At 41.2% G+C, this 62,636-nt stretch overlaps 2 protein-coding genes across 2 annotated transcripts; both read right to left on the minus strand.

Moving 5' to 3' along the window:
• Positions 1 to 3,438: 3,438 nt before the first annotated feature.
• On the minus strand, positions 3,439 to 4,751 carry LOC307126359 (ubiquitin carboxyl-terminal hydrolase 15-like; the record flags this gene model as incomplete). The annotated part of the gene is made up of 7 exons (XM_079816825.1): positions 3,439 to 3,593; positions 3,719 to 3,822; positions 3,902 to 4,051; positions 4,131 to 4,246; positions 4,313 to 4,383; positions 4,458 to 4,638; positions 4,713 to 4,751. The coding sequence occupies 7 exons, from the start codon at positions 4,749 to 4,751 to the stop codon at positions 3,439 to 3,441; spliced, it is 816 nt and encodes a 271-aa protein (XP_079672951.1).
• Positions 4,752 to 29,467: 24,716 nt separating this feature from the next.
• Positions 29,468 to 54,315, minus strand: LOC307126465 (stonustoxin subunit alpha-like). The gene is made up of 5 exons (XM_079816979.1): positions 54,256 to 54,315; positions 43,706 to 43,798; positions 41,793 to 43,499; positions 30,599 to 30,634; positions 29,468 to 30,285 (listed from the first exon to the last, which is right to left on the minus strand). The coding sequence occupies exons 2-5, from the start codon at positions 43,794 to 43,796 to the stop codon at positions 29,756 to 29,758; spliced, it is 2,364 nt and encodes a 787-aa protein (XP_079673105.1). The 5' UTR covers positions 43,797 to 43,798; positions 54,256 to 54,315; the 3' UTR covers positions 29,468 to 29,755.
• Between the last annotated feature and the right edge of the window lie 8,321 nt (positions 54,316 to 62,636).

Consider the following 62,636-nt stretch of genomic DNA (forward strand, 5'->3'; position numbering starts at 1 on the left):
GAGACGTTATAAAGTCTCTTCATTACATTAATACTACAGCTGAACTTCTGTCACTGAAACAACACGTGTGTGTGTGTGTGTGTGTGTGTGTGTGTGTGTGTGTGTGTGTGTGTGTGTGTGTGTGTGTGTGTGAGATCTGTGTGTGTGTGTGTGTGTGTGTGTGTGTGTGCGTGATTGTGAGATCAGTGTGTGTGTGTGTGTGTGTGTGTGTGTGTGTGTGTGTGTGAGATCAGTGTGTGTGAGATCAGTGTGTGTGTGTGAGATTGTGAGATCAGTGTGTGTGTGTGTGATTGTGAGATCAGTGTGTGTGTGTGTGTGTGTGATTGTGAGATGTGTGTGTGTGTGTGTGTGTGTGAGAGAGATTGTGAGATCAGTGTGGGATTGTGAGATGTGTGTGTGTGTTTGTAAGATGTGTGTGTTTGTGTGTGTGTGTGTGTGTGTGTGTGTTTGTGAGATCAGTGTGTGTGTATGTGTGTGTGTGTGTGTGTGTGTGTGTGTGTGTGTGTGTGTGTGTGTGTGTGTGTGTGTGTGTGTGTTTGTGTGTGTTTGTGTGTGTTTGTGAGATCAGTGTGTGTGTGTGTGTGTGTGTGTGTGTTTGTGAGATCAGTGTGTGTGTGTGTGGGCATGTTTTCGTGAAATATCAGGACACAAATGTGTATAATGACATGGGTATGACAAAAAGAGGGTGAAATATGAGGACGTTCCCCATGTCCTCACTTTTCAAAATGCTTATAAATCACACAGAAAAAGTTTTTTTTCACAGAAAGTGAACTGCACAGTCTCCTGTGAGGGCTAGGTTTAGGGGCAGGGGCAGTGTGTGTGTGTGTGTGTGTGTGTGTGTGTGTGTGTGTGTGTGTGTGTGTGTGTGTGTGTGTGTGTGTGTGTGTGTGTGTGTGTGTGTGTGTGTGTGTGTGTGTGTGTGTGTGTGTGTGTGATGGGTAGGTTTAGGGGCAGTGTAAGGGGATAGAAAATACGGTTTGTACGGTATAAAAACCATTACGCCTATGGAATGTCCTCACATTTCACAAAAACAAACATGTGTGTGTGTGTGTGTGTGTGTGTGTGTTTGTGAGATCTGTGTGTGTGTGTGTGTATTTGTGAGATCTGTGTGTGTGTGTATTTGTGAGATCTGTGTGTGTGTGTGTGTGTGTGTGTGTGTGTGTGTGTGTGTGTGTGTGTGTGTGTGTGTGTGTGTGTGTGTGTGTGTGTGTGTGTGTGTGTGTGTGTGTGTGTGTGTGTGAGACAGTTATGGTTATGGTGTGTTGTTGATGATGATCAGCTTCATTTAGTTCATTTAGTGATCAAATGGTTTATAATTGATGTGTGTATGATTGTGATTTGTTGCACATATTGTAATCCAGGTGTGTTTTAGGGGTTGAAGAACATTATTGTGTTTGTGCTGTTTTGTCTATTATTGTTGTTCTGCTCTAAACGTGTCTGGGCGTCAGAGACTGTAAGTCACAGAGATCTCAAGCTTGGAAATAATAAAAACGTTCTCCTCGACTGTTTGATCACATGCACTGCAAACACAAGAGAGGCAGAAACGGTGTGTGTTATGACCCTTTAATGATTGTGATGCTCTAGGTCATTAAAGCAACAGTTGTTCAATAACACAAGAATATGTAAAAGTATGGGATTTGGGCTGAAGACACAATAATTAACATGATAATAAACAGACGCATGACTTCTCCATTTGCTCTCGTGTTTATTCACTGACGAAAATGACTTTTCCTCATAGTGTGTGTGATCCTAAACGGGTTTTATCTGGTCTTGGCCAGTGAAGAAAGGTTGTTGATGAATAATGAGCACTGTCCTGTACTCGCCTATAAAGAGTGCTCTGAAGTGTGTGTTCAGACCGCACACACACCTGCTCTTCTTCTGCTGTCATTTCATTGGATCAGGACGAGCACGCTCTGTCTTTCCCTTTGATACCCTCTAAACTAGTACATCACACCCGTTCCACTGCTCCTCTAGGCCCATAAAACACTACTGTACGTCCCATCATCAATGCCATAAACTAGCCAATGATGGACGAGCCTGACCTCAATGCTCTTCTCCATCCACTCATATTTGATTTCCAAGCATCTGTGTAATAGAGAGCTGTGTGAAGAGTGAGCCAGATGCTGAGGAATGGGGCGTAATGTGTTTAGCCATGACATGGGCGGGGTTAGGGCTAGGGTTAGGGCAAACGCCCACCGAGAAAGAACCAACGCAACTGCAGATTTTAACCAAATTTATTGAAGTCTGTATATAAATACTCATGCACATTTCAACTGTAAACCAGAGTGAACTCGAGTGCAGCGCTCGTCATGCAGGACGTCCGTTCGGTTTACAGAACCCCACCGACCGCTCAATGGATGCTCCGCCACATTCAACACATCGTCCATATAAATAAATAGATTTATCAAATGTGCACTCACAGAGTGAACTCTTATGTACAGTATTTATAAAGCAGTCGGCCGAGCCGAGAACATTCATCCGAAGGGGCACGCCTCACCAGAGGACAGGCGATCCGACCCACATGGGGCGCGTGTGTGTTATGAGTCACGGACATGGAGACTCGAGGAGGCAAAGAAAGGCAACAGTCTGAGCGCGCGGTTAAGGCTGAGGTGAAGAAAACGAGCAGGCCTAGACTGGACTTCCCCCAGACCAACGGCTGAATGCGATTGGCGACACACGGGCGAATCAAACGAGCGATTGTGCCAGAAAACAGTCAGTCAGTATATACAGGTAAAACAAGCGGACATCTCTCACTCAGGCCAACCTAAAGAACCCGAGCGGCCGCACCGGGACTCTACATTGGCGTGTGGCTTTGAATGTGCGCTCCACCTCCTCAGTTGGTGTTCATGGTTCATAGTGTTCATAGTGGTTCATAGTGTTCGTCAGTAGTCAGATATTTTTTATTAATAGCTTGAATTGGTTTTTATATATTTAGTGGTTTTGTTTTAATTTGAAAGTTTTAGCAGTTTAGTAGTTTGAATTGTTTTTTTAAATATATTTTAAAAAATTATATAAAATTACAGAAATACAGAATAAATAAGTGCTACAACTTTAAAATTAAAACAACCCCCCCCCCCCAAAAAAAAAACAAAAAAAACAAAAAAAAACAATTCAAACTATTAATAAAACATAGTAAAAGTGAAAAATAGTATTAAAACAAATACTGGGAAAAATAAAGAAAATGCTAAAACTTTCCAATTAAAACAAAAATGCCAAAAAATGAAATAAAAACCAATTCAAAATATTAATAAAAAATCTAATAAAACTGAAATAAAAATAGTAAAAATTAGACATTAAAAAATTACATAAAATTACAGAAATTATAAATGTCTAATTTTTACTATTTTTATATCAGTTCTATTAGATTTTTTTATTAATTGTTTGAATTGGTTTTTATATATTTTTTATCGGTTGTATTTATTTTCCCCAATATTTGTTTTAAGAGCTGTTTCTGAGGGCGAGTGAATGCTGAAGGAACTCATTGACACGGCCTGAGCTTCTCACCACGATCTGGTCCTCGCTGGTGGGCGTCACACTGCTGTCGTCGAAGCTGTACCACTTCTGATCCTCCTTGTTCTGGGCATAGGCCGTGTCTGAAGAGGAAATCAGCTGCGTTACATTCAACAGAGTCTGCTGTGATCACATCATCTGTGTTTAGACCAGTGTCCCCCATGCCTCCTGTGGGCTGTGTGTGTGTGTGTGTGTGTGTGATACTCACAGTGTCCTCCCCCCATGCCCCCGTAGTGGTTTGACACAGCGATGAGGTCGTAGCGGCAGGGCCCGGCGTTGGGGTTGATGAGGAACTCCGACATGTCCAGATCACTGAGGGGCAACAGAGCAACACTGTTCACACACCGACACACACACGCCGTATGACACTCGCTCTAACCGCGGGACGTACCGCAGCGGGAAGTCCACCAGCGAGTCCAGCTTGTCCCTCATGTAGCGGCTGTAGGAGAAGCGCTTGAGATGGACCACCAGCACTGGCGGCAGACTCCACAGGTCCAGCTTCTTCGTGGCCTGCTGGTGCTGCTTGCAGTCGGGACAGTACCTGAAACACACACACACACACACTCACTCAATCCCTGTGACTGGAGGTCTCCCACGGCAACATGTGGAACGCCCCTCACCACGGGTCGTCTGCGCCCAGCTTCTCTTTGGTGGTGAAGAGCTCGATGCAGTCCTTCAGCTTGAAGAAGCTCTTCTTCTGAGGCTTGTGCTCCATGCTCTCGTGCTTGTCAAAGTCCTGCAGAGGAAACAGCCGAGGTGAGCACCTCAAACCACTCGGACTGGAAGAAGAGGAGAGATTTACCTCAGCCGCAGACTCCTTGAAGTGCTTCCTCTTGGCTTCCGGCTCCCAGTCCAAGGAGAGATAGCATCTATCTGCAAGAGAACAAGGACAACAGGTCAGCTGGCGGTCAGCAGCGAACCGCTCGCGCTGTAGAGAGGTAGCCCACCGCTGAGCCTCATGTGCTCCTCGTCGAAGCGGATCTGCGGCGGCTCTCCCGCCCTGATGAAGTTGCCATCGCTCTTTCCCATGTTGTTGAACTGGAATGTGAAGAGCCTCTTCTTCTGGCCTTTGCTGGAGTTCTCGGGTGGCCGGACGCCGTTCTCCAGCTCGCTGTCTCCGCCGCCCAGCTAGTCCTCCAATGGGCTGTGGTCGTTCTCCGAGGGACAGGACTCGTCGTCCGGCTCGTCCGTCTCCATCTCACCTGCGGGACAGACGCTTCAGTCAGGACGGCGTCCCCCATCGCCCTAACAGCGCTGGTTAGTGAGGTCAAAGAGCATGCTTACTAGGCCACCCCTCCTCCATTATACCATTGGTGGCGCTGCCATTGATGGAGAGCGGCTTGGGCGAGAGCATCTCCTCCGACTCCTCGTCCTCAGCGGCCAGCCGAACGAAACAACTGCTACACACCAGACCAACAAACATTAGACGAGACTGGGACTGGGAACTACATCATATGGACTCGTTTCATTTGCAATTTAAGGCCTGAAGAAATGAAAAGTACTGTACATTAGGGGTGTGCAATATCTACGACAAAATCCTCTCTCCATATTTTCAAAGTTATGTTGATAAGTTTTGCTGAGTGTGTTTTTGTGCTGTTTTAGGCCTGTTCATGTTCTCAACCGCGACAGAAATTAACTCATTAAATCATTCAAACACTGACCGTCTTAATGAGTGAGTCATTGAGTCGATTCGTTCAAACGCTGACCGTCTTAATGAGTGAGTCCTTGAGTCAATTCATTCAAACGCTGACTGTCTTAATGAGTGAGTCCTTGAGTCAATTCATTCAAACGCTGACTGTCTAAATGAGTGAGTCATTGAGTCGATTTATTCAAACGCTGACCATCTTAATGAGTGAGTCATTGAGTCGATTTATTCAAACGCTGACTGTCTAAATGAGTGAGTCATTGAGTAGATTTATTCAAACGCTGATCGTCTGAATGAGTGAGTAATTGAGTCGATTCATTCAAACGCTGACCGTCTGAATGAGTGAGTAATTGAGTCGCTTTATTCAAACACTGACCGTCTGAATGAGTGAGTCCTTGATTCGATTTATTCAAACGCTGAGTCATTGAGTCGATTTATTCAAACGCTGACCGTCTTAATGAGTGAGTCATTGAGTCAATTTGTTCAAACACTGACCGTCTTAAATAGTGAGTCATTGAGTCGATTTATTCAAACGCTGACTGTCTGAATGATTGAGTCATTGAGTCGATTTATTCAAGCGCTGACCGTCTGAATGAGTGAGTCCTTGAGTCGATTTATTCAAACGCTGACCGTCTTAATGAGTGAGTCATTGAGTCAATTTGTTCAAACACTGACCGTCTTAAATAGTGAGTCATTGAGTCAATTTGTTCAAACGCTGACTGTCTGAATGAGTGAGTCATTGAGTCGATTTATTCAAGCGCTGACCGTCTTAATTAGTGAGTCATTGAGTCGATTTATTCAAACGCTGACCGTCTGAATGAGTGAGTCATTGAGTCGATTTATTCAAACGCTGACCTTCTGAATGAGTGAGTCATTGAGTCGATTCATTCAAACACTGACCGTCTGAATGAGTGAGTCATTGAGTCGATTCATTCAAATGCTGACCGTCTTAATGAGTGAGTCATTGAGTCGATTTATTAAAACGCTGACCGTCTGAATGAGTGAGTCATTGAGTCGATTTATTCAAATGCTGACAGTCTTAATGAATGAGTCCTAGAGTCGATTCATTCAAACGATGACCGTCTGAATGAGTGAGTCATTGAGTCGATTTATTCAAACGCTTACCGTCTGAATGAGTGAGTCATTGAGTCGATTTATTCAAACGATGACCATCTGAATGAGTGAGTCATTGAGTAGATTTATTCAAACGCTGACCATCTGAATGAGTGAGTCCTTGAGTCGATTGATTCAAACGCTGACCGTCTTAATGAGTGAGTCATTGAGTAGATTCATTCAAACTCTGATCGTCTGAATGAGTAAATCATTGAGTAGATTCATTCAAACGCTGACCGTCTTAATGAGTGAGTCATTGAGTCGATTCGTTCAAACTATGACCGTCTGAATGAGTGAGTCATTGAGTCGATTCATTCAAACACTGACCGTCTTAATGAGTGAGTCATTGAGTCGATTTATTCAAACGCTGAGTCATTGAGTCGATTCGTTCAAACGCTGACTGTCTGAATGAGTGAGTCATTGAGTCGATTCGTTCAAACGCTGACTGTCTGAATCGGTGAGTCATTGAGTCAATTTATTCAAACGCTGACCGTCTGAATGAGTGATTCATTGAGTCGATTTATTCAAACACTGACCGTCTCAATGAGTGAGTCATTGAGTCGATTTATTCAAACGCTGAGTCATTGAGTCGATTCGTTCAAATGCTGACTGTCTGAATGAGTGAGTCATTGAGTCGATTTGTTCAAACGCTGACTGTCTGAATGAGTGAGTCATTGAGTCGATTCGTTCAAACGCTGACCATCTGAATGAGTGAGTCATTGAGTCGATTCGTTCAAATGCTAACCATCTGAATGAGTGAGTCATTTAGTCGATTCGTTCAAATGCTGACCATCTGAATGAGTGAGTCATTGAGTCAATTCATTCAAATGCTGACCGTCTGAATGAGTGAGTCATTGAGTCGATTCGTTCAAACGCTGACTATCTGAATGAGTGATTCATTGAGTCGATTCGTTCAAACGCTGACTGTCTGAATGAGTGAGTCATTTAGTCGATTCGTTCAAATGCTGACCATCTGAATGAGTGAGTCATTGAGTCGATTCATTCAAATGCTGACCGTCTGAATGAGTGAGTCATTGAGTCGATTCGTTCAAACGCTGACTATCTGAATGAGTGATTCATTGAGTCGATTCATTCAAACACTGACCGTCTGAATGAGTAAGTCATTGAGTCGATTCATTCAAACACTGACTGCCTGAATGAGTGAGTAATTGAGTCGATTCATTCAAACACTGACCGTCTGAATGAGTGAGTCATTGAGTCGATTCATTCAAACGCTGACCGTCTGAATGAGTGAGTCATTGAGTCGATTCATTCAAACACTGACCGTCTGAATGAGTGAGTCATTGAGTCGATTCATTCAAACACTGACTGCCTGAATGAGTGAGTCATTGAGTCGATTCATTCAAACACTGACCGTCTGAATGAGTGAGTCATTGAGTCGATTCATTCAAACGCTGACCATCTGAATGAGTGAGTCATTGAGTCGATTCATTCAAACGCTGACCGTCTTAATGAGTGAGTCCTTGAGTCGATTTATTCAAAAGCTGACCGTCTTAATTAGTGAGTCATTGAGTCGATTTATTCAAATACTGACCGTCTTAATTAGTGAGTCATTGAGTTGATTTATTCAAACGCTGACCGTCTAAATGAGTGAGTCATTGAGTCGATTCATTCAAACGCTGACCGTCTTAATGAGTGAGTCATTGAGTCAATTTATTCAAACGCTGACCGTCTTAATTAGTGAGTCATTGAGTCGAATCATTCAAATGCTGACCGTCTTAATGAGTGAGTTATTGAGTCGATTCATTCAAACGCTGACCGTCTTAATGAGTGAGTCAATGAGTCGACTTATTCAAACACTGACCGTCTGAATGAGTGAGTCATTGAGTCGATTTATTTAAACGCTGACCGTCTGAATGAGTGAGTACTTGAGTCGATTTATTCAAACGCTGACCATCTGAATGAGTGAGTCAGTGAGTCGATTCATTCAAACACTGACCGTCTTAATGAGTGAGTCATTGATTTGATTAGTTCAAACGCTGACCGTCTTAATGAGTGAGTCCTTGAGTCAATTCATTCAAACGCTGAGTCATTGAGTCGATTCGTTCAAGCGCTGACTGTCTGAGTGAGTGAGTCATTGAGTAGATTTATTCAAAAGCTGATCGTCTGAATGAGTGAGTAATTGAGTCGATTCATTCAAACGCTGACCGTCTGAATGAGTGAGTCATTGAGTCGATTTATTCAAACGCTGACCGTCTTAATGAGTGAGTCATTGAGTAGATTTATTCAAACGCTGATCGTCTGAATGAGTGAGTAATTGAGTCGATTCATTCAAACGCTGACCGTCTGAATGAGTGAGTCATTGAGTCGATTTATTCAAACGCTGACCGTCTTAATGAGTGAGTCATTGAGTCGATTTATTCAAACGCTGACTGTCTGAGTGAGTGAGTGAGTCATTGAGTAGATTTATTCAAACGCTGATCGTCTGAATGAGTGAGTAATTGAGTCGATTCATTCAAACGCTGACCGTCTGAATGAGTGAGTCATTGAGTCGATTTATTCAAACACTGACCGTCTGAATGAGTGAGTCCTTGATTCTATTTATTCAAACGCTGGGTCATTGAGTCGATTTATTCAAACGCTGACTGTCTGAATGAGTGAGTCATTGAGTCGATTTATTCAAGCGCTGACCGTCTGAATGAGTGAGTCCTTGAGTCGATTTATTCAAACGCTGACCGTCTTAATGAGTGAGTCATTGAGTCAATTTGTTCAAACACTGACCGTCTTAAATAGTGAGTCATTGAGTCGATTTATTCAAACGCTGACCGCCTGAATGAGTGAGTCCTTGAGTCGATTTATTCAAACGCTGAGTCATTGAGTCAATTTGTTCAAACGCTGACTGTCTGAATGAGTGAGTCATTGAGTCGATTTATTCAAGCGCTGACCTTCTTAATTAGTGAGTCATTGAGTCGATTTATTCAAACGCTGACCGTCTGAATGAGTGAGTCATTGAGTCGATTTATTCAAACGCTGACCTTCTGAATGAGTGAGTCATTGAGTCGATTCATTCAAACACTGACCATCTGAATGAGTGAGTCATTGAGTCGATTCATTCAAATGCTGACCGTCTTAATGAGTGAGTCATTGAGTCGATTTATTCAAACGCTGACCGTCTGAATGAGTGAGTCATTGAGTCGATTTATTCAAATGCTGACAGTCTTAATGAGTGAGTCATTGAGTCGATTTATTCAAACACTGACCGTCTGAATGAGTGAGTCCTTGAGTCGATTTATTCAAAAGCTGACCGTCTTAATTAGTGAGTCATTGAGTCGATTTATTCAAATGCTGACCGTCTTAATTAGTGAGTCATTGAGTCGATTTATTCAAACGCTGACCGTCTTAACTCCTTAAAGTTCATGAGCGCGTGCACGGGTTGAAGCGCTATTTTTAGCACGAGTGTAATGTTTGTTAATAGATTTAACGTAAAAAAACATCATTAATCTTGACAAACTATATATCATTCTAAAGGTCTAAACCTCAAGCATTGAGGACAGACCACTGTTTTTCAGTGAAAAGCTTATAACGGCTGTATTTTTGCATCAATGTAAGCAATACACATCAACGATTTTATAAATAAAAAAAGAGCACATACCGTAGTTTCCTAATTACGAGCCACACACGCATCCACTGCAAACAATTCCAGAATGAATGGAAAGGTGAGGGTCCACTGAATAACATCCCATAGAGCATTTTTAATCCAACGAAACGATAATGGTGTAATATTGATGGTTAATCCTTTGTTTACATCGCATTTCTGCGGAGCGGAGTATCATACTAGACTGTTATGCAATAAAATAATGCACCAAAAACAGTCTCCCGGTAGCATAAAGTGGCATGGGTTTAAAGCTTAGAATGTTACGAACATTCTACAACTAACCCCACTCAAAAACATGCAAAGATAGCCGCGATATAGTCAAAAATATCCAACCATTGCACTCGTTTTAGGTGATGTCATGATGTGCTCATCCAATGATATTGTCTGTTTATCTGGAGCCAATAAAAGCATTGAATCGTCATGACTGACAGAAAATGTAGCCAATGAGCACACGATTCCAACGAGACCTTGCATGTGTATATTTGTCACATGGGCGTGAATATTTATTCATCTGAATGTGCCAATGTGGCGCTATCTCCCACGAGATGCTGCGAGTCTGACACACCCCCATTTGACAGCTAAAAGCTAACGGGCTAGTAAACAAACAGAGGTCTCTTTGTAGTAACTGTTTGCTAATCTTACTAACTGGACGGAATGTATTATCCAATGGATCGTCAAAAGAAGTTTTTATTGTGCTGAAGATGTTTTATTTGAGCTCACTCGAAGCAGCTATGTGGAAAACATTGAGGAGAGTCAAGACAGCGATGACGGTGCTTGTTGACAGAGAAGTTGATCCAATAACATACCGGTGAGTTGCTATGTGTAGTTGTTTATGTATATTGAGAATGTGTGTGAGAATTGTATTTATTTTATTGTTTCTGTGTGCTAGAAAAAAATGCAATATACCAGTATGCATTATACATATGCTGATATTTTGCATTTTTCCTAGCACACATGGGGAAAAAGTATATATAATTTTTCCCCATGTGTGTGTAAATAAAACATATATATATATATATATATATATATATATATATATATATATATATATATATATATATATATATATATATATATATATATATATAACACATGTAATTGTTTATATATATATATATATATATATATATATATATATATATATATATATATATATATATATATATATATATATATATATATATATTGAGACTGTATTTATTTTATGTTTTTCCTGTGTGCTAGAAAAATTACAATATACCAGTATAGATTATACATATACTGATATTTAGCATTTTTTCTAGCACACACAGAAAAAAAAAAATATATATATATATAATATATAAAATGCATTTTTTTCTCCTGTGCTACAAAAAACAAATTTACGAAAAAAGAAAAGTTCTGGACGGCCGACCATCTGTGTGATTGTTGAATGCTCACTGTATCACCGGCCATTATATTGATTGTAGGACTGTGTGAGAATGTATGGGCCGCCGTCAATATGAATGCTCACTGTATAGCCGGCCGTTAGATTGATGCTTGGGCTGTGTGAGAATGTATAGGTGGCCGTCAATATGAATGCTGTCTAACCGACTGCCCATCATTTTCATTGTTCATGGGATGGCCTGTAATTAGAGTGAATGATGACAGTGTGATTGTTGATTGAATGGGCAAACTATACAGAAATAGAACATGCAGTGCTAATTCTCTTTCCTTTCCTTGCCATTCTACAGGCATCAGGTTGAGTCTTCAGATGAGCTATGGCATCCAAGCACCAGCCAACCAGCAGAAAAGAGAAGAACGCTTTCAGATTCTTCAAGATCTGCACTTGCTGTTGTAGACCTGAATCCGCCAGTAAAAGGCCAGTAAATGTTTTTTTTTTACATTTGCAAATTGTGTGTGTTTTTATAGCTATATATTTATATTATATTGTTATTTATATTACTAGTTATATTTATAGTTATTATACTTATATTACTTGTTGTATTTTCAGTTGCAAAGAAGTTTAGCTCTTTTTTTATTAATATTTCATTTTTATTATATTTTTATAAGTTCTGTTGTACAAATAAATCACTAATACAAAGTCTTATGGTTCTGCCTATTATTTTATAGTTGAAAAAGCATTCAAGCATCATATATGATGGCTAAAACAGCTTGCAGTACACTTCATAACATTAGGTTATCAAGTCTCCTGTAGGTTTCTTGGCACCTGGACATATTCTTAGAAAAAAGCATGCAGGAACCCCATTTTTCATGATATCTTCGTCAAATTTTAAATATAAACTGATGAGACTTGTGCCTTTCAATTCATTAACTTACTGGATTCCTCCAGGCTTATTTTCATATATTTTTACATCAAATAATAAAGTGTTCATTGTAGCACAAATCATCTTTAAGACACTTCAACTTCTATAACTGTTTGTCTTTCTAAGTTTTTTTCTACTTTAATGTTTGGGTAATAAACTCTAAAGTGTCTTATTTTTAAAGATGTCTAAATTGTGCATGTAGTGCAAATTGTTTAGCAACTGCAATTGTTTTAGTTGGGAGATGTTATTTCTGGGGATGTGCCTCAAGCAGGCGGAGGGAGAAATGGAACAGACATAGTCTTGGAAAAAAGCTTGCAGGAACCACATTTTTCATTATATCTTCCTCAAACTTGAACTATAAACTGATAAGTCGTGTGGCTTTCAATCCATAACTGAACTGGATTCCTCCAGGTCTATTTTCATATATTTTTACATGAAATAATACAACATTCTGTGTAGTGCAAATAATTTTTGAGGCATTTCAACTATTATAATTTTTTATCTGTTTGAGAATTATCAACTCTGATTGCTTTTTAGTAGAGTCCCAAGTGTCTTCTTTCCAAAGATACCTTAATTGTGCCTGTAGCACACTGTTCTCAGGAGCTATAATTGTTTTAATTCAGGTAGGTCGTTTTCAGCTGTGAGCCCCAAAGTGGGGGTGCAGTTTAACAGGTTAATGAGTGAGTTATTGAGTCGATTTATTCAAACACTGACCTTCTGAATGAGTGAGTCATTGAGTCGATTCATTCAAACACTGACCGTCTGAATGAGTGAGTCATTGAGTCGATTCATTCAAACACTGACTGCCTGAATGAAACAGTGACCGTCTGAATGAGTGAGTCATTGAGTCGATTCATTCAAACGCTGACCGTCTGAATGAGTGAGTCATTGAGTCGATTCATTCAAACGCTGACCGTCTTAATGAGTGAGTCCTTGAGTCGATTTATTCAAAAGCTGACCGTCTTAATTAGTGAGTCATTGAGTCGATTTATTCAAACGCTGACCGTCTTAATGAGTGAGTTATTGAGTCGATTAATTCAAACGCTGACCGTCTTAATGAGTGAGTCATTGAGTCGATTCATTCAAACGCTGACCGTCTGAATGAGTGAGTCATTGAGTCAATTTATTCAAACGCTGACCGTCTTAATTAGTGAGTCATTCAGTCGAATCATTCAAACGTTGAGTCATTGAGTCGATTCGTTCAAGCGCTGACTGTCTGAGTGAGTGAGTCATTGAGTAGATTCATTCAAACGCTGATCGTCTGAATGAGTGAGTAATTGAGTCGATTCATTCAAACGCTGACCGTCTGAATGAGTGAGTCATTGAGTCGATTTATTCAAACACTGACCGTCTGAATGAGTGAGTCCTTGATTCGATTTATTCAAACGCTGAGTCATTGAGTCGATTTATTCAAACGCTGACTGTCTGAATGAGTGAGTCATTGAGTCGATTTATTCAAGCGCTGACCGTCTGAATGAGTGAGTCCTTGAGTCGATTTATTCAAACGCTGACCGTCTTAATGAGTGAGTCATTGAGTCAATTTGTTCAAACACTGACCGTCTTAAATAGTGAGTCATTGAGTCGATTTATTCAAACGCTGACCGTCTGAATGAGTGAGTCCTTGAGTCGATTTATTCAAATGCTGAGTCATTGAATCAATTTGTTCAAACGCTGACTGTCTGAATCAGTGAGTCATTGAGTCGATTTATTCAAGCGCTGACCTTCTTAATTAGTGAGTCATTGAGTCGATTTATTCAAACGCTGACCGTCTGAATGAGTGAGTCATTGAGTCGATTTATTCAAACGCTGACCTTCTGAATGAGTGAGTCATTGAGTCGATTCATTCAAACACTGACCGTCTGAATGAGTGAGTCATTGAGTAGATTTATTCAAACGCTGACCATCTGAATGAGTGAGTCCTAGAGTCGATTCATTCAAACGCTGACCGTCTGAATGAGTGAGTCATTGAGTCGTTTTATTCAAACGCTGACCGTCTGAATGAGTGAGTCATTGAGTCGATTTATTCAAACGATGACCATCTGAATGAGTGAGTCATTGAGTAGATTTATTCAAACGCTGACCATCTGAATGAGTGAGTCCTAGAGTCGATTCATTCAAACGCTGACCGTCTGAATGAGTGAGTCATTGAGTCGTTTTATTCAAACGCTGACCGTCTGAATGAGTGAGTCATTGAGTCGATTTATTCAAACGATGACCATCTGAATGAGTGAGTCATTGAGTCGATTTATTCAAACGCTGACCGTCTTAATGAGTGAGTCATTGAGTAGATTTATTCAAACGCTGATCGTCTGAATGAGTGAGTAATTGAGTCGATTCATTCAAACGCTGACCGTCTGAATGAGTGAGTCATTGAGTCGATTTATTCAAACGCTGACCGTCTTAATGAGTGAGTCATTGAGTCGATTTATTCAAACGCTGACTGTCTGAGTGAGTGAGTGAGTCATTGAGTAGATTTATTCAAACGCTGATCGTCTGAATGAGTGAGTAATTGAGTCGATTCATTCAAACGCTGACCGTCTGAATGAGTGAGTCATTGAGTCGATTTATTCAAACACTGACCGTCTGAATGAGTGAGTCCTTGATTCTATTTATACAAACGCTGGGTCATTGAGTCGATTTATTCAAACGCTGACTGTCTGAATGAGTGAGTCATTGAGTCGATTTATTCAAGCGCTGACCGTCTGAATGAGTGAGTCCTTGAGTCGATTTATTCAAACGCTGACCGTCTTAATGAGTGAGTCATTGAGTCAATTTGTTCAAACACTGACCGTCTTAAATAGTGAGTCATTGAGTCGATTTATTCAAACGCTGACCGCCTGAATGAGTGAGTCCTTGAGTCGATTTATTCAAACGCTGAGTCATTGAGTCAATTTGTTCAAACGCTGACTGTCTGAATGAGTGAGTCATTGAGTCGATTTATTCAAGCGCTGACCTTCTTAATTAGTGAGTAATTGAGTCGATTTATTCAAACGCTGACCGTCTGAATGAGTGAGTCATTGAGTCGATTTATTCAAACGCTGACCTTCTGAATGAGTGAGTCATTGAGTCGATTCATTCAAACACTGACCATCTGAATGAGTGAGTCATTGAGTCGATTCATTCAAATGCTGACCGTCTGAATGAGTGAGTCATTGAGTCGATTTATTCAAATGCTGACAGTCTTAATGAGTGAGTCATTGAGTCGATTTATTCAAACGCTGACCGTCTGAATGAGTGAGTCCTTGAGTCGATTTATTCAAAAGCTGACCGTCTTAATTAGTGAGTCATTGAGTCGATTTATTCAAATGCTGACCGTCTTAATTAGTGAGTCATTGAGTCGATTTATTCAAACGCTGACCGTCTTAATGAGTGAGTTATTGAGTCGATTTATTCAAACACTGACCTTCTGAATGAGTGAGTCATTGAGTCGATTCATTCAAACACTGACCGTCTGAATGAGTGAGTCATTGAGTCGATTCATTCAAACACTGACTGCCTGAATGAGTGAGTCATTGAGTCGATTCATTCAAACAGTGACCGTCTGAATGAGTGAGTCATTGAGTCGATTCATTCAAACGCTGACCGTCTGAATGAGTGAGTCATTGAGTCGATTCATTCAAACGCTGACCGTCTTAATGAGTGAGTCCTTGAGTCGATTTATTCAAAAGCTGACCGTCTTAATTAGTGAGTCATTGAGTCGATTTATTCAAACGCTGACCGTCTTAATGAGTGAGTTATTGAGTCGATTAATTCAAACGCTGACCGTCTTAATGAGTGAGTCATTGAGTCGATTCATTCAAACGCTGACCGTCTGAATGAGTGAGTCATTGAGTCAATTTATTCAAACGCTGACCGTCTTAATTAGTGAGTCATTCAGTCGAATCATTCAAACGTTGAGTCATTGAGTCGATTCGTTCAAGCGCTGACTGTCTGAGTGAGTGAGTCATTGAGTAGATTCATTCAAACGCTGACCGTCTGAATGAGTGAGTCATTGAGTCGATTTATTCAAACGATGACCATCTGAATGAGTGAGTCATTGAGTAGATTTATTCAAACGCTGACCATCTGAATGAGTGAGTCCTAGAGTCGATTCATTCAAACGCTGACCGTCTGAATGAGTGAGTCATTGAGTCGTTTTATTCAAACGCTGACCGTCTGAATGAGTGAGTCATTGAGTCGATTTATTCAAACGATGACCATCTGAATGAGTGAGTCATTGAGTCGATTTATTCAAACGCTGACCGTCTTAATGAGTGAGTCATTGAGTAGATTTATTCAAACGCTGATCGTCTGAATGAGTGAGTAATTGAGTCGATTCATTCAAACGCTGACCGTCTGAATGAGTGAGTCATTGAGTCGATTTATTCAAACGCTGACCGTCTTAATGAGTGAGTCATTGAGTCGATTTATTCAAACGCTGACTGTCTGAGTGAGTGAGTGAGTCATTGAGTAGATTTATTCAAACGCTGATCGTCTGAATGAGTGAGTAATTGAGTCGATTCATTCAAACGCTGACCGTCTGAATGAGTGAGTCATTGAGTCGATTTATTCAAACACTGACCGTCTGAATGAGTGAGTCCTTGATTCTATTTATACAAACGCTGGGTCATTGAGTCGATTTATTCAAACGCTGACTGTCTGAATGAGTGAGTCATTGAGTCGATTTATTCAAGCGCTGACCGTCTGAATGAGTGAGTCCTTGAGTCGATTTATTCAAACGCTGACCGTCTTAATGAGTGAGTCATTGAGTCAATTTGTTCAAACACTGACCGTCTTAAATAGTGAGTCATTGAGTCGATTTATTCAAACGCTGACCGCCTTAATGAGTGAGTCCTTGAGTCGATTTATTCAAACGCTGAGTCATTGAGTCAATTTGTTCAAACGCTGACTGTCTGAATGAGTGAGTCATTGAGTCGATTTATTCAAGCGCTGACCTTCTTAATTAGTGAGTAATTGAGTCGATTTATTCAAACGCTGACCGTCTGAATGAGTGAGTCATTGAGTCGATTTATTCAAACGCTGACCTTCTGAATGAGTGAGTCATTGAGTCGATTCATTCAAACACTGACCATCTGAATGAGTGAGTCATTGAGTCGATTCATTCAAATGCTGACCGTCTGAATGAGTGAGTCATTGAGTCGATTTATTCAAATGCTGACAGTCTTAATGAGTGAGTCATTGAGTCGATTTATTCAAACGCTGACCGTCTGAATGAGTGAGTCCTTGAGTCGATTTATTCAAAAGCTGACCGTCTTAATTAGTGAGTCATTGAGTCGATTTATTCAAATGCTGACCGTCTTAATTAGTGAGTCATTGAGTCGATTTATTCAAACGCTGACCGTCTTAATGAGTGAGTTATTGAGTCGATTTATTCAAACACTGACCTTCTGAATGAGTGAGTCATTGAGTCGATTCATTCAAACACTGACCGTCTGAATGAGTGAGTCATTGAGTCGATTCATTCAAACACTGACTGCCTGAATGAGTGAGTCATTGAGTCGATTCATTCAAACAGTGACCGTCTGAATGAGTGAGTCATTGAGTCGATTCATTCAAACGCTGACCGTCTGAATGAGTGAGTCATTGAGTCGATTCATTCAAACGCTGACCGTCTTAATGAGTGAGTCCTTGAGTCGATTTATTCAAAAGCTGACCGTCTTAATTAGTGAGTCATTGAGTCGATTTATTCAAACGCTGACCGTCTTAATGAGTGAGTTATTGAGTCGATTAATTCAAACGCTGACCGTCTTAATGAGTGAGTCATTGAGTCGATTCATTCAAACGCTGACCGTCTGAATGAGTGAGTCATTGAGTCAATTTATTCAAACGCTGACCGTCTTAATTAGTGAGTCATTCAGTCGAATCATTCAAACGTTGAGTCATTGAGTCGATTCGTTCAAGCGCTGACTGTCTGAGTGAGTGAGTCATTGAGTAGATTCATTCAAACGCTGATCGTCTGAATGAGTGAGTAATTGAGTCGATTCATTCAAACGCTGACCGTCTGAATGAGTGAGTCATTGAGTCGATTTATTCAAACACTGACCGTCTGAATGAGTGAGTCCTTGATTCGATTTATTCAAACGCTGAGTCATTGAGTCGATTTATTCAAACGCTGACTGTCTGAATGAGTGAGTCATTGAGTCGATTTATTCAAGCGCTGACCGTCTGAATGAGTGAGTCCTTGAGTCGATTTATTCAAACGCTGACCGTCTTAATGAGTGAGTCATTGAGTCGATTTATTCAAATGCTGACCGTCTTAATTAGTGAGTCATTGAGTCGATTTATTCAAACGCTGACCGTCTTAATGAGTGAGTTATTGAGTCGATTTATTCAAACACTGACCTTCTGAATGAGTGAGTCATTGAGTCGATTCATTCAAACACTGACCGTCTGAATGAGTGAGTCATTGAGTCGATTCATTCAAACACTGACTGCCTGAATGAGTGAGTCATTGAGTCGATTCATTCAAACAGTGACCGTCTGAATGAGTGAGTCATTGAGTCGATTCATTCAAACGCTGACCGTCTGAATGAGTGAGTCATTGAGTCGATTCATTCAAACGCTGACCGTCTTAATGAGTGAGTCCTTGAGTCGATTTATTCAAAAGCTGACCGTCTTAATTAGTGAGTCATTGAGTCGATTTATTCAAACGCTGACCGTCTTAATGAGTGAGTTATTGAGTCGATTAATTCAAACGCTGACCGTCTTAATGAGTGAGTCATTGAGTCGATTCATTCAAACGCTGACCGTCTGAATGAGTGAGTCATTGAGTCAATTTATTCAAACGCTGACCGTCTTAATTAGTGAGTCATTCAGTCGAATCATTCAAACGTTGAGTCATTGAGTCGATTCGTTCAAGCGCTGACTGTCTGAGTGAGTGAGTCATTGAGTAGATTCATTCAAACGCTGATCGTCTGAATGAGTGAGTAATTGAGTCGATTCATTCAAACGCTGACCGTCTGAATGAGTGAGTCATTGAGTCGATTTATTCAAACACTGACCGTCTGAATGAGTGAGTCCTTGATTCGATTTATTCAAACGCTGAGTCATTGAGTCGATTTATTCAAACGCTGACTGTCTGAATGAGTGAGTCATTGAGTCGATTTATTCAAGCGCTGACCGTCTGAATGAGTGAGTCCTTGAGTCGATTTATTCAAACGCTGACCGTCTTAATGAGTGAGTCATTGAGTCAATTTGTTCAAACACTGACCGTCTTAAATAGTGAGTCATTGAGTCGATTTATTCAAACGCTGACCGTCTGAATGCGTGAGTTCTTGAGTCGATTTATTCAAATGCTGACCTTCTGAATGAGTGAGTCATTGAGTCGATTCATTCAAACACTGACCTTCTTAATTAGTGAGTCATTGAGTCGATTTATTCAAACGCTGACCTTCTTAATTAGTGAGTCATTGAGTCGATTTATTCAAACGCTGACCTTCTGAATGAGTGAGTCATTGAGTCGATTCATTCAAACACTGACCGTCTGAATGAGTGAGTCATTGAGTCGATTTATTCAAATGCTGACAGTCTTAATGAGTGAGTCATTGAGTCGATTCGTTTAAACGCTGACCGTCTGAATGAGTGAGTCATTGAGTAGATTTATTCAAACGCTGACCATCTGAATGAGTGAGTCCTAGAGTCGATTCATTCAAACGCTGACCGTCTGAATGAGTGAGTCATTGAGTCGTTTTATTCAAACGCTGACCGTCTGAATGAGTGAGTCATTGAGTCGATTTATTCAAACGATGACCATCTGAATGAGTGAGTCATTGAGTAGATTTATTCAAACGCTGACCATCTGAATGAGTGAGTCCTTGATTCGATTCATTAAAACGCTGACCGTCTGAATGAGTGAGTCCTTGAGTCGATTCATTCAAACGCTGACCGTCTTAATGAGTGAGTCATGGAGTAGATTCATTCAAACTCTGATCGTCTGAATGAGTAAATCATTGAGTAGATTCATTCAAACACTGACCATCTTAATGAGCGAGTCATTGAGTCGATTCGTTCAAACGATGACTGTCTGAATGAGTGAGTCATTGAGTCGATTCATTCAAACGCTGACCGTCTGAATGAGTGAGTCATTGAGTAGATTCATTCAAACGCTGACCATCTTAATGAGCGAGTCATTGAGTCGATTCGTTCAAACGATGACTGTCTGAATGAGTGAGTCATTGAGTCGATTCATTCAAACGCTGACCGTCTGAATGATTGAGTCCTTGAGTCGATTCATTCAAATGCTGACCGTCTTAATGAGTGAGTCATTGAGTAGATTCATTCAAACTCTGACCGTCTGAATGAGTGAGTCATTGAGTCGATTTATTCAAATGCTGACAGTCTTAATGAGTGAGTCATTGAGTCGATTCGTTTAAACGCTGACCGTCTGAATGAGTGAGTCATTGAGTAGATTTATTCAAACGCTGACCATCTGAATGAGTGAGTCCTAGAGTCGATTCATTCAAACGCTGACCGTCTGAATGAGTGAGTCATTGAGTCGTTTTATTCAAACGCTGACCGTCTGAATGAGTGAGTCATTGAGTCGATTTATTCAAACGATGACCATCTGAATGAGTGAGTCATTGAGTAGATTTATTCAAACGCTGACCATCTGAATGAGTGAGTCCTTGATTCGATTCATTCAAATGCTGACCGTCTGAATGAGTGAGTCCTTGAGTCTATTCATTCAAACGCTGACCGTCTTAATGAGTGAGTCATGGAGTAGATTCATTCAAACTCTGATCGTCTGAATGAGTAAATCATTGAGTAGATTCATTCAAACACTGACCATCTTAATGAGCGAGTCATTGAGTCGATTCGTTCAAACGATGACTGTCTGAATGAGTGAGTCATTGAGTCGATTCATTCAAACGCTGACCGTCTGAATGAGTGAGTCATTGAGTAGATTCATTCAAACGCTGACCATCTTAATGAGCGAGTCATTGAGTCGATTCGTTCAAACGATGACTGTCTGAATGAGTGAGTCATTGAGTCGATTCATTCAAACGCTGACCGTCTGAATGATTGAGTCCTTGAGTCGATTCATTCAAATGCTGACCGTCTTAATGAGTGAGTCATTGAGTAGATTCATTCAAACTCTGACCGTCTGAATGAGTGAGTCATTGAGTCGATTTATTCAAATGCTGACAGTCTTAATGAGTGAGTCATTGAGTCGATTCGTTCAAACGCTGACCGTCTGAATGAGTGAGTCATTGAGTAGATTTATTCAAACGCTGACCATCTGAATGAGTGAGTCCTAGAGTCGATTCATTCAAACGCTGACCGTCTGAATGAGTGAGTCATTGAGTCGTTTTATTCAAACGCTGACCGTCTGAATGAGTGAGTCAATGAGTCGATTTATTCAAACGATGACCATCTGAATGAGTGAGTCATTGAGTAGATTTATTCAAACGCTGACCATCTGAATGAGTGAGTCCTTGATTCGATTCATTCAAACGCTGACCGTCTGAATGAGTGAGTCCTTGAGTCGATTCATTCAAACGCTGACCGTCTTAATGAGTGAGTCATTGAGTAGATTCATTCAAACTCTGATCGTCTGAATGAGTAAATCATTGAGTAGATTCATTTAAACACTGACCATCTTAATGAGCGAGTCATTGAGTCGATTCGTTCAAACGATGACTGTCTGAATGAGTGAGTCATTGAGTCGATTCATTCAAACGCTGACCGTCTGAATGAGTGAGTCATTGAGTAGATTCATTCAAACGCTGACCATCTTAATGAGCGAGTCATTGAGTCGATTCGTTCAAACGATGACTGTCTGAATGAGTGAGTCATTGAGTCGATTCATTCAAACGCTGACCGTCTGAATGAGTGAGTCCTTGAGTCGATTCATTCAAATGCTGACCGTCTTAATGAGTGAGTCATTGAGTAGATTCATTCAAACTCTGACCGTCTGAATGAGTGAGTCATTGAGTCGATTCATTCAAACGCTGACCGTCTTAATGAGTGAGTCATTGAGTCGATTCGTTCAAACGATGACCGTCTGAATGAGTGAGTCATTGAGTCGATTTATTCAAACACTGACCGTCTTAATGAGTGAGTCCTTGAGTCGATTTATTCAAACGCTGAGTCATTGAGTCGATTCGTTCAAACGCTGACTGTCTGAATGAGTGTCATTGAGTCGATTCGTTCAAACGCTGACTGTCTGAATGAGTGAGTCATTGAGTCAATTTATTCAAACGCTGACCGTCTGAATGAGTGATTCATTGAGTCGATTTATTCAAACTCTGATCGTCTGAATGAGTAAATCATTGAGTAGATTCATTCAAACGCTGACCATCTTAATGAGCGAGTCATTGAGTCGATTCGTTCAAACGATGACTGTCTGAATGAGTGAGTCATTGAGTCGATTCATTCAAACGCTGACCGTCTGAATGATTGAGTCCTTGAGTCGATTCATTCAAATGCTGACCGTCTTAATGAGTGAGTCATTGAGTAGATTCATTCAAACTCTGACCGTCTGAATGAGTGAGTCATTGAGTCGATTCATTCAAACGCTGACCGTCTTAATGAGTGAGTCATTGAGTCGATTCGTTCAAACGATGACCGTCTGAATGAGTGAGTCATTGAGTCGATTTATTCAAACACTGACCGTCTTAATGAGTGAGTCCTTGAGTCGATTTATTCAAACGCTGAGTCATTGAGTCGATTCGTTCAAACGCTGACTGTCTGAATGAGTGTCATTGAGTCGATTCGTTCAAACGCTGACTGTCTGAATGAGTGAGTCATTGAGTCAATTTATTCAAACGCTGACCGTCTGAATGAGTGATTCATTGAGTCGATTTATTCAAACACTGACCGTCTTAATGAGTGAGTCATTGAGTCGATTTATTCAAACGCTGAGTCATTGAGTCGATTCGTTCAAACGCTGACTGTCTGAATGAGTGAGTCATTCAGTCGATTCGTTCAAACGCTGACTGTCTGAATGAGTGAGTCCTTGAGTCAATTTATTCAAACGCTGACCGTCTGAATGAGTGATTCATTGAGTCGATTTATTCAAACACTGACCATCTTAATGAGTGAGTCATTGAGTCGATTTATTCAAACGCTGAGTCATTGAGTCGATTCGTTCAAACGCTGACTGTCTGAATGAGTGAGTCCTTGAGTCAATTTATTCAAACGCTGACCGTCTGAATGAGTGATTCATTGAGTCGATTTATTCAAACACTGACCATCTTAATGAGTGAGTCATTGAGTCGATTTATTCAAACGCTGAGTCATTGAGTCGATTCGTTCAAACGCTGACCATCTGAATGAGTGAGTCATTGAGTCGATTCGTTCAAACGCTGACTGTCTGAATGAGTGAGTCATTGAGTCGATTCGTTCAAACGCTGACTGTCTGAATGAGTGAGTCATTGAGTCGATTCATTCAAACAATGACCGTTTGAATGAGTGAGTCATTGAGTCGATTCGTTCAAATGCTGGCCGTCTGAATGAGTCAGTCATTGAGTCGATTCATTCAAACACTGACCGTCTGAATGAGTGAGTCATTGAGTCGATTCGTTCAAACGCTGACCATCTGAATGAGTGAGTCATTGAGTCGATTCGTTCAAATGCTGACCATCTGAATGAGTGAGTCATTTAGTCGATTCGTTCAAATGCTGACCATCTGAATGAGTGAGTCATTGAGTCGATTCACACACACACACACACACACACACACACACACACACACACACACACACACACACACACACACACACACACACACACACACACACTCAGTGATCTCTGATGACAGCTCCTGTTGTTGTTTTGTGAGTGTGAGTTTGACACACACTCTCTCTCTCTCTCTCTCTCTCTCTCTCTCTCTCACACACTCACACACACACACACACACACACACACACACACACACACACACACACACACACACACACACACTCACACTCACACACACACTCAGTGATCTCTGATGACAGCTAGTGTTGTTGCTGTGTGAGTGTGAGTTTGACACACACTCTCTCTCTCTCTCTCTCTCTCTCTCTCACACACACACTCTCTCACACACTCTCTCTCTCACACAGACACACACTCACACACACACACTCAGTGATCTCTGATGACAGCTCGTGTTGTTGTTGTGTGAGTGTGAGTTTGACACACACAATCTCTCTCACACACACACACACACTCTCTCTCTCACACACACACACACACTCAGTGATCTCTGATGACAGCTCGTGTTGTTGTTGTGTGAGTGTGAGTTTGTCACACACACTCTCTCTCTCTCTCTCTCTCTCACACACACACACACACACACACACACACACACTCACACTCAGTGATCTCTGATGACAGCTCGTGTTGTTGTTGTGTGAGTGTGAGTTTGACACACACACTCTCTCTCTCACACACACACTCTCTCTCTCACACACACACACACACACACACACACACACACACACACACACACACACACACACACACTCACCAGGTGTCTGTCACCCTCTCGCACTCACACACACACTCTCTCTCTCACACACACACACACACACTCACACACACACACACACACACTCTCTCTCACCAGGTGTCTGCTCTGCGCAGCGGCGTCTTCAGGAGCGCCGCGATCTCTCCTCTCTGCGTCTCCACATCCGCCGCGCCGCCTTCCGCCATCTTCACACGCGCACTGCATGCTGGGAAGATCCGCCGGCGTCGGCACGCATCTCTGTGACGTCATGACGCCTCTCACGCCCCTCATAGACATGGTAATAGCAAGGCAAGGCAAGTTTATTTGTATAGCACATTTCATACACAGTGGCAATTCAAAGTGCTTTACACAGAAATGAAGTTAAAATAGTTATAAGTGAATAAAATAAAAATATATATAGTATAATAGTTATAATAGGAATTAAAAGGAAATTAAAAGGAAATAAAAATAAAGATGAAATCCCCTATCTGGGGTGGAAGAAAATGGAGAGTCAGGTTTACTTTAAAAATATTTGTCAGGTAACTGTGCGTTTAGACAGTATACCCTTACAGACAAATCTTCTTGGCCTAACTTGAGGGTGTTCTCTAGATGTTTTACCCGCCAGAGCAGATCTAAACGGGTCTTCCTCACACCGGAGGGAGTACTCAAAAAATATTTGTCAGGTAACTGTGCATTTAAACATTACCCTTGCAGACAAATCTTCCTGGACAGGAACACCAGGGCTATCTCTACTTTGTTCGACCGTCAGAGCGGATCTACACGGATCGTCCTCGCACCGGAGGGATTTCGATTTATCGCTCCCCTGTCTCTCAACCTCTTCCACCCAGACAGCCTTAACAAAATAAAAAATAATAAAAAATAAAAGTATAAATAAAAACTAAATAACTAAATAAAAAACTAAATAAAAATAAAACGGTTAAAATGAAACACATAATTAAAGTGTGGCAGTTTGGACAAAGCACAGAGCTCATTGAGTAAATGCATAAGATAAGGTGCAATCAGTCGGACGTACAGTGGCATAGCTCATTCAGTAAATGCACAGCTAAACAGATGTGTTTTGAGTCTGGATTTGAAAGTGGCTAGTGTTGGAGCACATCTGATCTGTTCAGGAAGCTGGTTCCAGCTACGGCTGGCATAATAGCTAAAAGCAGACTCTCCTTGATTTGAGTGAACCCTTGGTATTTCTAATTGACTTGATCCTGATGATCTGAGTGATCTGTTGGGTTTGTATTTAATCAGCATATCTGCAATGTATTGAGGTCCTAATAGCGTCATGTACTGCTAGACATGATAGATCACAGTGAACATGTTTTAGATGACAGTGGTATTATATGTATTGATTTTCACAAGACATGTGTTAGAACACACACACACACACATAGTTTTGGGGGTTTGGTGGTTATTTTCAGAACCCAATAGAAAGATTGATAGAGGGATCAGACAAGGGTGTCCCATCTAGGAGTGTGTGTTAGCAACACACATAAACTGGACCTTTACAGCATTAGGGAAACATGAATGAATATGAATAAAGCAGTTCTGTTTCCTCTCAAAGAATGATGTGGAATTACTATATCATATTATAATATTATATTAGTTACTCAGCTTTTAAAGAATGATGGGAATTTATTAACGCATGGTTGAATAAATGTAAGATCCTTCTGAGGAATACATCTCAATTTTACAGATATCAAGGGTTAAATATTTATTGGTAATACAAATATTTTACAAGGTCTCAAATAACTACATTAGAAAAATATACTTCATAACATTCTTTATCCCCAGCTTGCGTTTGTTTGGATGATTAAAGCTTGGCGAACAGAGGATAATTCCTTCATTCTTACGGCCTCTTTCATTAAAATAGTTCTTATTTCATCTTTATCTAACGTTACAGTTTAGTTAGTGTTTCAGCCTTAAAATAATCTCCATAAATCATAATATTTTATAGTTATTTTTCTTTTTTTCGTCGTGATTTAAACAGGTTCTCGTTTGAAATATAAATTATATAACGTTGATGCATAACGTTATAAGAGATTGAATTGTTATAGAATCAAGTGTTCAAATAAATCCATTTACATTTCTGCATTTGGCAGACGCTTTTATCCAAAGCGACTTACAGTGCACTAATTACAGGGACAATCCCCCTGGAGCAACATGGAGTAAAGTGCCTTGCTCAAGGACACACTGGTGGAGACCGCTGGGATCGAACCAGCAACCTTCTGCACATCAGTTCCATGGTTTAACCCACTGGACCACCATCTCTCTTAGTATAGACCGAGTATGGAGCTCTTACTATAGTACCTTCTCTTAGTATAGACCTTAGTCCAAAAGTCCCTTATGTATAACCGGGTGTATCTAAAGAGTCAAGCCGAGTTGGAGCTCCATACTCTGGGCATGGAGAGGTCCCAGAGGGCCTCTTCTACCTCCACTGTCACAAGCTCCTGGGCCCTTCCAGTTCCAAGATACGGCCACTTCCTGTCCAGCTTTGGCCGGCTATAACTCGGGAGCCAAACCAAATTTGAGCTGCAAATTCTGGGTGTGTGGAGGTACCAATAGGATCCCCATAACCCCAGAGTATGGAGCCCAAACTCGGCTTGGCTTTGGAGTTATGCCCGGTCAAAATGGGACTTCGACCGGGTGTATCTCGGAAGTCAAGCCGACTTGAAGCTCCAAACTCTGGGTGTGGGGAGGTACCTATGTGACCCCCACAACCCCAGAGTATGGAGCCCCAACTCGGCTTGGTACCTGAGATACATCCAGTCAAATTTCCATCTTGGACCAACTGTGATGCATCCCCCCTGTGACCTATTTGACAGGGCCCATGTAAGCCGTCTCTGGAGAGGTCATTTTTAGGCTAATAATACATAATTAATAGCTGTAATGTACATCTGTTGTTGTATTGTGGCCCCTGTGTGGTGTACAGTAGTTTTAAACTCATAAAACCACTGTAAATATGAAATATGACCCATTAGTGGAAAGTCCACAGACAGCCTACAGGAACCCAGTCAAATAAGTTACAGCCGGGACTCCATATACAGGGTTACACCATATGTGATGACGTTTCCAAAATCTAACGGAAAGGTTTGATGAGAATCCACCAAGGGTCTTTTGACCCTCGTTGCGGGGCCCCTGGATGATCACTGACCCCTGGGTCAGGGGGAGAGGCCCCATCAAACCAGGGGTATCCGTTCTGCCCCTAAAAAATATTGGGGGGGGGGGGGTGGCGTGCAGCATCCACATACTGCCTGCCATGGGCTATCATTTAGGTGGTACGGGTCGTTTGGTTTCGGACTTAAGGGCTAGGAAACTTAAGGTGTTGGTGGACATTTCCCCATTCATTTAAGTTGGCAAGGCTCACATAGTTGGTGCGATGGATTAAAAGGCTCCAAATTGACGCCAACGTCATACTTAAATTAATGTATTTCCCGTAAGAGGCATCATGATCAGATGCCCGAACCAGGGGTGGCCATAAGCATCTGGGGGCGCGTTTCAAGAGCTAATGTGGAGTAGTTGGGATTTAAGTTGGTTTTCAGCGGATTATGGGACTGTGGTTCATTATAGGGGCTCTGTGGTAAACACGAGGGGGCCAGGAAAATATGGTACCCTAACCCCTGTATTGCCCGCAAAGGGCCTAAAGTACGTACTGATTGCACAAATAATTTATTATAAGTTTTTTACAATCACTATGACAATTTTTTTCAATACTTTTAACAATTTTCCTAAACTCTTAACGCAGTTAGCACAACATCTGTCTGTGTAGGCTATACTATTAACACATTTATTGTTGCTTTTACACAAAATGCATTTAGTTAACACAAATTTAAAATGCTTGAACTTCTTTTACGCACAAGCTCAACCAAGACCAAAACAATGGATTTTTACTGCCAAATTTACCAATGCTTTAACACTGTATGTCAGAACAGATAACATCATGTTCTTAACCCTAATCTTATAGGCTAAAGTCAAGGTAAACAGCTGTTTATATTGTGAAGTGAAACACAAATATGTCCCCTGTATTTTATTCCATTGGTACTGAGAAACAGCTGAGTGAAGTTATGCAAATAAATAAATCACAGCTGATTCCCATATAGGAATTGTTCAGGTGTTGATGTTCTTTCAATCTCATGACCATATGGTATACAGTAAAAGAGGACATTTTTGGCCTTATCTTGTGTGAAAAAGGAACAATATAGAGCAACAATAAAGAAAGTAAGAAAAATGCCTGCAACATTTACTAAACCCAACAATGTGGAGAGTCTTCAAAATACACACAATCTATGATCAATAAAATATACTGTCTATACTGACACATAAAATAATGCAGTTTCAGTAATTCCATCTAGTGTTAGTATGACATTGTGCTATGATTGACTAAATGTTCCTGTTGGAAGAGAACCTGTTAGGGTTTTGGTAGACATAGTGTATTGTGTTAGTGTATTATTGTATTTTGATAATTAGTGTTGGAGTTTAGTTTACAATGTGTGATTTTGAGCATGAAATGAACCGTTTTGGCAATTGTGTGATGTAGGTGTGTTGGTGTGTTAAGAGTTTAGGAAAATTGTTAAAAGTATTGAAAAAAATTGTCATAGTGATTGTAAAAAACTTATAATAAATTATTTGTGCAATCAGTACGTACTTTAGGCCCTTTGCGGGCAATACAGGGGTTAGGGTACCATATTTTCCTGGCCCCCTCGTGTTTACCACAGAGCCCCTATAATGAACCACAGTCCCATAATCTGCTGAAAACCAACTTAAATCCCAACTACTCCACATTAGCTCTTGAAACGCGCCCCCAGATGCTTATGGCCACCCCTGGTTCGGGTGGTAATAAAACTGTAATAAAATGGGACTGTCTGGGCGGAAGTTTATTTTTCTCAGGGTAATAACGGCCACTTACACAACAAACTGTCATAAAATACACAATAAATTGTCATAAAATTCACAGATACACACCGTCACACACACTGATCTCACTGTCTATATGAGGGTTTATTACACACACATGTTGTTTCAGTGACAGAAGTTCAGCTGTAGTATTAATGTAATGAAGAGACTCTATAACGTCTCACTGTCACTGATTTATAATGAGCTCAAAGCATTATGGGTAGAATCTCTCATCAGTCTATCCTGATTCATCAACACAGTTTCACTGATCCAGGATAACCAACATAAAACCCAGGATAGAGCGGCTGAGTGAATGTGGTCTGGACTGTGTGGATGAGGCTCATTGTGTCTCCAGAGACGCTGTAGAAGGACAGAGTTCCTGCACTGGGATCCACATACACTCCTACTCTATTATCTCTACGGCTGATGGGCTTTACAGGGAGTTTAGTCCATATGTTGTGTCTGAATGCGTACATGTAGGGAGTGCACTCCAAACTCCAGGACTGATCATTATATCCAAACCAACACTGATCACCCCCTCGCTTCCTGCTGATGCTCTTATATGACACTGCTATAGACACATCTCCACTCCACTCAACCTCCCAGTAAGAGCGTCCACACACACTCTCTCTACACAACACCTGCCAATAATAATCAAATCTGTCAGGATGATCAGGATACGGCTGAAGCTTTGGATAAGTGCTAGTAATCTCTCTGTTGTCCTCAGACAGACTGAGGTTTTCATGTGCTGTGTTCAAATCCGGAGTCAGCCGAAGTGAGTCTGATGGAGAGAAAACACATCAGAATCAGGATCTTATGAATCTGATGAAGAATTATGAATCTTTTAATGTAGCTGAACTCTTCATGTTCAATATATCATCAGTGTCTCAGTTCAGTTTAATCATCATTCACATGATCAACTCTAAAACTCTTCTGTCATGTTTTCTTTCCTCTTCTCCAGGAAGAACATGAACACACACTCATGAACACACACTCATGAACACACACTCATGAACACACACACACACACACTCATGAACACACACTCATGAACACACTCATGAGTTTCTCTGCTTGTGTTCTCAGTCACTTACAGTGCAGGAAGTTGCTCCTGGTCTCGGGATCAGGGACTGTGGAAATCAACAGACATGAAGAGTGTGAGTATCATGTCAAGAGAAAATGATCCTGCATCCATTGCTAACACATGCAGAAATCCTCCAACACAGAAGATAATTATAGAAATGTTTCTGCTGTTTCCAGAGCCCTAATCCTGACACAAGCATTATTAAGGGTTTGACACTATTGATATGCCACCATATTTGATTTGGCTTCTGTAGACATCAACTGATCACAGATTGGACTGGAGAGGGAATACGACTCAGATTTCACTTTGTTAATCATAAAGTAATCGTTTCGCTTCATAAAACCTGGATTAAAACACTAGGGATTATTTTATGTGTAAGCAGTTGTATCACATGAAATTATAATTATGGCTTTTAAATGACTTTTTGTAATGAACTTTTCTCAGAACTCAATTAAGAGGGGTAGAGTAGAAGCGTAGGCGAGCCATAATAAACATGCATGATTCAGTTGTTCAACAATGCCTAGTTCAGACTGCACGATTTTCAAACTCGTCGGATCACTGCTCTTTTGACAATGCATGACTATCATTCTATAATTGACAATTGACTATCTGTTTAAGAGTCTGATCTCTGAGGGGTAGAAAGAGTTCCTCAATCTAGAGGTCCTGCATTTCACACTTCTATCCCTCCGTCCCGAGGGTAAAAGTGTGAACACTCTATGCTGGGGGTGGGTGGGGTCCTTAAGGATTGAGCCAGTGCTCCTGTGGAGTCTGCAATGATAAATGGTCTGCAGAGAAGGCAGTGGAGTCCTGACGATCTTCTCAGCAGTCTTCATAATTCTCTGCAGACGTTTGCGATCCCTCACAGTGGTGTTTCCATACCACATGGTAATGCAGCTGGTTAAGACGCTCTCCACAACACAGCTGTAGAAGTTGTTGAGGATCTTAGTCGACATGCCAAACTTCCTCAGTCTCCTCAGGAAGTACAGCTGCTGTTGTCCCTTCTTAACCAGCTGGGTGGTATTAAGTGTCCAGGTGAGATCCTCACTGATGTGGACCCCCAAATATTTAAAACTACTCACCCAATCAACTTCAAGCTCTCGGATAAGCAGTGGCTGATGAGTTCTCCTCTTTTTCCTCATATCCACGATCATCTCCTTTGTCTTGTCTGTGTTGAGGGTAAGATTGTTGGCCTCACACCATGTTACAAGACTGGCCACCTCCCTCCTGTAAGCTGCTTCGGGATGAAGAGTGTGAGCAGTGTGTAGAGGATAGGACTAAGAACACACCCCTGTGGGGTGCCAATGTTTGTTATGATAGTGGCTGAGGTCCTATTTCCAATCCGGACAGACTGTGGTCTGCCAGTCAGGAAGTCTAGGAGCCAGTCACAAAGTGTGGGATCTAGTCCAAGTACATACAGTTTGTGGATGAGTTTATGAGGGATTACCATATTAAAAGCAGAGTTATAATCGATAAATAGCATCCTAATATATATGTGTCCTTATCTTCCAGATGAGAGATGGAAATATGAAGGGCATCAGCAATAGCATCCGAGTCCAATGTGTTTGGCATACTGCTCTGAATGTGGGCCAGCACCACTCTCTCAAAACACTTCATGATGATTGGAGTGAGTGCTACCGGTCTATAGTCACTCAAGCAGGTCGACAGGCTCTTCTTGGGAAGGGGGACAATAGTTGTGGTTTTAAAGCAAGTGGGAACGGTACTCTGACTGAGGGAAAGGTTTAAGATAGATGTGAGTACATCAGTCAGTTCAGTAGCACAATCTCTGAGGGCCCGACCAGGGATGTTGTCTGGCCCTGCTGCCCTGCGGGGGTTAATCCTCCTCAGTGATTTGTGTACCACAGCTGATGAAACAGTAGGAGGAGAGGAGTAGAGTTGGCTAGTCCGAATGTGTGTATGACTCCTCTCTGTATTGACACTGGGGGTCTCAAAACGGGCAAAAAAGGTATTTAGGTCATCCGGCAGGTTGTCTGCGGAAATGATGTGCTGCAGGCCTTTCCACATCCTCCCGGGGTCAGCAGTGGAGTAGAAACTGTGCAGCTTCTCTCTATACTGTCTCTTGGCCGCTGTTATGGCTCTTCTCAGTCCATACTTTGCAGCTTTGTACTCTCTCATTGCCAGATCTAAATGCAAAAGAACGAGCACGCAGCATGTTGCGTACCTGACGGTTTATCCAGGGCTTCTGATTGGGGAACTTCCTGACTTGTATGGTGGGTATGATGTTATCAACATAAGTGTTAATGTACCCAGTCACATACTCAGTATAATCCTGAATGTTGACAGAAAAGTCCTCCTGTGTGGCTGCAGCTTTAAACACATCCCAGTCTGTCAGAGCAAAACAGTCCTGCAAAATGAACAAACAAACTCCCGAGGATGGGAGGACAGGAGGAGTCCAGTACTCTGCTAATGGAACAGCAGCGTTCATGATGGCGTCACTCAGCTCTCTCTCAACGAAATATGTCATAAAACTTATCAATAGCCACACAAATGTGGTTCAAGTGTGTACCTGGGTTATCTTCAATGCATATATTGATAACAAAACAAAAAAATATAAAACACAACCATGCCTCTTTTCCTTTACATTTAAAAAAAAGAAGTAAACAACAATAAGTGTTCACACAATAAGTGTGCACATGATTATCACTGACTGTAATAAAATTAAATATGACATAAAACACAACCCAGTCTCTTTTTGTGAAATATCAGTTTATGTGTGATCAATATTAGCCATTATAAAAGTATAAGAAGCTATACAATGTTAGCTGTAAGGATGATGGAAGACCAGGGTGGGGTGCAATCTACAGTCTTTCATAGGTAAAGGAATTCGTCCTCAATAACAATCAAACATAAATAGCAGGCATCAATCAGAGTCAGAACCGAAACTGCCAGATGGCTGGATAATGGTAACACAAATTCCCATGAGGAACGAAGGCCTGGAACCCAGAGATGCCTCCAGCCAGTCAGGGATAGATAGGGCAGCAGAGTGGGTGAACAGCCGCGAGCAGGCGCTGACCAGGTACTCTGAAAACAGGCACAGCTGGATAGCACACAGTCTGAAGGCATTATAACTCACTGTTAGAACAAGTGATAAATCGTCACGCAGACAGGACAGGATAAGACTAGGTGAAGTTACAGACGTCTCTCATACGAAGTGAATGAATAATCCGACAACAAGAGAGGGAAGGAGATGGGAATAAGAAGCAGAGACAATTAAGGGAGAAAAGGGAACAGGTGAGGAAATAGGAACGAAAGGGGACACAGCTAAAAGAGATAAAGAGCGGAGGAGAAGATGAGAATGCGTGATTGACCACAAGAGGGAGACAGAGAAAAGGGGGAAGAAAACCCAGGATCATAACAGTACCCCTCCCTAAGGGCACCTGGCGAGACTGGAGGAAATCAGCGATGAGAGAAGGATTCTGGACGTCCCGGGAGGGAACCCAGCTTCTCCCCTCAGGACCATGCCCCTCCCAGTCGACGAGATACTGATGGCCGCGTCCCCGACGGCGCATGTCAAGAATTCGACGAACCCTGTAGATAGGGGTATCATTGACAACACAAGGAGCGCGAACCGGGCGAGAGGGAGGATGAATGGCTGGCTTGATGCAGGAGACTTGAAACACGGGATGAACCCGGCGTAAATTAGGCGGAAGGTGAAGCTTAACTTGGACCGGACTTATGACCTTTACAATGCAGAATGGTCTCACAAAACAGGGAGACAATTTGCGTGAATCGGACTGGAGAGGTACATTTTAAGTGGATAACCACACTCTCTGACCGCAAACGTAGCAAGGACTCTTTATTATGCGCTTATTAGCCACAACAGTCATGCGTCTTCCAGCTCGACAGAGAGCAGACCGCACTCTCCTCCAGGTGCGCTTGCAACAGCTAATAAAAGCTTGTACAGAGGGAACATTAGACTCAGAGTCTTGGGACGCAAATAACGGAGGTTGATAGCCGAGACAACAATGGAAAGGCGAAAGAACAGTGGTGGAGGACGGAAGGGAATTATGGGCGTATTCAGCCCAGGAAAGGTGCTGAGACCAGGACGTGGGATTCTGATGGGTGAAACTGCGAAGAATGCATGCGACAATCTGATTGGTCCGTTCTGCTTGACCGTTTGTCTGGGGGTGATACCCGGACGAAAGGCTAACGGAAGCCCCAATCAGGCGACAAAACTCTCTTCAGAACTGAGAAGAAAACTGAGGGCCTCTATCAGACACTATATCAGTAGGTAAACTATGTAGCTTAAAAACATGATCAACCATGATCTGGGCGGTCTCCTTAGCAGAAAGGGAGATTAGCGAGTGGAATAAAATGGGGCGACTTAGAAAAACGATCTACCACGGTAAGAATAACGGTGTTACCCGCCGAGAGGGGGAGCCCAGTGATAAAGTCGAGAGCCAGGTGAGACCCACTGAAGGACAGCTCGTCGCGTGGACACGGGAACAAAAAGTCCCTTAGGAACATTGCGCGGGACTATGACTCGAGAAAGAGAACGCTTTACCAGCCTCTCTATTCCCCAGACGGACGTGCCAACAACAGGACCCGAGGGAATAATCTCCTCAGGCTCAGTCGATAAGGAGGAGTCAAAAAGTCAAGATAGCGCGTCAGGCTTAACATTCTTAGAGCCCGGGCAATAAGAGATAGTAAAATCGAACCGGGTAAAGAACAGGGCCCAACGGGCTTGACGAGCGTTAAGTCTCTTGGCTTTGCGGATATACTCAAGATTACGGTGATCTGTCCAGACCAAAAAAGGAACAGGTGCTCCCTCTAGCCACTGTCGCCACTCGCCTAACGCTAGACGAATGGCGAGTAGTTCGCGGTTGCCTACGTCGTAATTACGCTCCGCGGGGGAGAGACGTGAGAAAAAAAAGCGCAGGGATGTATCTTTCCATCAGCGGTGGAACGCTGGGAAAGAACAGCCCTGACCCCCACCTCAGAAGCGTCGACCTCGACTATAAATTGTTTAGTGAAGTCAGGGGTAAGAAGGATAGGCGCGGTAGTGAAAAGAGACTTTAGAACGTCAAACGCCATCTGCGTAGAATCTGACCACCTAAACTGGGACTTGACTGAGGTCAGAGCAGCAAGAGGAGCAGCCACTTGACTGAAACCAGGAATAAAACGACGGTAAAAATTAGCAAACCGGAGAAAACGTTGTAGCGCGAGACGGGATTCGGGCACGGGCCAGTCAGTGACCGCCTGGACCTTAGCGGGGTCCATACTGATCTCCTCTGCCGAAATGACCAAACCCAGAAACGTAACAGAGGAGGCGTGGAAAGAACATTTCTCAGCCTTTACATAAAGTCGATTCTCCAGAAGCCACTGAAGGACACAACGAACATGTTGGATGTGAACCTGGAGTGATGGGCGAAAAGATCAAAATGTCGTCAAGGTAGACAAACACGAACACGTTGAGCATGTCACGAAGGACGTCATTTACTAAGGCTTGAAAAACCGCTGGGGCGTTTACTAACCCGAAAGGAAGGACTCTGTATTCAAAGTGCCCGAGGGGCGTGTTAAACGCGGTCTTCCATTCATTCCCCTCCCTTATACGCACTAGGTGATAGACGTTACTTAATCAAGTTTCGTAAATCCTAGCTCCCAGCAAGACCTCGAAGGCTGATGACATCAGTGGCAACGGATAACGATTCTTGACAGTGATGTCATTCAAACCCCGATAATCTATACAAGGACGCAGGGAGCAGTCCTTCTTCTTCACAAAGAAGAAGCCGGCTCCCGCTGGGGACGAGGAAGGAACGATAGTACCAGCGTTGAGCGAGTCAGAAAGATGTATCTCGAGCGCCTCCCGTTCGGGAGTGGATAACGAGTATAGTCTTCCCCGAGGAGGCGTGGTACCCGGGAGAAGATCTATACTGAAATCATACGGGCGATGAGGCGGGAGAGAAGTGGCCCGGGAGCGGCTGAATACCTCCCTCAAATCGTGATAGTCCTCCGTCACCCCAGATAAATCACCTGGTTCCTCCTGAAAAACAGTAACAGAAGAGACAGGGGGCACAGCAAAAGACAAACAATCAACATGACAAGACAATTTCTAAGACAAAACAGATCCCTCCGCCCAATTAAGCTGGGGGTTGTGGAGAACCAACCACGGATGGCCTAAAACCACTGGAAAAAAAGGGGACTGAAAAACAAAAAAATAAATAGTCTCTCTATGGTTTCCTGAAACAGTAAGAGTCAATGGAGCAGTCCTTCTCTGCACCCTAGGAAGGGAGCTGCCATCTAGGGCGAACAGAGGGGTGGAGTCTTGTAGGTCTTGTAAGCTTCAACTTCTGATGATTGTAAACAGCACAGCTGTAATGACTTTATGAACTTCTTCACATGTAAGATTGATAATATTAGGATGAAAATTTTAACCATGCAGCCGTCTACTACAGTATCACATCAGACAGAGCATTGTAGTGTCACTGAGGAAAAATTACACTCATTCACTGCTATAGGAGAAGAAGAATTGACTAAACTCGTTAAATCATCAAAACCAACAACATGTATGCTTGACCCTGTACCGACTAGGCTATTAAAAGAGATGCTACCAGAGGTCATAGATCCTCTTCTTAATATCATTAATTCATCTTTGTCATTAGGATATGTACCGAAAACTTTTAAGTTGGCTATTATTAAACCACTTATTTAAAAAAAATGCAACTTGATCCTACAGAATTAGTCAATTATAGGCCAATCTCAAATCTACCCTTTCTGTCAAAAATACTTGAAAAGGCAGTGTCTTCACAATTATGTTCCTTTTTAGAAAGAAATGGTATCTGTGAGGATTTCCAGTCAGGATTTAGACCGTATCATAGTACTGAGACTGCTCTCATCAGAGTTACACATGATTTACTCTTATCATCCGATCGTGGCTGTATCTCTCTATTAGTGTTACTCAATCTTAGCGCTGCATTTGATACCATCGACCACAACATTCTTTTGAATAGACTCGAAAATTATGTAGGTATTAGTGGAATTGCTTTATCATGGTTTAAATCATACCTATGCGACCGTTATCAGTTTGTAGCAGTAAATGAAGAGATGTCACACCGATCACAAGTTCAGTATGGAGTACCGCAAGGCTCAGTGCTAGGACCGCTACTCTTCACCCTGTACATGCTACCACTGGGAGATATCATTAGGAAGCATGGCGTTAGTTTTCATTGTTATGCTGACGATACTCAGCTCTATATTTCTTCACGCCCTGAAGAAACTTACCAATTCACAAGATTAACGGAATGCAGAGCTGATATAAAACACTGGATGACCAGTAATTTCCTGCAACTCAATTCAGAAAAAACTGAATTTTTAATTATTGGACAAAAAAGCTCCACAAGTAGTAACCTAGAATACTGTCTAACACTTGATGTTGCTCTGTCCAGTGCTCGTGGTCAGTGTGGAACCTGGGTGTGCTCTTAGATACCAATCTTTCGTTTGAAAGCCACGTTTCTAGCATCTGTAAAACTGCATTCTACCTTCTTAAAAATATATCTAAATTACGGCACAAGCTCTCAATGCAAAATGCTGAACAGTTAGTTCATGCGTTCATGACCTCAAGGTTAGATTATTGTAATGCTCTACTGGGTGGTTGCCCTGCTCGCTTAATAAATAAACTCCAGCTGGTCCAAAACGCAGCAGCTCGAGTACTTACTAGAACCAGGAAGTGTGACCATATTAGCCCAGTTCTGTCAACATTGCACTGGCTGCCTATTAAACATTGCATACATTTTAAAATCTTGCTTATTACTTACAAAGCACTTAATGTTTTAGCTCCCCAGTACTTGAGCGAGCTCTTAACACATTATACTCCATCACGTCTACTGCGGTCTCTAAATTCTGGCCAGTTGATAATACCAAGAATATCCAAATCAACTGCAGGCTGTTGATCCTTTTCCTATTTAGCTCCTAAACTCTGGAACAGTCTTCCTAGCATTGTTCGGGAAGCGGACACACTCTGTCAGTTTAAATCTAGACTAAAAACACATCTCTTTACTCTGGCATACACATAAAACACTTTTTCAATGAAATGATTGTTAGGCTGCATTAACTAGGTCAGCCGGAACCGGGAACACTTCCCATAACACCTGATGTACTCGTGACATCATCAGAAGAATGACATCTACGCTAATGATAGTCTCTCTGTTTATCCCGAGGTTTACTGCCGTCAGCCGGATCCGGGCCGTATCCAGATCAGATGGTGGACCTGCGCCAGGAGAAGACCAACGCAGGACCCTGAAGTGTCTGAGAGACCGTGATTAGACTCTAAACCCTAAAACTGCCTCATCGACACGGCATCCTCAAAAAACCCGTCTCCAGCGTGATGACTCCGATTGTTCGAATATTACAATTGAATAATACTTAAATCGATATGTCATCCGCAATAAACCCGTCTCCAGCGTGTTGCCTCCGGTCATTCGAATATTGCACTTTAATAATTATTTAATCAACATCATCCTCAATAAACCCGTCTCCAGCGTGTTGACTCCGGTCCTTCGAATATTCCGATCTATTATGACCTCTGACCAGTAAAGCGGCCAGAATAATAATAATAATAATAATAATAATAATAATAATAATAATACGCTGTTTGTTAATTGGCCAGAGGAGAACTGGCACCCGACTGAGCCTGGTTTCTCCCAAGGTTTATTTTCCTCCATTCTGCTCCTGATGGGGTTTTGGTTTCCTTGCCACTGTTGCCTCTGGCTTGGCGTGCTCAGTTGGGGACACAGATTTTTCTAAATTTTTCAACTAAACATCGAAATAAATCTAATTATTAAACTAAATTAACCATATAAACTAAATTACTGCTCTAATTACTGATCTAAAGCCCACACTGCCACTGTATGATAACTGAAAAGAACTGATGACATCACCATTTTCTCCAGAATGGCTATACGGCTGAATAAAATTATGCTGCATTATTTTCCTGTTTAACACTAAAGCTGCTTTGAAACAATCTGCATTGTTAAAAGCGCTTTATAAATAAAGTTGACTCCAAGAGTGGACACCTTGTTCCAAGGCCCAAGTCTCGTCAACAAAGTTCCCCTCCGCCCCCGAGTCAATCAATGCAGAGCAAGAAACTGACGAACCCAGCCAGCGGAGGTGTACAGGAAGAGAAGTGCAGGACCTGGATGGAGAGACCCATGACGTTGCGCTCGTCAGCAACCCTCCGCCTACTGACGAGCGCTGGCCCTTTACTGGACACCTAGAGACAAAATGATCAGCGGCAGCACAGTACATGCAAAGGCGATTCATAATCCTGCGTTGGCGTTCCCGTATGGAAATACGAAGCCCCCCTAGTTGCATCGGCTCAGGATCAGCAGCAGGTGGTAGTTGTGGCTGTGTCGCCGTGGAGGCGGGAAATAATGAAGCCTCCGTTCTGCGGGCCCTTCGTCGCATATCAAAACGTCTCTTGATGCGAAGAGCCAGCTCGACAAGGGAATCGAAGGTGTCCGGAACCTCCCGGACAAAAACCTCATCCTTGATCTCAGAGTTCAGACCCTCGAGAAAGCGGCTGTGGAGTGCCGGATCATTCCATCCACTAGTGGTGGCCAGGGTTCGAAACTCAATCGAATAATCAGTGACTGACCTCTTCCCCTGGTGCAAAGTGGATAGAAGGCGGGATGCTTCATCACCGTGTGCAGACCGGTCAAAAACTCTGATCATCTCCTCCTTAAAAAGAGAAAACTTGAAAACACAGTCTACCTCTGCCTCCCAGTTCGCCGCCGCCCACTCTCGAGCCCGTCCATTGAGAAGAAAAATCACATAAGCCACCTTAGAACTTTCCTTGGCATAAGTCGATGGCTGGAGGGAAAAAACAACCTTGCATTGGGTGAGGAAAGATCGACACTGTAAGGGCTCACCTGAGTAGCACGGCGGGTTGTTGATACGCGGCTCAGAAGAATCGTGCTGTCCAGCCGAACCAGTGGCTTCATGACGGTAGTAGTGGAACTACTGGGTAAGATCTGAGAGCTGGACGGTCAAGGAGTCAATGGCAGGTCTCGCAGCGGATAAATGCTTGCCCAACAGGACACCCTGGAGCTTGACGGCGTTCCGAAGGGGATTACCACTCGCCTGGTCCATCTCTTGGTCGGATTATTCTGTTCAGCGGTAAGGATGATGGAAGACCAGGGTGGGGTGCAATCCACAGTCTTTCATAGGTAAAGGAATTCGTCCTCAATAACAATCAAACATAAATAGCAGGCATCAATCAGAGTCAGAACCGAAACTGCCAGATGGCTGGATAATGGTAACACAAATTCCCATGAGGAACGAAGGCCTGGAACCCAGAGATGCCTCCAGCCAGTCAGGGATAGATAGGGCAGCAGAGTGGGTGAACAGCCGCGAGCAGGCGCTGACCAGGTACTCTGAAAACAGGCACAGCTGGATAGCACACAGTCTGAAGGCAGTATAACTCACTGTTAGAACAAGTGATAAATCGTCACGAAGACAGGACAGGATAAGACTAGGTGAAGTCACAGACGTCTCTCATACGAAGTGAATGAATAATCCGACAACAAGACAGGGAAGGAGAGGGAATAAGAAGCAGAGACAATTAAGGGAGAAAAGGGAACAGGTGAGGAAATAGGAACGAAAGGGGACACAGCTGAAAGATATAATGAGCAGAGGAGAAGATGAGAATGCGTGATTGACCACAAGAGGGAGACAGAGAAAAGGGGGAAGAAAACCCAGGATCATAACATACAATAAATAAAGCAAACAATTCAGTCAAACATAGGCTACAAAGTCAGCGCTAGTCGGCTACAACTCTGTAAAGTTAAATATCTTAAAAATATAAAGTTATGCAACTTCACTTCACCCTCAGCCAAAATGATTTGCCAGGCAACAAATGATAGATTCATGAGACCAAAGATCGGCCATTAGATCAACACAAGACCAGTTATAGCTCATGTTTAACCACTACAGAGACATCAGAGCCAGTAGCAGACATCAGAAGGACTAGCCGAGAAAAGGCTGCTCTGGCGATCAACTGGATCTCACAACTCCGAAAACGCCTGATCACATATTCAAATAGGCGCTCGCTTTGTCTCTGTAGTACACATTTATTAATAGCCACACCTATGGTTGTCAATACAAACATTGACTGTGTGAATGAAGCAAATTATATATTTTTAAAAAAGAAGTTAAAGATTAATTCTGAGAAATGTTCATATGACACTTACCTGAAGACATTATGGGGCCGATAGTGTCACTGGCTTCACTCACTCCCACTTTACCCACTATCCTGTAGCGGATCAAGTACTGATTTCCAAACTCCAATCCAGTCAGATTAAAGTCTTCATCAGGTGTGTTTATGACATGCCACTGTTCCTCTTTCACCTGCTGGTACTCCACTCTGTACCGCACAGTTTCTCCAGTCGGGGACTTCTGCAGTTTCAGGGACACACTGCGCTCCAGGACCTCCTTCACTTCTGGTGGGGGAGGCTTTGACACGGGCTGGAACTGTGTGTCTGTCAGCTTCCCTTTTTCATACAGACGGATGGAGGAGCCTGGACTGGATGGATCAGAGATGGCAGACATGATGAATCGGTATCTCTTTTCATCTTTATTAGCCTCTGAAAAACTTCTGAAAAGAGATAAGGTCTCTCTCATCTTTGAGATGACATCAGGATTCTTGAACCACTCTTTTGATGCTAGCGTGCTAGAAAACAGTTTCTTTACCACATCTAGCTCTTTAAACTCTTCAGATTCCAGAAAAACCTTCAGGGTTGAAAGATACGGGTCTTTATACTTCAGAGATGTGAAGGTCAAGCACACCACAATATCAATATTAGGATTAAGGAGGATGGAGCTGAGATGGTCTGAGTCTTCAGGTTTGATTCCCTCCAGCTCATTGGTGTGAGAACTCAAGAGGTTAAGTTCAGACTTTGCACCATCTAACCACTGGTACAGCCTAACAGCTTTAAAAGGGGAGCTGTAGTGGATCTTCAGGATGTCTTCCAGTGACTTCTCCTCCATCTCTCCTCCTCGTATAGCAGGCAAGACCCTGGCCACTTCTTTCATGAGCACAGTTTGGTAAATGCTGAATGAGCCCTGAAATGAGCGCAGCCTCTCTTTGATGTCTCTGAAAACATTTACCAGTGTTTTTCTGGACAGGTCGTTGTATGTCCTCTCTACTTCTCCCAGCCCCTCTATTATAGCTTCAGTTTTGGAAACCAGACGTGTGGTGATTTCTCTCTTCAACTGAGCTGCTTTTGTATTCAGCAGAGAAAGAGGATAGAGCCAGACTCTTATTGGAACTGCATTCTGTGGATTCTTCTTCAGGTGATTGGGGAGCTTCTTGTACACCTCTACAGCCTCTGTGTAAGTTGTGGGGCTCTGCTCAAGACGGAAGTCACCATGAAATCTGCAAGCAATGCTCTCAGCCGTTTGCTTATCACCTTCTGTCATTTCTACAGCTCCTTTTCCCTCAATATAAAATAGAGGAATCTTCTTGACCATGTTATTCAGTTCTCCCTCAATCTTCTGCTTTTCTTCCTCTTCTGAAAATGTCCGATCAAACACCATGAAGGCCTGAGCTCCGTACAGTACAGCCGTGACCACATGAGTTGCAGTTTTCTGCTCAAACACCTGAGGGAAGGTGATCTGGCCCAGATGGCTCATAGTGAGCTGATCGAATCTTGAGGTTTCACTGTAATACATTGTTACTCTGGATTGTTGATTTGAGGATTTGGTGTCACGCAGAAACTTGGCAGATCCTCCCACCTCCACCAGCCCTCCTAAGAAGCTGGCCTTCAGGGAAGCACTTACATCCAGGAGACTGGACTTACTAGAGAGAGAGTCAGAGCTACTGAACTTCAAATCTGTCATGAGCTGTGGGCGGGTGTCCAAATCTTTTCTCAGTGACTTCTTATCCCACAGAGTAACTCCTGAAATGAGAAATGACTTTAACAGCCATGTATGAGGACACAATGTTCTGTTGAAGAAACATGCCAATGTTCCATCAATAAGACTACTAATTTAAGCCGTGTGCTTCATCTTATGTCTCGTCATGACCACACATGTACTGTTTTGTTGATTCACATTTGGCTGAAAAGGGTGAATAAAAAGCATTTTAGTAGGTACAGTACAGCACCTGGAATGAAGGAATCCTTGCGGCAGTCATACAGCATCCCAGGATACAGAGGTCTTCCTAGAGCTGCCACTTCAATGGTCTCTGATGCCATGGCTGCAGTAAATAACAGTGAACAATGGGGATATTTATACATATGAAGTTTAATAATGACTACTTTATCATTCTAAAGTTATTTTTACTTGTTACGGATTTTATTAATTCTCACATTGTTTTAAAATCCCTTAAAATGTAATCTAATTCAGTGTTTAAAAAATCCATAAACAAATAAAGGCATAAATCCTTCCTTCACTGAATGCAATGCATTAAATAATTGCCTGCGATGAAATTACATATGCATGTGATTAGTTTGAAGATATATTTTAGTTCCTAATGCATTTTGAGTCTTCCTGCAATACTGTGGCGATCTAAACACATCATAATCTGTTGGTGGCTATTCACACTGTCAAAACACTACCTGTGTGTATCATTTTAAAGTTGTGTCTCTTCGGTATGTTAATGAATGACACTTCAGTCTCAATGAATGAGTCTATTCTTGAAGAACCCCAAACCAGAGAGCCAGATAACCCTCAAGAATGTCCAGCCACTTGCTTCTTCTACCCCAGAAATAAATGATGGCAACGTGCGAATATAAAGCGCAAACAACAATTTGAATTAAAGCTGCAAGCAGAGATGGAAGGGCACTCGCACCCGGGGCCACTGTTACAGGGTATTCTGTTGTACTGCTTAGGCAGCAGCTCCACCTTGTGGTGAAAGGGGTTATGTTTACTGGGAACAGGAAGTTAAGAGTGTTGTGATACGCTGTGTGCATGTCAGTTCTGCAACAGAGCAATACACAGATCTTAATCCACAGTTTGTGTAGCGTCCTTATTCACCAACATACAACATGGAGTCAGATAGACTAGGACCCAAAAGTGAGCTTATGTAGCCCGTCGCTGATGCGACGCATTTGGTTTATATTTACGTCCGTTTGCGGCAAACCGGCTAACGTAACATTGCGAATGGAAGATGGCATCGCCCATTCCTCCACCGGAGCCGATGAAGATGTCTGGTGACTTGAGCAGCAATTGGACAAGTTTTAGAGCTGAGTTTGATGATTACTTGCTGGCGACCGGACTATGTGAGAAAGGTACGGACGTGCAAGCAGCAACACTAAGAAGACTAATGGGCAGTGAGTGCCGACACATATACAAGCACATCCTGGGTCTCACACAAGACCAGCAGAAAGACGTAAAAGCCATAATGGAAGCCCTTGACGCCTACTTCACACCTGAAAGGATTGAAAATAATCAAAGATATTTGATATTTGAAATCCAACAAAGAAATTTGCTTTACTGTTGTCAACACATTTGCTTAACAGAAGGACCTGGAAGGCAAAAGGCAGGCCTGTAGGCCGCAGGGGGTGCCACATCTTTTACTGTTGGGGAAGTTTGGTCTGATTGGTCAGTTTGAATGTTATGTGTGAGTTTGGTCTGATTGGTCAGTTTGAATGTTATGTGTGAGTTTTGGTCTGATTGGTCAGTTTAAAAGAATACATTTGGTTTCAGTCACATGGTCAAGGGATAGATAAAAGAAGATGGGAAACTAGGCTCTCTCGCTCTTTTCCTCTGGCTCTTGAAGTCATCTGGGCTTCTTGTCTTTGCTCTCTTTTTCTCTCCCCCCCCCCCCTCCTCTCTCTTTCTCTCTCTCTCAGGTAACATTGTATTCATGCTGTGTACGATTAATGGTATAAGTTTATCATCTCATTCATCCATTTTGAAACTATTTTAAGTGTAACCATAACCAGATTTTGTCATTAAATCCTTTTTATTACAAATACTGTGCTACTAGTTTTGATTTAGTATTGACTTTGAAGTGCTCCCTATTGCAATACAATATAGTCATATTATAGCAACGCTCTCCCACATATTTTGCTATTGTAACTGCGCTTATCTCCGTCGTTGGTATGAGTTGCAGTGGGTGGAAATAGACAAGAAATGTACAGTTTTCTTCCATCTTTCTGATAACGTTTTTTAGTCTAATGGCAACCCTGTAGATTGAACCATCTACAGGAGTCCACTCTTACACACCCACTAAAAATGTCATCTTTGAGAGGTATGTTTTTGGTAATCTTAGACAAGAGGAGGGTGAGACTATTGATGCTTTTGTAACGAGACTGAGAGAAAAAGTGGCAACATGTGAATATGGAACCCTAAGAGACCAGCTTATAAGAGACAGGCTTGTTCTTGGAATAACTGACGAGGGTGCGAGACGCCGTCTGCATAGAGAAAAAGATCTTACATTGGCAATGGCGGTTGAGATTTGCCGCGCTGCAGAGATTATGGACAATAAGTTGAAAACTGTGGCGCTTTGACCACTCTAGGCCTGCGGAAAGCCTTAATGTGGCAGAAGGACAACGACGGCGACCTACCAGCAGGCCATTTGAGCCGACCATCAAACCTGCACAGAGCATGAGAGGGACAGGCGAGTGCAGGTACTGTGGCACTCAACACAGACGTGGGCGGGACCAGTGCCCAGCATTTGGGAAAGCATGCCGCTCGTGCGGCATCCCCAATCACGTCACTAAAGTATGCATGAAAAGAGGCCAAAACACACGCCAGTTGCACACTATGGACGCCCCCTCTGAAGAGGACCAAGATGATAATAGTGGAAATCTGGGCCAGATATACACGGCAATGAACATAGGAGCAGTGAACACACAGGGGAAGAAGTGGTTTGTCAACCTCCCACTGCAGAACGGGCCCCAGAGATGCCAGCTAGACTCTGGAGCAACCTGCAATGTGATGTGTATCAAAGATAAAATGAGACTATCACCTTGGACGCCCCTGCAGCCTAGTCTCACCAGACTGAAACTTTACAACAGTGTTTGGATGAACTCAATGGGCCTGTTCAGCACTCAGAGGCAAGAGACACAAACTTGACTTTGAAATTGTGAAATCCGGCCAGAAGCCTCTACTTTCGGGTTCCGCATGTGAGGATTTCAGTCTGATACGTTTCACCATTCCTGAGGAACTGAATAGTGTAGAGCACAACAAGTTGAGCATACTGACTAAAGAGAGCCTAATCAGCACGTACCATGATGTCTTCAATGGCCTCATTGACTCTCTGCCTGGCGACCTTCACTTTAAGCTAGACAGCACTGTGGCCCCGGTGCCAGTGGCCCTCAAGGCAGCCGTTAAAGCACAGTTGGATCAGTATGAAAGGGATGGACATTTAGTCACAGTCACACAACCAACTGACTGGATAAGTAACCTTGTCATAGTAAAGAAGCCAGAGAAACTTATGCTCTGTATTGACCCCAGACCCCTGAACTGAGCCCTCAAGTGGTCCCATTACCTTATGCCCACCTTAGATGATGTGCTGTACAAACTGCCCAAAGCACGTATCTTCATGCTAGTGGACGCACGGGACACGTTTCTACAGTGCCGCCTGGATGAGGAGAGCAGCCTGATGACTACATTTTGGACGCCGTGGGGCAGAAAACGCTGGTTGAAACTCCCTTTCGGCATGTTGGTTACGCCAGAGCTGTACCAGAGGAAGCAGCACGAGGTCCTGGTGGGCTTGAAAGGAATTGAGCCTATAGCAGACGATATCCTAATAGTGAGCCCACACAGAAGCCTAGTGAAATAAATATCCATAATTTCATGTGATTTGACAGTTTATTTTATTAAATATAAAAAAATCTAAAGGTGTGCATCATACCTGCCACTTTGATGAACACTTTACAGTTGGTTTTATGACTGTAAGCCATTCTCTTCAAGTTAGAAACATACCATTCTCGTATGTAACTTTAGAGATGGTCCCTAAATTTGCAAATATCGAACGTCCAACGTCAGGCCAACTTTATGACAGTCACATCAGATGCGCTATGGTGCTGTTGTGATCTTTGTTTGGAACTATTTTCTCTGCTGAATTTGAACAAAAGTCGTTCACTGTATGAATCTCCTATGAACATCGCATGCACATCTCTGCTCTTTTGTTTATTAGATTCAGATTAGATTCAACTTTATTGTCATTACACAAGTACAGGTACAAGGCAACGATGATGAGAGTGCAGATTTCAGTGAGTCAGAGCAAAACTCTGGCGTTTCAGCAATGACTGATCTGAACACCTCTGATTATTAGACATTGCATTCATAAGCTCAACAGAATCACGTGTGATTGGTTATAATGTGCAACATGATTATAATAACAGATGCCTTTGCTCACTTGTGGGAGTGACAGTGTTACACACCACAGCTGAAATCCACCCACAGATGGAGAGTTGGTGGGTGTTAATGTCAAGCCCTGCTTACAAAGCACTAAATGGTTTAGCTCCCCAGTACTTGAGCGAGCTCTCAACGCATTATACTCCATGAATATCCACAAATAAACTCCACAAATAAAATCAATCGAATCGCCCCTGTAAATGTCGAAAATACCTTATGTATTCATGAGAAACAATTACCATCCGAATAGGGCTTAACTATAGAATAATAATTTGCTGCAGCTGTTATCTCACCTTCTTCAACACGTAAAGCATGCGGATCGGCGAATGTGTCGATGGGTGAAGATAACTGAGCTGCCACTGCACACGGGGTCTTCCACTGGCTCGGATGTTTTATGTAAACCAAAGTAGTTAGTTAGTTTTGGAATTTTTGCTGTAAAATTAGCAAATGCCTTTTCCAATTTGAAAAACAAAAGAATTCTAAAGTATCACATGATAGCAACGTGTAGGCCTATGTGAAAATACAGAGAATAAACTAAATATTACTTAAGCGTTAACGAAAGTGATTTAGACCTGGGTTATCATGTACTTGTTTTGCGCTAGGAAAACCAATATATTAACCTTATGTGGTTTCAGGGAGGATCGCATAGGGGTAACAATATTCCCCGCGGCACTGAAAACCCTTTCCGACGGTGTGCTCGTTGCACAAATACACATGTATTTACGTGTGACTTTGGAAAGCAGCGGAAATCTAGATTGATTATCGCGCCACCGGGACAGTGGATTTGCGTTGGAGTCGATGCACTCCTCCTGCAGATAGCGCGTGAGCTCGTTATCTGCTCGTACTCTCTTGGGTATGGGTGCTGACGTGGAGGTTGTCCGTGACTTCAGTAGTTCTCCAAGAGTCTTTTTCTTTGCTGCTGGTGGCACCATCATTTGTCCTTCATCTCCAACCACTGACGCACTGGCAGCGGTCTCTTCGGCCTCCACTCCCACCATCTCTTCGATTAGTGCAGATTTGGTCTCCTTGTCATTTATATGACCACACCTATATCGAGGATCTAAAAAACGTCTCAGTTACATCTGTAACCTTAATTCCCTGAATAGGGAACGAGACGCTGCGTCACCGCTTTGGGAACGCCTCTGCGTGATTGCGTCGTGAATCACATATGTCATCAGTCCAATAGAGAGACGGAACGTCATAGGCGGGTGACGTCATCGACCGGAAAGTATAAAGCATCCCAGCAAAAACACTACCTTAGCTTCTGAAATAAAGATGAAGCAAGACGCTTGCGGGCATGCAGGGTGTATGGCAGGGTGACGCAGCATCTCGTTCCTTTTTCAGGGAACTAAGGTTTCAGACATAACCGAGACGTTCCCCTTCAAGGGAACTCGCGCTGTCACTGCTTTGGGAACGAGTATACCCACGTCCCCATAGGAGCTGAATGCTCGCCTGTGGTATTGTTAGGAGACGAGCACCCGTGCCCCTGGAGTAGCATTAATATCAAGTTCGTAGAATCTGACAAAAGTGAGCGGTGAGGACCACCCTGCTACATCACAAACATCCTGCAGAGAAGCCCCTGCCAAAAGAGAACTACTCCTAGTTGAGTGGGCCCGGGCAGCCAAAGGAGAAGGCAACATAAGCAAGTGAGATGGCCTCGACCACCCACTTGCTCATCCTCTGCTTAGACACCGGACCCCCTCTCGAGGGTGGCCCGTAACAAACAAACAACTGTTCAGATCTCCTCCACAGGGCAGCTCTGTGGACATAAGTATCTAATGCACGAACAAGGCAAAGCAGATTGAGTCTTTCCTGGTCTGACGCCACAAAAGGCGGAGGACAAAAAGCCTGAAGTACAATAGGTCTCACAGGATTAGTTGGAACATTAGGAACATAACCCGGCCTAACTAGAGGGTGTAGCCCCATAGAAACACCACCCAAAGGAGTGTGGTAAGCAGCTAAGGCTGCCACATACACCTTTAATGTGGAGGGAGCTAACCCAGTGGAGAACCTCTCCTGGAAGAACTCCAGCACCGCACTCACAGGGCAGTTAACTGGATCCCACAGGCGATCTCTGCACCATAAGGTGAAAAGTCTCCACTTCAGACCGTACAGTAGAGGGAGCTCTAGAGTGTAGAATGGTCTCCACAACCTCAGCTGAGAGACCAGAACTTATGAGCACACACAACTCTGGGCGAGGGTGTATGAAGACACCACCTGCCTGAGAGAGAAGGTCCTCCCTGAGTGGAATCTCCAGAGGGGAGCCGTCGAGGAGAGACACGATGTCCGAGAACCAAACTCGGCCCGGCCAGAACGGGGCTACTAGCAGAAGACGGGCCCCGTCCCGACGCACTCTCTCTAGAACTCCCGGAAGCAGAGCAATTGGGGGAAAAGTGTACAGGGGCAGCCTTGGCCACTCCTGTACCATCGCGGAGTTGGAGGCGACAGGGAGAACCACAGATGACATTGAGTATTCTCGTGAGTAACAAACAGGTACACTCAAGCCCTGCCAAACTTCTCCCAAAGGAGCTCCACCTCCTCGGTGTGGAGTCTCCATTCCCCGGGCCTCGGCTCCTGCCTCGACAGGATGTCCGCTTCCACATTCAGGCGCCCTGGGATGTACATAGCCCTGACTGAGAGCAGTTTCCCCTGGGCCCACAGGAGGATCAAAATAATGAATATAATGGCTAATATAATGAATATAACGACTAATATAATGAATATAACGGCTAATATAATGAATATAACGGCTAATATAATGAATATAACGGCTAATATAATGAATATAACCGCTAATATAATGAATATAACGGCTAATATAATGAATATAACGACTAATATAATGAACATAATGGCTAATATAATGATCATAACGGCTAATTTAATGAACATAACGGCTAATATAATGAACATAACGGCTAATATAATGAATATAACGGCTAATATAATGAACATAACAGCTAATATAATGAACATAACAGCTAATATAATGAATATAACGGCTAATATAATGAACATAACGGCTAATATAATGAACATAACAGCTAATATAATGAATATAACGGCTAATATAATGAACATAACGGCTAATATAATGAATATAACGGCTAATATAATGAATATAACGGCTAATATAATGAACATAACGGCTAATATAATGAATATAGCGGCTAATATAATGAATATAACGGCTAATATAATGAACATAACGGCTAATATAATGAATATAACGGCTAATATAATGAACATAACGGCTAATATAATGAATATAACGGCTAATATAATGAATATAATGGCTAATATAATGAACATAACGGCTAATATAATGAATATAACGGCTAATATAATGAACATAACGGCTAATATAATGAATATAACGGCTAATATAATGAATATAATGGCTAATATAGGTCATATATCGAGTGAAAGAGTCATTTCTCTAGTGAACTCTCAGCTGGACACTGAAGGACTTCTGAGGTCATGTGATTCTACATGACATTGTTTACAAGCTGTTTTATTGTTTTATCGTCTTTCCGCGGTTGAAACACAGATGGAGCGATTACAGCACATATGATGCGTTTCAGTAAGTTGTAACATATCCTCAACACACCTTCAGATGTTTATTCTTTGAACAGGAAGAGATGATCGTGTTCACCCGCGCGCCCTTTGAACTGACGCACTTATACAGTGATCTGTCACGTCACATTAAAGAGCGTCAAAACACCCTACTTGACACACTTCCACACTTGTTTTTTGACATCTGAATGAAATGTTGGATTTGATCTGCTGTGTAACAGCAACAATCACTGAGCCATTTGTTATAATACAATGTAGATAAGATGATTTATTTAGATTTTATGTATATTAACATTGCTCAATAAAACCATATGATTAGTTGCTTTTGATCTAAACCAATTATTATTGCCTCATTGTTATTTTCATTTTAACGGTTATTGTTCACTTAGATCTATTTTTATTACCACAAAAATATCTGATTACTCAATTCATCATCAAAATAATTGACCAGTTTCTGGATTAACGAAATAATCTTTAGTGACAGCCCTAATTCGGACATTGTCTAATAATCCAAATGTAGCTGTGAATGTTATTATTATAGGCCTACAAAGCAAAGGACATGATAAGAATGAACACTTTGAGTCATCACACTACAAAAACTAAAACTCAAGGGGTCAAGGGGTGTAGGCAGACACAAGCGTTGATCTGAGCCCTGCCACAGCACCACACGCAACTGAATTACTGTAAAGATTTTCATTTTACAGCTCATGGAACAAACAAACAAACAAACAAACAAACAAGGTATTGACTTCAGGAGAGAGCAAGACCAAAATAACAAACAAAATCATTTAAACCTCTAACTAAACCACCAAAGAAAAGAAGAATTATACACTAGCTCTCTTCCTTCAACAAAAATGGCACCCACCTCCCTACAAATATTAAAGTAACATGAAGTATTGTTGAACGTGATATATCGATATGATGATGTTGAGACACAACAGGGTCAATAAACCGCTCATGATGCTGTGCGTTTGCTCTGTTAGCCGTGTCCTAACCAGACGTGATGTGATAAGATTATCTGTCCAAACCAGACTCGACCAGAGACGAGACGAGAGTGTCAATCAAAAACCACAGCCAATCAGAAGAGCGTGTGGGTGGGCTCTTTCAGCAAGCTTGCATTCACAAGGACATTCATAAAACACAATTTTAACATGATTAAAAATACATATGTATATATTTTAGAGCTGCACAATTCTGGATTATTTTCTGGATATTTTATAGACAACCAAACAAAATATAAATTACTGTAGGTTCTGACAAAATGATAATTGCTGCAATCTATTTAACAAATATTCAATTCATTTGAATTCATTCTTTTTAAAAATAGGGTTGAATTGATGATTTGATGATTCACTCATAAAGACTTCAATTGTTTAATTCCTGGAAGAATGAGTGTTTTTGAACAAATCACCCAAGTATATTATCATATTATTATATCAAATAATTATAATTTTTGCTAGACAGAAATAATGTTGAAAAGACTATGGGCCCTATTTTAACGATCTGAAACGCAACTGTCAAAGCGCGAAGCGCAAGTAACTTTGTGGGCGGGTCTCGGCGCTGTTGCTATTTTCCCGGCGGGATAAATGGCTCTTGCGCCCGGCGCAAATCTAAAATGGGTTGGTCTGAAGTAGCTTCATTATTCATAGGTGTGGTTTGGGCGTAACGTGAATAAACCAATCCGAGCGTCATCCAACATTCCCTTTAAAAGCAGGTGCGCAAGTTCCATTATGGATTGCTATTATTATGGCGTATTTACCAGGCGCACGCCAGGAGCGGTTCACAGCCGAGGAGACTGATGTTCTTGTAAGAACAGTGAAAGACAGAGAAGTGAAGTTGTAATGTTGTACATTATGGTAAAGGTGATTTCACAGTCTTTTTTTTTTTCAGTCTTTCAGTTTTTTCAGTTTTTCAGTCGATTTTTTTTCCTGGTTCTTGACGGACAAACCAATTTGTCAGATGTCCTTATATACAAATATGTCTTGCCACTATTGGGCAAACAGGTCTTATCCTTAATTTTTACAATTAGCCTGAATCATTTGTAAGCTAGATTTATGCCTATTTTTTCACATCTTCGTGGCACACCACAATGATTTCCGTCATCTCATGTGTTAATATTTTTTTAGTGCAACAATTTATGATTTGCAAAAATAACTGTTGCATCTGTGTAGATTACATGAGCAAAGTGTATGCGCGTTGTGCACGCTATACATTATGGTCAAGCATGCGCCCTTAAAATAGCATAATAAACAACGCGCAACGCGCCACTGACTTTAGACTAGGTTTTTTCTGGTCAGTGGCGCAATTGTTTAATGGAACAGCAAAATAGCACCAGGGATTGTTTGCGCCGGAACACGCCTCCTTTTTTGCGCTGAACCGCCCAGGGAGCGCAAGTTCATTCACTAGTTTAGAGACGTGCTTCTGTGGAGGGAAAAGCGCGCTTTGCGCGGGTGCAAAATAGGAATGACACATGCGTCGGTGTACAAAGTCAATTGCGCTGGGTGCAAGATAGGGCCCTATTTCTGTTTATATATATATATATATATATATATATATATATATATATATATATATATATACAGTATATATATATATATATATATATATATATATATAGTATAGGCCTACACTACATTCATACTAAATATAAATTACAGTAATAACATTTTTTTTAAATATTATGGATATAATCTCATCTAAGGCAGACACATACATACATCACAACATCATTTTTGAGTTATTATGAGAAGTTGTTATCACTGAACTTACCAATAATTATGATGGAAATTGTTTTGGATTATGGTAGTCTGAAAACTGTGTCTCTTATCTGAAGATGAAGGCAAACTTTAAGTTTCTTCTTCTTCTTCTCTGGTGAAACAGCTTTTGGTTCATTATACCTCCACCACTGGACGAGAAGCAGAACTGCGAGTTTATATGATCACAGTTCATACATTATAACTCATCTCATAAATCATAATTCTGAGAACCAAAGGTCTGAATTATGAGATAAAATTCACTATTACATATTTTTAAAAGCTTTGAGTCACATGTCTGTGGGTAAACAGTGATGATCCTTTCTTAAGATATTATTAATGTTTGCTGACTGAATTTAGGACGACACGCTGCTGTTGGTCAAATCAACTTTATTTATATAGCGCTTTTACAATGAAGATTGTTTCAAAGCATCTTCACAGTGTTAAACAGGAAAATAATGCAACAGAATTTGATTGGGCTGTACAGAAATTCAGATTCTTGAGATTGAGGAACTGTAGATCAGGTGCATATCCATATCTCTCTGCTCCTTTATCCTACTGTCATTTGTTGTTGAGTTATCGAGAGGACAGCGAGTTTGAATGTCTGCGAACAGCATACTACTTCTCATTCATTTGAACCCCTAAGCAAGCAATAGAAATTCCCTGTAAGTAATCAGGGCCTAAAGTCTGTCTACATTACCTTTTCATAAATGTTTGTATGTGTATATTTGAAAGCAACAAAATCTGTTTTTAGTGTGACATTCTAGACTTCTTCCAGTTTCTCAAAAAAGACAAATTGAGAAACTTCTCATTTGAAAGTTTTCTTGGCCTTCCAGTCCAACATCTAGACGTTACTCTGCACAGGACTGTAACACAAAAGACCTTGTGGAAATAGTGTGGAGAAGATCTTTTCTCTTACAGTCCTTACATGGTATCTCAGTCTAGTTGGCGTGTGTGTGTTAATTAATAAATAACAACAATAATATTAGCATATTAAGTAAATAATTGAACATCATAAAAAGAGTGCCCATTAACTAAAACTATATCATTTTCAGTAAAAAAAAAAAAAAAAAAAAGTAATAATTAAGTATTGATTAACATTTGTCATTATTATGGTAAGTGTTTGGGTGGGCTAGCAATGCAATTCATTCTGGGGTAATCTTCATTTTTAATAGTGATACTTATAGTGATATAGTATAGTGATACTATATTTTCTGAGTATAAAATCAACAGTTTTCTCCAAAGATGAGATTCTCGAGCAGCTGAAAGACGTCTCTGTGCAGGGAAACTGAGGGAAACTACTAGGTAGGGCTGTAGAGTTACTGATGCTATGAGCTCTCACTGCACCTGTCACTCACAAATATGGGTTTGTATACATTATATACACAGAAAAAAAACACAATAACACGGTTAGATATCTTTGAATAATTCATCATAATGTAATGCCCCCCAATTGTTGAACGTTTTATATTCACTGTAAATATTAAGATTCACTTTAGGAAAATCGTCTGTCATGTTGTTGTTTTTTAGTCCTGTAATTTCCATTATTACAGTTAACTATGCGAAGTGATATGGAACTGTAATGCGGTTAAGAGAGCTGCCTGAAACTACGTTCGCTGTGCGTTTCCCAGAAAATTATTGCACACCTCAGAACGTTCATCAGCCAATCAGATACAAGCATTCAACGGCCCGTAGTATAAATATATATGTATATTTCATAAACCTGAGGGATGAAATGAGTTATATTTAACAATAAAAGGAAAATATTTGGAGATTTAGGCAACTTTTGCTTGTGGATAAAATTTTTTGCATGTAAAATGAAATTAACAACATATTCAAGAGATGCATGATTGTGGGTTTTCGCAAAGATAAAAAAGGATAAAACTGTGGGTCAGTTAGTACGGTTAAAATGTATTATACTACAATCACAAAATAAATGGGCAGCTGTTTCTTCAACAAGACCACAAAATTAGCAAGTTTAATCAAAATCAAGATATTTATAGATGGATGAATTAAACCTGTCACTCGTATTTCAAGTTGTTGCGCTTCAGGTAACGTCGTAGGTCACATGATAACGTCAACATGGCGCTTAAAGTGCGGATCGCATTCATACTTAACGAGTTCAGGATATATAGTACCTACTCTTTTCGCGTTCGTTAAGTAAGTACTTATTGAAAATGAGTACCTACTCAACAAATATGCGGTTTCGAACGCAGCCTCAGTGTTTGTGTTGGAGGCGTGGTCACTGATTACTGGGATCGGATCACCGTCACCTGCTGCACTCATTATCCACAGCATTTATACGTGTCTCTCACATACCCTTGTTGCCAGTCGTTGCAGTTGTCCTGTGGGTTCCTGTCTGTCGGTGTGTTTTCCCCTGAGAGTCTGCTTGGTTCCGGATTCCAGGATTCCGCCGGTTCTGTGTGCCCGTTGCTTCCCTGCGCTGCTCTGCGTGCCTTCCTTCTCCTGGTCATCTCTGCCCTGTTCGGACTGGAACTGTTCTCCTGCGCTGCTGAACATTTCTTTGTGCTTTGTCACAGTAATAAATTACTGTTCTATCTCGCTATTGGATCTTCCTGTTTTCTGTCAGCGAACGTAACAGTAGTTGTATACGCTATTATTATACAAAGCAATGATTTTTGGGCAACAGATGCCAGAAGTAATTCTTGTCTCTTCTGTGTTTGTTGAAAAAATATCTAATTATGATAATAATAATCATTTAAATTCAAAATGTACCTGATAGCTACCTGAGTAGTTTTTCCAATGGATACTTGTTTACTCTTACTCAAGTAACTATTCAGATTAGTACTTTTACTATTACTTTGAACAAATATTTCTATAAGAACTTTTACTTGAGTGCAGTTTTTGGATCCTCTATCCAGCTCTGCCGGCCTCAGACCTAGGGGATATCCGGGTCGGCAGCAAATGATACACAGGCAGTGAGCACTGTGGATCTGTGAATAAACTGTGAAAAACACAAGAGGACAGAAGTTACGTCTTTCCACAGCGGCAGTCAGTTTATTACTGCAATCATTTCTCTTTAAATCCTTTAACTAATGAAAAAGATTTAACATTTCAAAACTTCAACACTCTCAAAGTGCAATTGGTGGAATACAATTTAACAAACAACAAATCCATCAAAATACTTGATAAGTGTATGCAAAATATACCTTTGTACATAATATGTATATTTGTATATGAAAACATACATATAAGTTTATATGCAGGTCCACATTATATGCATTTAAAATCTTACATAGATTTAAAATAATAATCAAATACTGTACAATAAAAAAAGCGTGTCAAAAATGCAAATATCAAGATACCAGAAAGTGTTCAAGACCAGATTTCAGAAGAAAATACTTGAAATTTCATTACACTTGATATATTAATTTGATATAATTTGTCTCTTATTCTATTGAACTCATGCACATGCACACACTGAAAAAAATACACATGCTGAACACTCAAAATGGCGATTGAAACAAGAATACAACATACACTCAGAAACGTAATTCTAAAACGCTTTTAAACAATATGACATGAACTCAATATTTCCGCCTGATAAACATTTTTCTAATGTCAGTCAACATAAACCATGCATGAAACACGATTAAACTCACTCTTTAGCTGTTTTTATAATCTTCTGTGAAATCCATGAGCGAGATGCTAACGGTCTAATCAGATTCAATGATCTATGCTAAGCTATGCTAAAAGTGCTAGCGCCAGACCCGGAGATTGCAAACAGTCAAACTCAATTGTTTAACTCTAGGGGAGTCGGAAAATGAGCCTATTTCCACAAATAGTGGCGTGTTCCTTTAACTTTTTTTGTGTTATGTTAAGGCAATGGGTTTCCTAAGGTTTTCCTAGTCATGTGAACACTAATAATAAGTTAACACAACTAATGATTTTGAGTTAACACTACTTGACCAACACGGCAATCGGTTTCCTCACTTTAAATTATCATGGCAGAGCAAAACAAAGTATCAGGAAGAAGATCATTTCACACACTTGATCCTGAAACTTAGATCTTTGGTCAACTTTTCTTCACTCATTTTAGAAATGTCTGTGACACTAATCTGGCTAGAGAGGATATCAGTCCATCTCCAGAAACTACATGGACAAATCCTACTAAGCTATTATATAGGTACTATTCTTTGCACATGATGACTTCTTGATTAAATCAAACTAATGTTCTACATCTTGTGCACATCCTCCCTGTCTCCTGTGCTGTGTGTGAGAGGGGATTTCAGCACAGGGTTAAATCTGATGTCTGCATGTAGACACAGTTGAGGACCTGATTACCCAGCTAACAAAAAGTTGTTGTCAGAACGTTTTGTTAACATTCCCTTTAAGTTATGAAAACGTTATTTGGGAATGTTTTGTACACGTTGAAAGTTTTTTCCAGTTTTTTTTAATGTATTAAGAACGTTTTTTGTGGGGTCTGCGAACGTTACAGGAACATTCCATTCAAGCATTTTGAAAACATTACGAAAATGTTATTAGTTAATGTACTTTAAATGTTTAAAATGTGCGTTTTCTTCATGTATTAAGAAAGTTTTTTCTTGGTTTATGTGAACGTTACAGAAACATTCCATTCAAGCATTTTGAAAACATTACGAAAATGTTATTAGTTATTGTACTTTAAATGTTTTAAATGTGCGTTTTCTTCATGTATTAAGAACGTTTTTTCTTGGTTTATGTGAACGTTACAGAAACATTCCATTCTATCATCTTGAAAACGTTATGAAAATGTTATTAGTTAATGTTCTTTAAATGTTTAAAATGTGCGTTTTCTTCATGTATTAAGAAAGTTTTTTCTTGGTTTATGTGAACGTTACAGAAACATTCCATTCTATCATCTTGAAAACGTTATGAAAATGTTATTAGTTAATGTTCTTTAAATGTTTAAAATGTGCATTTTCTTCATGTATTAATAACGTTTTTTCTTGGTTTATGTGAACGTTACAGAAACATTCCATTCTATCATCTTGAAAACGTTATGAAAATGTTATTAGTTAATGTTCTTTAAATGTTTAAAATGTACATTTTCTTCATGTATTAAGAAAGTTTTTTCTTGGTTTATGTGAACGTTACAGAAACATTCCATTCTATCATCTTGAAAACGTTATGAAAATGTTATTAGTTAATGTTCTTTAAATGTTTAAAATGTGCATTTTCTTCATGTATTAATAACGTTTTTTCTTGGTTTATGTGAACGTTACAGAAACATTCCATATCATCTTGAAAACGTTATGAAAATGTTATTAGTTAATGTTCTTTAAATGTTTAAAATGTGCGTTTTCTTCATGTATTAAGAACGTTTTTTCTTGGTTTATGTGAACGTTACAGAAACATTCCATTCTATCATCTTGAAAACGTTATGAAAATGTTATTAGTTAATGTTCTTTAAATGTTTCAAATGTGCATTTTCTTCATGTATTAATAACGTTTTTTCTTGGTTTATGTGAACGTTACAGAAACATTCCATTCTATCATCTTGAAAACGTTATGAAAATGTTATTAGTTAATGTTCTTTAAATGTTTCAAATGTGTGTTTTTCCAATGTATTTTTCTAGGTTTATGTAAATGTTAAAGGAACATTCAATTCTGTCATCTTGAGAATGCTCGGAAAAACGTTCCTCCAAACACTGTCCTGGGAATTTTTTTTAAAGAAATATCAATTCAAACAATAACATTTGATAAAACATTACTACTTATATTTGTCAACACCAAAAACTGTAAGACACTACACAATTTTTTTTAAAACATATTTTAATATATTTTCAAATTTTATTTGTAAACCTTTTGCCAAGGATAAGTGCATTTTAACATACAGTACATCTAAATAAAAAAACAATATAATAACTGATATCTTATTTTGCTTTCACATTTTACAGTATATACTCAAACATTCCACAAACTGAAACATTCCAAATCGTATAACAAGATACTTTGTGTGTAAAACAACTAATTAAGTGTGTTGTGTGTCCTCTTTTTCAGAAATGTCCTCTTTTTTTTTAAATAGTGGCATCTGTAGAAACAAAACATTGTACTAGTATATCATTTGCATTGTTTTCTTTACTAATTTTTTTACAAACTACAAAAATTACAAAAGCCTTACCTTATCTCTGTGTGGAGCAAACTTCAGTGTTTCTGATATGAAGTCCTCAATTACTTTTTCCAGCACCTTGGTGTGTGTTCGACGACAGGCATCTTAAAATCCAGTAAAGATACACAAAACCCAAACATGTTACTGTTACTTACAATAAATTAAGACTAAGCATACAGTATGTACAATACACTGTTCATTTTCTCAATACCAGTCTTTGGACTAGCTTGCTCTGAAATATACTGTATCTGTTGACTACTCAGGAGTACTACCAAGTCATACAAATTTTGCATATATATCAAAACAACAACAAAAAACCCTAACGTCTAATCGACTCACCTTTTAGAAGGTCTGCGATCTGGCCTCAGAAGTCGACATAAATAAAGGTGAACTGCAGACTTTGGATACCATTGGTTTGAAAATGGCGCTGCACGGAGCGTATACACAGAAGTGACGTCAGAACGCGGAAGATGGCTTGTTTGATTTGAAGTGCACAGCACAGACCAATCGGTGTATGACCGCGGGATCAATGCACTTGCGCTACCTTGGCTGTGGTAGTCTAGTGGTTAGCGAACAGACATGTGTATTCTGCCGACCCGTGTTCAAGAATAAAAAAAGTCTGTGGGAAACAAAACCTGACGATCCATTCACAATGCAACATTTTCTCCAACCAATATGCCTATATAAGTCGTTTGTCACTTCCCTGAAATAGGACCTTTAGGAACCTTTACTAAAGTTAAGCCCCTATCGACAACAGGACACATGCATTTTATCTGCGTCATATTTACAGTTTCTTGTAGCTCAGTTGGCAGAGCATTGCAAAATCAATATACAATCATGTGATCATGCTATCGTGGGTTCGATCCCAGGGAACGGATATATGCACTATAGATCATTAAGGGTAGGTTTAGGGATGGGGAAAGTGTAGTCGTTAATAAAATAAAAAAATTAATACAAATTCTAAATGTCCACGTAAAGTCTACACATTTATGAAAATGAACACGCATTTTGATTGGTAACACTTTTAATGACAACAGGCTCTCATTATTTTTACGCCAGCTAGAGGGCGTGTGTAAATATAGGTCTTAATAAGGTGCTTGAAAAATGACCTTTTTTCCAGTAATGCAGTGGTTATTGACATAACCTTTAAAATACAGAAAATATAAAATAAGATAGCCTATATGTTCTGGCATATTCTGTGCTAAGAAATTACATTTTGTTTATAAAATACATGATGATTTATTGCAGAGTGTGTGTAGTTTATAAACCAATCAAAAATTTGTCATTAGGACAATATAGGGAAACACATAGAATAAAAGCTATTGGTTCTTGTTCAGGAGTGTATTTTATTTCTTAAGTTAAACTTAAGAGGTAAGAAAAAATAAAAGCTGCAGCCATGTTAATTAAAGAAAGATCAGTAAAATTGTTAATTTTATAATATAATAATTTCTGTTCCCATTACTTCTATAATTATGGCATTCCAAGAAGGTTATGAGAATGTTTTCGCTGAACATTATGAGAACATCAGTCAAGCACAAAAAACATGATAAAGATGTTGCAAGACCGTTGTAGGGAGAACGTATTCGCTGAACATTATGAGTACATCAGTCAAGCACACAAAACATGATAAAGACGTTGCAAGAACGTTGTTGTGAGAACGTTTTCGCTGAACATTATGAGAACATCAGTCAAGCACAAATAACATGATAAAGACGTTGCAAGAATGTAGGGACAACAGTCTACTTCAAGTGTATTAGAAACGAGCCAATTGTATTGGCATGCGGTCCACGCACCGCCCCGCACCACGGGTATAAATACGGAAGTGGAGTACCGCATATTGCTTTTAACTTCGGAGCCGAACGGTTTGCTGCATCAAGCTGTTTCTGCGAAGAGTGTTCAGACGAGTCTCGAGGAGGATCGCTCTCTAACCTGGGTGCTGGTGTGACGGCGCGAGTCAGCGAGTGGCCGCTGCAACATACACTTGTTCCTGTGTTGGCTGGCTGGGCGTTTCCGTTCTTGAGTGCTCACACGCAGGCTTGCAATCGGACTGCTGTGAGCCGCGGCCATCTCCCTGAGTGCTTCAGCACTTCTAAAAGAGCATTTCCTTCTAAAAAGAGCAACACGGTTTGTTTGTTTCCTGTCCTCATTTGACAGCCACGATCTCTCTCGCATATAAACATGTGAGATTGCGTTCGTGGGTGATCCGCGTTCTCCCAGGAGAACATGATCACGTCGGCGCGTTGTTCGGGCTCGAGCGTTCAGCGCGCCGTGTGCCGTCTGACAGC

The sequence above is a fragment of the Gobio gobio genome, assembly GCF_949357685.1.
Source record: "Gobio gobio genome assembly, chromosome: 5".
Lineage (NCBI taxonomy): Eukaryota > Metazoa > Chordata > Actinopteri > Cypriniformes > Gobionidae > Gobio > Gobio gobio.

What these genes read in the sequence shown, in the direction of transcription:
- LOC307126465 (XM_079816979.1), bottom strand. Translation starts at nt 43,796, where the DNA reads ATGGCATCAGAGACCATTGAAGTGGCAGCTCTAGGAAGACCTCTGTAT. An exon ending in CAAGGATTCCTTCATTCCAG is followed by an intron (nt 43,500 to 43,705) that starts GTGCTGTACTGT and finishes TTCTCATTTCAG; the next exon opens with GAGTTACTCTGTGGGATAAG. An exon ending in CAGGAGCAACTTCCTGCACT is followed by an intron (nt 30,286 to 30,598) that starts GTAAGTGACTGA and finishes TCTCTCCATCAG; the next exon opens with ACTCACTTCGGCTGACTCCG.